Source organism: Candoia aspera, chromosome 10, assembly GCF_035149785.1.
Source record: "Candoia aspera isolate rCanAsp1 chromosome 10, rCanAsp1.hap2, whole genome shotgun sequence".
Taxonomy (NCBI): domain Eukaryota; kingdom Metazoa; phylum Chordata; class Lepidosauria; order Squamata; family Boidae; genus Candoia; species Candoia aspera.
In genome coordinates this window covers 19,333,773-19,395,789 of record NC_086162.1, presented here as the reverse complement: position 1 = coordinate 19,395,789, position 62,017 = coordinate 19,333,773, and the positions used below count along the sequence as shown (strand labels likewise).

General features: G+C 44.6%; 3 protein-coding genes across 3 annotated transcripts; 1 reads left to right on the top strand and 2 right to left on the bottom strand.

The window, feature by feature from the left end:
- Positions 1-15,128: 15,128 nt before the first annotated feature.
- On the top strand, positions 15,129-23,740 carry LOC134503151 (myelin-associated glycoprotein-like). Its single transcript, XM_063311803.1, has 8 exons — positions 15,129-15,300; positions 15,660-16,031; positions 17,020-17,313; positions 18,141-18,413; positions 20,318-20,608; positions 21,312-21,411; positions 22,021-22,195; positions 23,382-23,740. The coding sequence occupies exons 1-8, from the start codon at positions 15,258-15,260 to the stop codon at positions 23,523-23,525; spliced, it is 1,692 nt and encodes a 563-aa protein (XP_063167873.1). The 5' UTR covers positions 15,129-15,257; the 3' UTR covers positions 23,526-23,740.
- Positions 23,741-24,184: 444 nt separating this feature from the next.
- LOC134503368 (hepcidin-like) lies at positions 24,185-28,505 on the bottom strand. Its single transcript, XM_063312156.1, has 3 exons — positions 28,316-28,505; positions 26,077-26,139; positions 24,185-24,488 (listed from the first exon to the last, which is right to left on the bottom strand). The coding sequence occupies exons 1-3, from the start codon at positions 28,391-28,393 to the stop codon at positions 24,384-24,386; spliced, it is 246 nt and encodes an 81-aa protein (XP_063168226.1). The 5' UTR covers positions 28,394-28,505; the 3' UTR covers positions 24,185-24,383.
- A 12,003-nt stretch (positions 28,506-40,508) lies between these two features.
- USF2 (upstream transcription factor 2, c-fos interacting) lies at positions 40,509-61,814 on the bottom strand. Its single transcript, XM_063311842.1, has 10 exons — positions 61,370-61,814; positions 54,213-54,259; positions 52,762-52,877; positions 51,847-51,966; positions 48,948-49,101; positions 46,865-46,952; positions 45,498-45,556; positions 44,682-44,776; positions 43,028-43,156; positions 40,509-41,975 (listed from the first exon to the last, which is right to left on the bottom strand). Exons 1-10 carry the CDS (start codon positions 61,420-61,422, stop codon positions 41,886-41,888), a joined length of 951 nt encoding a protein of 316 aa, XP_063167912.1. The 5' UTR covers positions 61,423-61,814; the 3' UTR covers positions 40,509-41,885.
- Between the last annotated feature and the right edge of the window lie 203 nt (positions 61,815-62,017).

The window sequence follows — 62,017 nt, the reverse complement described above, 5'->3', positions numbered from 1 at the left end:
AGCCCACGCCAGAGCTTCCTGTCGGTCGTCAACACCCCCAGCTCCCCCAGGGATGAGTCCGTCACCTCTAGAATATCATCCATCCACCTTGCCCTTGGTCGGCCCCTCTTCCTTTTGCCTTCCACTCTCCCTAGCATCAGCATCTTCTCCAGGGTGTCCTGTCTTCTCATTATGTGGCCAAAGTATTTCAGTTTTGCCTTTAATATCATTCCCTCAAGTGAGCAGTCTGGCTTTATTTCCTGGAGGATGGACTGGTTTGATCTTCTTGCAGTCCAAGGCACTCTCAGAATTCTCCTCCAACACCACAGTTCAAAAGCATCAATCTTCCTTCTCTCAGCCTTCCTTATGGTCCAGCTCTCACAGCCATATGTTACTAGGGGGAACACCATTGCTTTAACTATGCGGGCCTTTGTTGTCAGTGTGATGTCTCTGCTCTTAACTATTTGATCGAGATTTGTCATTGCTCTTCTTCCAAGGATTAAGCGTCTTCTGATTTCCTGACTGCAGTCAGCATCTGCAGTAATCTTCGCACCTAGGAATACAAAGTCTTTCACTGCTTCTACATTTTCTCCCTCTATTTGCCAGTTATCAATCAAGCTGGTTGCCATAATCTTGGTTTTTTTGAGATTTAGCTGCAAACCAGCTTTTGCACTTTCTTCTTTCACCTTCATCATAAGGCTCCTCAGTTCCTCTTCGCTTTCAGCCATCAAAGTGGTATCATCTGCATATCTGAGATTGTTAATGTTTCTTCCAGAGATTTTAACTCCAGCCTTGGATTCCTCAAGGCCAGCTTGTCACATGATGTGTTCTGCATACAAGTTGAATAGGTAGGGTGAGAGGATACAGCCCTGCCGTACTCCTTTCCCAATCTTAAACCAGTCCATTGTTCCGTGGTCTGTTCTTACTGTTGCTACTTGGTCGTTATACAGATTCTTCAGGAGGCAGACAAGATGACTTGGTATCCCCATACCACTAAGAACTTGCCACAATTTGTTATGGTCCACACAGTCAAAGGCTTTAGAATAGTCAATAAAACAGAAATCGATGTTTTTCTGAAACTCCCTGGCTTTTTCCATTATCCAGCGGATATTGGCAATTTGGTCTCTAGTTCCTCTGCCTTTTCTAAACCCAGCTTGTACATCTGGCAATTCTCGCTCCATGAACTGCTGAAGTCTACCTTGCAGGATCTTGAGCATTACCTTACTGGCATGTGAAATGAGTGCCACTGTTCGATAGTTTGAACATTGTTTAGTGTTCCCCTTTTTTGGTATGGGGATATAAGTTGATTTTTTCCAGTCTGATGGCCATTCTTGTGTTTTCCAAATTTGCTGGCATATAGCATGCATTACCTTGACAGCATCATCTTGCAAGATTTTGAACAGTTCAGCTGGGATGCCGTCGTCTCCTGTTGCCTTGTTATTAGCAATGCTTCTTAAGGCCCACTCAACCTCACTCTTCAGGATGTCTGGCTCTAGCTCACTGACCACATCGTCAAAGCTATCCCCGATATTGTTATCCTTCCTATACAGGTCTTCTGTATATTCTTGCCACCTTTTCTTGATCTCTTCTTCTTCTGTTAGGTCCTTGCCATCTTTGTTTTTGATCATACCCATTTTGGCCTGGAATTTACCTCCAATGTTTCTAATTTTCTGGAAGAGGTCTCTTGTCCTTCCTATTCTATTGTCTTCTTCCACTTCCACACATTGCTTGTTTAAAAATAATTCCTTATCTCTTCTGGCTAACCTCTGGAATTTTGCATTTAATTGGGCATATCTCCCCCTATCACTGTTGCCTTTTGCTTTCCTTCTTTCTTGGGCTACTTCTAGTGTCTCAGCAGACAGCCATTTTGCCTTCTTGGTTTTCTCTTTCTTTGGGATGTATTTTGTCGCCGCCTCCTGAACAATGCTGCCAACTTCTGTCCAGAGTTCTTCCGGGACCCTATCTACTAAGTCCAGTCCCTTAAATCTATTCTTCACCTCCAGTGCATATTCCTTAGGAATATTAGTGAGCTCATATCTAGCTGATCTGTGGGTCTTCCCTAATCTCTTTAGTCTGATCCTAAATTGTGCAAGAAGAAGTTCGTGATCTGAACTACAGTCAGCTCCAGGCCTTGTTTTTACCGACTGTACAGATGTCCGCCACCTTTGGCTGCAAAGGATGTAGTCAATCTGATTTCGGTGTTGTCCATCTGGTGAAGTCCATGTATAAAGCCGTCTCTTAGGTTGTTGGAAGAGAGTGTTTGTTATGCAGAGTGAATTGTCTTGGCAAAATTCTATCAGCCTATGTCCTGCTTCGTTTTGTTCTCCCAGGCCATACTTACCTGTAATTCGAGGTGTCATTTGACTGCCCACCTTAGCATTCCAGTCTCCTGTGATGAAAATAACATCTCTTTTAGGCGTGTTGTCCAGTAGGTGCTGCAGATCCTCATAGAACTGCTCTACTTCAGCTTCTTCAGCATTTGTGGTTGGGGCGTATATTTGGATCACTGTGATGTTAGATGGCTTGCCCTGAATTCGAATTGAGATCATTCTGTCATTTTTTGGGTTGTATCCAAGCACTGCTTTAGCCACTTTACTATTAATTATGAAGGCTACTCCATTTCTTCTGTGGTCCTCTTGTCCACAGTAGTAGATCTGGTGGTCATTTGATGTGAAGTGGCCCATTCCAGTCCATTTCAGTTCACTGACGCCCAGAATGTCTATCTTTAATCTTGACATCTCACCAATAACCACATCCAATTTGCCCTGGCTCATAGATCTTACATTCCAGGTTCCAATGGTGTGTTGATCCTTAGAACATCGGATTCGCCGTTCACCACCAGCACCGTCAGCCGCTAGCCGTCCTTTCGGCTTTGAGCTAGCTGCGTCATCACGTCTGGGGCTAGTTGAGCTCATCCTCTGTTCCTCCCCAATAGCATTTTGACCATCTTCCGACCTGGGGGTCTCACCTTCCGATGGTATACCGACATATCTCTGGTTGTACTGATCCATTTAGTTTTCACGGCAAGAATACTGGGGTGGGTTGCCATTACCTTCCCCAGGGATCGCATTTAGTCTGACCTCTCTGTCATGACCTTCCCGTCTTGGGTGGCCCTTCACGGTTTAGCTCATGGCATCATTGAGGTGCTCAAGCTCCAGCACCGCGACAAGGTAACGATCCTTTGCTGAAGTCCAACAACCTAAGAGACAGTTTATACATGGACTTCACCAGATGGACAACACCGATAAGGAATTATTTTTAAAAAAACAATGCGTGGAAGTGGAAGAAGACAATAGAATAGGAAGGACAAGAGACCTCTTCCAGAAAATTAGAAACATCAGAGGTAAATTCCAGGCCAAAATGGGTATGATCAAAAACAAAGATGGCAAGGACCTAACAGAAGAAGAAGAGATCAAGAAAAGGTGGCAAGAATATATAGAAGACCTGTACAGGAAGGATAACAGTATCAGGGATAGCTTTGACGGTGTGGTCAGTGAGCTAGAGCCAGACATCCTGAAGAGTGAGGTTGAATGGGCCTTAAGAAGCATTGCTAATAACAAAGCAGCAGGAGACGACGGCATCCCAGCTGAACTGTTCAAAATCTTGCAAGATGATGCTCTCAAGGTGATGCATGCTATATGCCGGCAAATTTGGAAAACACAGGAATGGCCATCAGATTGGAAAAAATCAACTTATATCCCCAAATCAAAAAAGGGAAACACTAAAGAATGTTCAAACTATCGAACAGTGGCATTTATTTCACATGCCAGTAAGGTAATGCTCAAGATCCTGCAAGGTAGACTTCAGCAATTCATGGAGCGAGAATTGCCAGATGTACAAGCTGGGTTTAGAAAAGGCAGAGGAACTAGGGACCAAATTGCCAATATCTGCTGGATAATGGAACAAGCCAGGGAGTTTCAGAAAAACATCTATTTCTGTTTTGTTGACTATTCTAAAGCCTTTGACTGTGTGGACCACAACAAATTGTGGCAAGTTCTTAGTGGTATGGACCAAGTCATCTTGTCTGCCTCCTGAAGAATCTGTATAACAACCAAGTAGCAACAGTAAGAAGAGACCATGGAACAACGGACTGGTTTAAGATTGGGAAAGGAGTACGGCAGGGCTGTATACTCTCACCCTACCTATTCAACTTGTATGCAGAACACATCATGCGACATGCTGGGCTTGAGGAATCCAAGGCTGGAGTTAAAATTGCTGGAAGAAACATTAACAATCTCAGATATGCAGATGATACCATGATAACAATCTCAGATATGCAGATGGCTGAAAGCGAAGAGGAACTGAGGAGCCTTATGATGAAGGTGAAAGAAGAAAGTGCAAAAGCTGGCTTGCAGCTAAACCTCAAAAAAACCAAGATTATGGCAACCAGCTTGATTGGTAACTGGCAAATAGAGGGAGAAAATGTAGAAGCAGTGAAAGACTTTGTATTTCTAGGTGCGAAGATTACTGCAGATGCTGACTGCAGTCAGGAAATCAGAAGACGCTTAATCCTTGGGAGAAGAGCAATGACAAATCTCGATCAAATAGTTAAGAGCAGAGACATCACACTGGCAACAAAGGTCCACATAGTTAAAGCAATGGTGTTCCCCGTAGTAACATATGGCTGCGAGAGCTGGACCATAGGGAAGGCTGAGCGAAGGAAGATAGATGCTTTTGAACTGTGGTGTTGGAGGAAAATTCTGAGAGTGCCTTGGACTGCAAGGAGATCAAACCAGTCCATCCTCCAGGAAATAAAGCCAGACTGCTCACTTGAGGGAATGATATTAAAGGCAAAACTGAAATACTTTAGCCACTAATGAGAAGACAGGACACCCTGGAGAAGTTGCTGATGCTAGGGAGAGTGGAGGGCAAAAGGAAGAAGGGCCGACCAAGGGCAAGGTGGATGGATGATATTTTAGAGGTGACGGACTCGTCCCTGGGGGAGCTGGTGGTGTTGATGACCGACAGGAAGCTCTGGCGTGGGCTGGTCCATGGAGTCACGAAGAGTCGGAAGTGACTAAACGAATAAACAACAAACTAGATCCAGGCGTATGGCACTGATTTGTTTAATGCTGTATGGGCTGAGTTCACACAGTACATTTAAGATGGAATTAATCCATGTCCTAGATCCACACAAATACACTGAACCCTAAACTAATGCCAGTGGTTGGATTTTTACAGTGCACTAAGCCAAAAGGCACGAAGTAAAATTAGTAAGAGGGCCAGTTTGGTGTAGTGGTGAAGGCACCAGGCTGGAAACCAGGAGACCGTGAGTTCTAGTCCCACCTTAGGCACAAAGCCATCTGGGTGACCTTGGGCCAGTCCCTCTCTCTCAGCCCTTGGAAGGAAGCAATGGCAAACCACTTCTGAAAAACCTTGCCAAGAAAACTGCAGGGACTGAGAATTGGACACGATTGAACAGATTAAAAAAAAAAACGTGGACAAATGCAGCCACAAGAGTTCCAAGTGGGGGTTGTGTTGGGTGCTTGGAGTCTTCCAGATATGGCTGAGGACCAGTGATGAGGGATGCTGGGAGATGAAACTCACCAATATCTAGAAACCCACAAATGTCATTCCTAATGTATGAGAATCATTAGCTCCAGTTCAGCATTCTGAAGTGATGTTTTCAAGCATCTGCTCAATACCCCCTGATTAAAGTGGTGAGACTTATTACATTAAAAGGGCCAGTTTGGTGTAGTGGTTAAGGCACGAGGTTAGAAACCAGGAGACTGTGAGTTCTAGTCCTGCCTTAAGCATGACAGCCGGCTGGGGGACTTTGGGCTACTCTTTCTCAGCCCAACTCACCTCAGTTGTTGTTATTGCTGAGATTATGTACATCACCTTTTTGTACAAAATAAAGGCAGGATTAAATCTAATACCAAGTCCTTGATTAATGATGCTAACTGGGCCTGGAAATTGGGACTTGTTAAGAAGTTATAAGTCAAAAAACCATGTGAATGTGCCACTTAACGACAGCACTTCTGGCAGTCCCACTTGCTGTCGTTACAGGAGGACTGTGTGGGTCATCAAGCAAGGACCTCACATGACCACAACTTGCGACTTCCTGCTGGCTTCCCCATTGACTTCGCCTGTTGGAAGGCTGCAAATTGAGATCATGTGACCACAGGGACACTGCAACGGCTGTAAGTAGGAGAACCTGTTGTAATTACCACTTGTTTAATGCTGTCATAAGTTCGAACAGTCACTGCAGGAGTGGTTTTTAAGTGAGGACCACCTGTAAATGAATCAATGTCTCTGACATGTTTCAGTATGATAATAAGAGAAAACATCTTGCTGAAGTGAAAGATTTGCAGCTATTCAGAAAAAAAAGTAACTTAATAATTCCAGATCAGACTCATCTGGGGCAAGAAACCTTGGGTTACCAACACTGATGGTCTAATTTTACTTCTGGAGAAAATACAAAGTTTCTCCTGTTGCCCCACCCTAAAGAAAGCCCCTGTTAATAGCACACCCACCCACACAGCAGAAGTTCTTTTCCTGTTAATCAGAAAGAGGAAACAGTTAACAAGTATGTGTAACCAAATGACCTCTTGGTTTCTGGGTAAGAAAGAGAGAGAAGAAGAAGAGACCATTTCTGCTTTGCTAATTTCGTCTTTCTGTTCTCTCAGCTGCACCCCTAGCATGTCAGCCCTGGAACTCACGGGTTGTGTCACGTTTTCTGAATCTGTGCAGTACACGGAACTATAAACAGACTAAACTACCAACAAACGAACCAAGGTTAATGTTAGCCAAGCTTACCCTGTGCCTGCCTGTCTTCCTTGGAAGTGTCTTTCTAAGCAGAGGAGTGGCTTTGCAATCTCACTCCATCCTCCAATCAGCCATTGCAGTTGTTCAAAGTTGTTGTAATCCTTGGATTGTAGTTCAGTGGATGCTGGGTCTCCTGTGGGTGTGGCTCAGCATCTGGAGAAGAGAGAAGGTGGGAATGTTCTCCTTCTCCCTCTCTCTTCCTTTTTCATTCTTGACTCCCTACTTTGTCACCCATACAGGCTGGGTCTGCAGAACACACTTAACTTGGTTACTGTATTCAACCATTTTCTCAACCGGCCCAATACACTGAACTATCAACGCCCCCAATGGGCTAGCCCAATGTTTCTCAACCCTGGCAACTTTAAAGCTGTGTGGACTTCAACTCCCAGAATTCCCCAGCCAACGTGGGCTAGACTAATTGATTGCAGTAAGCCAATTCCCCCAATTAAGGAAATGTAAGACTGAGTTTAGCAGGTTAGGCAAATAATTCTTTCATTGGATAAGTGGGTGGTACCGCCATCAGATTCTGTGCTTACAGTCAGTGTGACATCAGAGTTTTCAATATGACAACTATTTGCAAAACAAATAGAGATATTTATTTTGCATCCTCTCTCCCACACCCCCGTCTGTCCATCCCTGCAGCTAGTTTATACTGTTTGGTTTCCTAATGCTCATAGAGGGGTTGGTCTGCAGCCCCATTGCCTCACTTTCCACACAAGCACCACTTTCAAACAGAGCCAGTTTGGGGTAGTAGTTAAAGGCACCAGGCTAGAAACCAGGAGACTGTGAATTCTAATCCCACTTTAGGCACAAAGCCAGCTGGATGATCTTGGGCCAGCTGCACGCTCTCAGCCCTCGGAAGAAGAACCACTTCAAGAAATGTCAGTTGCCAGGAGCCAGAATTGACACACACACATATAAATCCCTTTCAAAGAGTTCCCTTTCACAGCTCAGTGACATCCACTGGGGGAATCATGGTGGGCAGGACCCTATGATCAAAGCCCACCATCTTGACTTTTGGGGACACCCTTTCCCCCACTTACTATGCTGATTCTGTAAATCTTTGCATGTTTAGCCAGTGTTTATTTCAAACACAGATTTCCAAACTTACACTTTGGCTGTATTTTCACACAATTGACCTGCTTACTAAATTAACCCATTTTCTGGGTTAGGTCAATGCATTTGATGATAACTAACCTAAGAATCTATGGTCCATATAACAAAGGAAGTGACGAGAAAGAAATCATGGTTAAAACTAAGCCTGCTCTGCATTTTGGGCAAAGAAAGCCACACTTTTATAATGGAAGAAATCTCTTTGTGTGAACTTAGCCACTCTCTTGCTTTGGCCACAATAAGGCCTGGCAAAATCCTATTGATTTCAATGAGGGTTTGTTTGTTTGTTTGTTTATTTATATTTTCTGTCTTGCCTATATTGTTTTTATAAATAACTCAAGGTGGGGAACATACCTAATGCTCCTTCCTCCTCCTGTTTTCTCCACAACAACCCTGTGAGGTGAGTTGGGCTGAGAGAGAGGGACTGGCCCAAGGTTTTAATTAATTTATTTATTTTGTATCCCACCTTTATTATTTTTATAAATAACTCAAGGTGGCGAACATACCTAATGCTCCTTCCTGCTCCTATTTTCCCCACAACAACAACCCTGTGAGGTGGGTTGGGCTGAGATGGAGTGACTGGCCCAAGGTCACCCAGCCGGCTTTCATGCCTAAGGCGGAACTAGAACTCTTATACCACACCTGATTGGCTTGGGCTGAGAGGAAGTGACTGGCCCAAGGGCACCCAGCCAGCTTCATCATCTACCATTAAAATCAATGGGCTTTCAAAGCCCTATAATGAAACTCATGGGGGAATAAGAGGGAATGTGCTTCCAGATAAACATGGCAGATGTTGGGTTTGGCTCCCCTTTGCTTGAAGAATCAAATCTTGAGCCCAGTGGGCATCCATCCGAAAAGCAATTGCCTGCAAGATCAGCAGTCCAAAATGAAGAAAGCAGATTGAGAAATGAGCAAGAGAGAGAGGGGGGTGAGGAGAGAGATTTTTAAAAATGAAGCAATGATCTTTCACTGTGATAGACAAATTTGCTCAGGGGTGGGGGGTTCAGAGAAATTATTGTGGGTGCCATGGGTTGCTCTTGCACTTAGGAATGGCATAGTAGTTAAGAAATGTATGCAAATGCCCTGTCCTATACTCTGTGATCCTCCCTCCATTGGTTTGCAGTCTCTTGGACTTCCCCCTCTTCCATTAAGCCCCAAGAGAAGATATTCTTCCATGTGGCCAGCCAGGAGGCTTCAGAAACAACACTAGAAGTGGTCCCCTTTGCCATCTCCTACAGCAGAAGAAACTTGGAAATATTGCTGATATTTCATATATCAAATATCGCTAATATTTTGCTGACATGAAAAAGAAATTCAAAAGAAATTCTCAAGCACCTTGAGAATAAGGTAAAAAACCTCCACGAATTTTATGTTTGCAAAGATATAGGCAGGCAGACACAGAGAGTATCTATCTCTCTGTCATCTATCTATCATCTATCTATCTATCTATCTATCTATCTATCTATCTATCTATCTATCTGTCCATCCTTCTGTCTGTCTGTCTCTGTCCATCCGTCCATCCCATCCTTCCATCCATCCATTTATCATCCATCATCCATCTATCTATCATCAATCATCTAACATCTCTATCCATCATCTATCATTTCTATCCATCATTCATCCATCTATCCATCTATATCTATCTATCTATCTATCTATCTATCTATCTATCTATCTATTATCTATCTATCTATCTATCTATCTATCTATCTATCTATCTATCTATCTATCTAATCTTTTCTATCTATCATCTCTATCATCTACCTACCTATCTAGGAAGTGAACAGATCAAATCCGTGTTGCGGGATGCAGATTTGAAATCTACTGTAGGAATGGGCCATGGAAGAAAGCAAGCAAGAAGAACCCCAGGTGGATGCCAGGGAAGTGCATCTCAACTTGGCTTGCAATTCTGAAGCAGCAGGTAGAGAGACAAGCTGTAGCATGGCTGGAAAGCCAATCGAAGCTCGGGTGAGGCTAAGAACAGCAGTGCACCAAAAACTTTGCAAGTCCTGGGCGAGAAAGATGATTATTTATAGTTGACAAGCACGGGGAGAGGACGGGGGAGGGGGGGAGAGCGAGGAGGGCGGGATAACATAGTAAACAGGCCGTCAGAGAACAGAAGAAATAGAGCATGAAGAAGCTGCTGGTCCGGGTGCAGGTGCTGATGGGGGGAGCAGCTGGGGTCCCCCGGCTTGTGGCAGGTGAGCCCCTCTGGGAGAGCTTGGGGAGAGAAGGGGGCAGTTGGGTAGGGGGAGGCATTTGAGAACAGAGCAAAGATGGGAAGGGAGAAAAAAGATTGTTAATAACCTCATAGCTGAGAGAAGATCCGGGGGGGGGAGGGGGAAGTTGGGCTTTTGGGCCCCCTTCTATAAAATTGCCCACCGTCCTTCTTCAGCAGAAGGCATCTCCACTAATTTGGGCATGGACCCATACCTGCAAGTCTGCACAGATCGCAGGGCTCCAACAGAATCTTGGAGAGAGAGCAGAGTCTTAACATTTTCTCATTGTACCCAAGCTGAAATTGGCGGACTCCGTAAAGTGTATCTCTGCTCCGCTGCCCTATCAGTTTTAGACAGCTGGGAAAGGATCTCACTCCCACCCCTCCTGTGTAGGTCCCTGAGAGTCTTCCACAGACAAGATGAAAGTTCCCAGGGATAAGACAGAAAGACCCTGCCCCCACCAGTTGGTTCTGAGCTTGCTATAGTTCTTTGCTCTCACCACTATGTGGTACTGTCTAATCCAGTGTTTCTCAACCTCAGCAGCTGGAAGGAAGGAAGGAAGGAAGGAAGGAAGGAAGGAAGGAAGGAAGGAAGGAAGGATACATTCTTTACAAATGCAGCCAGGAATTGGAGGCAGGCAATTACATAGAATTTTATCCAGGCAGGAGGGCACTCCTGGAATGGCTGGTATCTATCAACTCAAAGAAAGAAACCTGCTGTTAGAAGCAGGATTATACATTTGATCTAAGTGTCATTGGAGGCATTTAACATGGTCAATAAATTCACTACAGGCTGGATGCAGTCACAATTGCACACAGAATCCAGACAGACAGACAGATATATTTGAAAAATCTTGACTAACTCTGGAGAGTCCAAGTTGTTACAGTAGAAGGCTTTTTCTTGGGTCTCCAAGTTTAGTAGAAATTGACACAGGATTGTCGAGCTTACCATGTGCCACAGGATTCCCACTTCATGCTAAACCATGTCTTGTTTAAGTACGGTTTATTGATGAATCACAGTTGTTGGGTTCTTGAATCCATAATTTACAAACCACAGTGGCTGGATTCAAACCACACACTAAGCCAAAAGCAAACAGCCCATACTGAAACTTAGTGCAAGGTAGAAACTTCTGCTGTATGCAAATGTGAGAAAGATGAAACAGAATCCTTTAAAGGGTTGTTCTCAGGTTCAGGTTGTGGGCGTCTTGGAAAGAATGGGATTGCGTGACTGGCCATTTTTGTTGCATTGGCTGAAATGAGAAACTGTCAGAAAAAATAGGGATGGAGAGTGGTATCTGTACCAGTCTGACCTAGAGGTGCATGAAAACCTGCAGAATGATGACCCCCTGCTTTGCTCTACCTGTGCACACTGAGGAAGCTACATCAGAATGATCAGATGAGGTAAGGTAGGGTGTGTCTATTGATGGGGAGAAGGGAGGCTGTGGAGATGCTGCCTGGAATTTTATAGATAGAAGAAAAGGGCAGGATAGGACAGTTTCAAGAGCAGACAGCTACAGCTGCCTGGTTTTACTTTTGAAATGTGTCTCCGTGTGTGTGTGTGTTTGACAGAGAGAGAAAGAAAGAGACAGGAGAGCAAAGGGCCAGCCTTTGTGCTGCAAGCAATTTCCATGCACAACGATCATTAGCAAATTGACAACTATGGCCAAAGCCTGAAGCTGAAACAGAATTTCACGTGCATTTGAAATGTGTCACATTCAGAAGCCAAGCTGTTGTTGTTGTTTAGGAGGGGGTGAATGCATTTTGCCAAATGCCGTGCTTAAAATTAGCACATGGGAGCTGAACTTTGCCACTAACCAGCCTTTTCCTCCATACCAGCATACCAAGTTCAGCATTAGTAAGATCCTGAGCAAACTGATCAAGCAAACAGAGCAGCTGATGCCCTTCAAAATCATCTGCCAGAATTTGTGGGTTCTCTAGGATTTTTGCAGCCCATACTGTATATGGTGGCCATATTTATCCACACTGATAAATAATTTCCCTTGTTGTAAATAGTTGCGGTCAAAGAGGTATGCATGATGTGCTCGAGATGGCACATCGGGTCCACATCTTCAGGCTAGGGGAGATGACGATCAACTGAGTCTCAGTAGCACAGAGAAAAATTACCCTTGCAGTGCAAGCTGGACATTGGTGGCTATTTCTAGCAACTGAAAGATGGAGAACTTTTGATAAGGTGCAGCTTTCCCTTCAATAAAGCTTGTGACTTACAGGTAAAGGAGTGACAGGCAGTGGAGACTAGACCTGGCTGGGGAATTCTGGGAGTTGAACGTATCTTAAAGTTGCCAAGGTTGAGAAACACAGGACCAGACTATCAAAGACTAAGGAGGATAGAAGAAAGGAACTGGTACGAATAACTCTCTCCCTCTGAAATGAAAGGTGTACAAAGCTTGTCCCCCCATAATAAACATGAAAAGTGAACTCAGCTTGTTTCCTTGGGGGGAAATGGGTAGTGATAAAGTTTGATAAATAAATAAATAAGCTCAGCATAATTTGGAATAGGTCAGCACGAGTGTTTCTGAGAGCGTGTGAAGAACCCCCCATGTCCTTAAGGGATGCCTTATAATAGTCCATCTCCTACTCTGAAAGGATGTAAAAAGGTTGCAGACGAAGAGATGTGCTGGATTTATAACCTACATGATCCCTTCAGGTTGTTTGAGTATAGCATGGTAGAGAAGCTATGATTTTTTTTACTGAGTCCTGCTTCCATGTTTTGAAGAACTGGATCTGCAGAAGGTGGCGGACAATTCACACAGTTTCCATCCCATTAAAAAAAAGGCACCTTCTCAGCTGATGAAATTGCTGCAAAAGGCACAGCACTAGCCAGTGCCAGTCCTTCGAGATAGGCCAAGTCAAGGACCAGGAGCAGTGGGGAGTCCAGGAAGGTTCTTGATTGTTGTAGGGTAGAAAAACAGAACCATAAGTTTCTGTACTTCTGTGAGAGTTTCTTTCTACCACAGCTTATACCAAACAAAGCCAAGGTGGGGTTATTTTGAGTTTCTTTCTCACTCTTTCCCTTCCCCAAGACTGGGTGATTTTTCCTTCTCCCTTAACAGCTCATTGCTCCCTTCCCAAGACCAAGTCTGCAGTCCTTCACCCCCAGGTTAGACCTTTCATCACTTGGCTAGCAGCCTTAGCTGCGGGATAAACCAGTCATTGCTCACCAGGAAGCTACGGCTAATGATGGTAGTCAAAGTCCCATGCACAGGAAGGCAAACGACCTTTAAACATGTGCAGAACTCCTGATAAATCACTACCAGTCCCCATATGAACAAGCCCTTTGGTTCAGATGGGGTGACTCCCTTTGCACTGTAGCAGCTCGGTGCTGTTCAGCCAATCAATTCAGCCAGAGAGACAGTTGTTTTAAATTTGCATGGGCTACAACTTTCATTTCTTCACATTCACTTTTTCTAGAATCTTATTTATTCTTACTGGCAGAGCTGCTGCCTCTGCTGCCATGTGAGGCTCGCTGGACTTGGCAGCACAAGTGTGTGATCAGGATGTGGGGAGGGTGGCTTTGACTTTTGCCCCAGCATGTATGGAATATAAGGTCACAGATTGCAGAGGATTGCATTTGGCTGCTGGCAACAATTAACTGGGTCATGTTTGAGGTTCTGGTAAATACCACTGAGCCCAGGAGATCTACTCTTGATCAAGGCCTCTGGTGTCTGCCAACATCTTTGGGGAGGGGGTGGGGAGGGAGGGGAATGACCATTGCCCACCCAACTGCTTCTATCTGTAGATGTGCTCTGTTCCTCAAAGAAGAAAAATCTGCTCTAACTGAAACTGGTTAAGTTGGCTTGCAGAGAAGAACCTGCTGGAAGAACCTTTCTTATAACATTGGGCCAGGCCTACCATTAGGCTGACTGAGTAACTGCTTCTGATGACAAATTATTTAGAGCAGGAACAGCAGTTCCCTTGTGTAAATCTCTTGAACCTCCTAAGTGATCTCCTTGGCCAACATACCTTCCTCATCTTCCCCCCCAACCCCATAAACTAGCCTGTGATTGATTGATTGATTGATTGAACTTCTCAACTGCCCAACTCATATACAACGACTCTGGGCAGTTTACAACAATAAAAATAACATATCACTAAAAATACAATACAATACAATAAATATAAATATAAATATATTGCTACAAATATAAAATATAAATACAAGATGGCAAATCAAGATCTTTCCTTAACTTTGGTTGTGATAGAGAACCTCAAGACTGGTGATGAAAGAAGAAGTCAACTGTGAATCTATTCAGAGTCAGTATCTGGAATGGAAAGGGAAAGATGTCACCTTCAATTTGGTCTTAGGTGGCAAAATATCTCCAGACAGTTTTAGGTGGGCATCAGCAGCAATCCAATCAGTGCTGGCATTGGTGATCATTGTGAGAATAATCATGTTTCAAAAAAAGAAGTGAATAACCCTTCCCATTTATTGGCCTGGAATTCCTAGAAAGACATCACCCTGGAGGCATTAGAGAGAAGTTAGGTGAAACTTGTCTCCGCATTTTCACTGTATGTGTGTGTCCTTGATCACTTTTGCTTTCCATCAAACAGTTTGAGTTGGGACTCAAGGAATAGGGATGGGTTCTTCTTCCACCCATTTCTTGCAAGAAGCCTTTCTCCCAGTTTCATCAAGCTAGAAGAACTCCTGCCAGGAGTCCGAGTTTTGTGTTTCAACGTTGCCACATGTTTGAGCAACAAAAATGAAAGGAGGCCTTGAAGGCTGGGTTTTTTTTAATGGCAGAGATCATGGAGGCTTTCGACATTCTTGAGGTGGCAGAAATCCAACAGGCAAAGCTTCTTCCACCCTACCCCATGCTCCCTAAGTGCAGAGTTAGTCCTTCTGGTGGTGGTTCAAGCCTCACAAGCTATAAGATTTTCAGCCAAAAGGATTTTGTTTTTCATCTAGAATGTCCTTGAGAATACATAGAAAGCATTTTTTCTCAGTATTTGGCCATGATTCATGCTTTGACTACCAACCTAAAAGAATCATCTACTAAAGTCTCAATTTTGCTTTCTGGTTCATCTCCTTCAGCTTTTCAGCTTTTCAGTTTTTCCACTGGAGAGTTTGGTTGTATATGACAGAGAAGACCAGAAGAAGGAGATCCTGTTCCCCAAATCTTGAAGCATTCTCAAGGTTGCAACCCAAAAGAGCCTTTGCAACATGAAACCCTCCAGCGAATATCTCCCTCTGACATTTATCCTTGGTAAGTTCTGTAATAAGGCATCAGGACAAAGTTCACTTTTGGACTGGCTGCTGGGGAACATAACTGGCCATCATGTTTAGGTCCTGCTTTAAGGATTGTGTAAGTAATGAATTGGCTGCTGTGTCAACAGAATGGTGGACTAAATAGACATTTGATTTTTTCCAGTAGGATGCTTCCTTTGCTGCATATTCCATTTTCCCCAACCTGACTAGAATCATAAGAACTGAAGTCCATCACAATTGGTTCCCTTCAGATGATGAGGGCTGTTCTTCAGGGGCCATGGGGCAACCTGACCCATATCTTAGCTCCAATTGAAATCCCTCTCCTTTTTTACCTCCCCATCCCAACTTTTTCTCCAGTTCTCTTTGACTGTCCTGTCTCTGCAACCTGGAGTTCTACCCTGCCCAGCTCCATCCAAGCCCTAAGAGGGTCCTGTGTGGTCATCCCATGTTCCTTCACCTTCCCAGATTCATGGGACAGCAAATTCAATGTGGCTTGGTACCAGTATCATTCCTGGAGCTACCCGGAAATCTACAACAGCAAAACGCCAAGCGAAGTTCTACCAGCATACCAGGGACGAACAGAAGTGGTAGGAGATCTGGAAAAAGGCAACTGTACCCTCAGCATCAATCCAGTACGGATGGAGGATGCCATGAGATATTATGTCTGGATCAATCCTGACTCAGTCTGGCATCGATTCCATGACATCACGGTCCAGGTGGAGGTAACAGGTCAGCATGTCTTTGTGTCAAGACCTCCTCTGTGGATGGAAATGTTTTCCTAAAATTAGGTTAGGATATTCCATAAATAGCTGGATTTTGTCCCTATTAATTTGAGGAGCTAGTATAAGCTGCAGCCAGAAGGACTTTTGCACAAGTTCAACCTATGTGCCAGTTGCTTCTGTTCCTGGATCAAGAGACACTCCTCATGGTCATGAAGGTGGCTGTTGCAATTTGCTGTATATGAAGCTGCCTTTGAAGACCATTCAAAGGCTACAGCTGATCCAGAACATGGCAGCACAAGCAATGATGGCCGAGCCTTGCTATTCCCATATAACATCCCTGCTACTTGAGCTGTACTGGTTGCCAGTTGGCTTCCAGGTGTGATTGAAGGTGATGGTTATTACCTATGAAGCCCTACATGGCATAAGGGTTAGCTGTTTGAGGGACCACCTGTCTTCTGTAACATCTGACCATCCTTTGTGCTCTGACGGAGTTGGCTTGCTTTGGGTCCCATCAATTAAGCAGTGTTGTCTAGCAGGACTAAACTACATTTAGCTAGTTGGCTTTAAAGTAGTGTTTTTCTTCTTCTCCCAACACCATATTTGCTATGCATCTACATGAATCTACAATCTAGCATACTTCAGTCACAAAGTGGATGCTGGTGTGGTCAGGAGAGAAGCTACCAGCTCCTATTATCCATGTTAAGTTGCTGCAATTACACTTCACCCCTCCCTTTCATTGCTGCAACTGCCATCCATAGTTATTTTGGCAGAGATTGCACATCTGAAGGTTATTTTAAATTGCAAGTAACTGTAAATAATATCTATCCCCTGAACTGTTTTTATGTATTTCACTTTTTTTTAAAGGGTACTAAAACGAACAGAAAAATTAGCCAAATTTTCAACAGCAAAGCTTCTCTTCATAGCTGTTCTGGCTGAACGATAAGTGTCCCCACTTGTCCCACAACTCATTTGCTCTCTTTTGATGGCTTTTGCAGATGTTCCTAATCAGCTGGAGCTGAGAAATCTGGGACTAGTGATGGAAGGCGATCCCACCCAGGTGTCTTGTTCAGTCCTGCACACCTGTCCTTTGTCTCCACCTGTCCTCACCTGGAATCTAGAGGAAGGCAAGGCCGTCACAACCCAAGAACATTTGGCAGGGGGATCCTGGCGGACAGAATCAAGTTTCCACTACATCCCTTCCCACAAGGACCATGGCAGATACCTTCAATGCACTGCAGCTTTTCCAAACATGCAGCAGATCCACAGCAGGATCAACTTGAATGTTCAGTGTGAGTGTCCAAGCCCAGGAGTGAAATGGCACCCAAACTGGTCTGTTTTATTCTGGAATAACTGTGATGCTCATGAATTTGCAGGGTTTATTTCCCAGAAGCTTGAAAGCTTTGGTAGGAGTGGGGAATTCAAGAGTTTGGAGTGTGGAATATTAATGGGACCCATGCCAATGCTGTTGATTGGTTCTAACATCTGCTAGGTTTGTCTTGGGAAGGAACAAAGCACTAATGGGCAGCATCGAGTATAGTATAACATTGGGGAGGGTTTGGGAGATGTCTGCATCTTGTTTTCTCCTGTCCTCCAGGGTTTTCTGCTTCCAACTCAGTTCCTTCTTTCCAAAGTTTCAAGGAGATTGGCTCCTCACGTTGATTGAAAGGGGGAGAAAAATCTCCCTTTGGTGTCTTGGTTGGAGAAGGTTCTTATTTCTTGTGAAGAAGCCCATCCCTCCCCTCCAGAACACAGTTAAGGGAAGATTTAAAGGCTGCTCCCCAATGCTTTCAACCCCTTAATGGGCTTTTGCAAAGGCTCCACTGTTATCTGCATGCTCCTGATTGATTCAGCAGGATATGGGGTAGAGCTGGCAGAGCAACTGGTCGTATCCCAGATGTTTCTGAACTACAACTCCCAACCACCCCCTTTATTGTCCACACCAGCTGCAGGTGCTGGGAGTTGAAGTTCAACAACGTTTGGAGTGTGACACCTGTATAGACACTGAAATCTATTTTTGATATGGGGGCAGGGAAGGAGATGAGAAAGAAGGCAATGTTTGGAGGTACAATGAGCACAACTTATACAAACCTCCTTGCATCCTGGTTTTCTCTGTCAGATCCTCCCAAAAATGCAACCATCTTGATCATTGGGAATCAAAGGCTAAAAGAAGGAGACAATGTCACTCTGCGATGTGAGAGCCATGGAAACCCACCACCCATCGGCTACCACTGGTTCTTTGGGCCACACAAGGCACCGCTGAAGGTCACAGGCAGTGGCCCAGAGGTGAAGCTGAAGGACATCCGGAGAGATTTGGAGCCATACCACTGTGTTGCAGAAAATGATGTTGGCATGGGGGAGGACTCGCCACCTACTTACCTCAGTGTGGAGTGTGAGAGGACAATTTAATGATTTCTCTGCTAGGGCTTTTCTGTTTCTGATCTAATCCCTTTTGAGAGCTTAAAAATGTTGATAATTCAAGCTCACTTAGTTGGGTTGTCTGGTGGAGTGGTACCTCTTCATCCAAGCTGTTTCCTATGCCTTTATCCTTTATGCTCAGATACTCACTAGCACAGTGTTTCTCAACCTTGGCGACTTGAAGATCTGTGGACTTCAAGTCAAAGTCTACAGATCTTCAAGTCACCAAGGCTGAGAAACACTGCACTAGCAGATGCTGTTGCTGCCCTTGCTTGTCCATGCTCAGGAAAGCTTTGCTGCATTTTCTGCCAGCACAGTCCAGGCATTTAAACCCTCAAAAACGAAGATCTTTGAGCAGTTGCTGAACCCCCAACCAACATTCCCTACCCCTAATGTGGATGGCTGGATCTGCTGGGAATTGGAGGTCACCAACATCTGGAGACCATAAGCGATTTGCCTATGAAGTAATACATACTTTGGTCCTGATGACTTTTAACCCTGGTCTGAGGACTGCCGAGTATTTGTGCTTTGAAGAGCTTTGAGCTGTTTGATTCAGCTCTTTGAAAAGCTGTTGAATCTGCTGTTTCAGGAGGTGACATGGCAGAGTTCTGTGCTGTGAAAAGCATCCCTTAATCAGGTGGATGCTTTTCACAGCAACAAGCCAAGCTGGTTTTTATTTGGGTTTTGCTGGTTTATTTGGGTTTTGCCAGTTTTTATTTGGTTTTTGCTGGTCCACTTACTAAATCTGGGGTGCAAAACTGCAGATGACCACTAGATGGGAACAAAAAGAGACAGCAAACTCTACCTCTTTGCTGCCATCTAGTGGTCATGTAGGTATTTGCAGCCCAGATCTGGTAAACCTAAACCCTATTAAAAGTTTCTGCATAGATTTTGGGCTTGAAGAGGGCCCATATTTCACTTTTTTTTTCTTCCTGTCTTTTTCTCTTATTCCCTTAGTAGTGGTAGAAGGGGATAAGGAGAGCGCAGTGTTGCAGCATCGTGGCTTAAGCCTTGCACTTTTGGGACATGCATGAAACATGACAACATATGTAAAAAAGGGGGGGGGCTTGTGCTGTGAGACTGTTTTTGTAGTCTGATCCCTTGTGCCCTCCTACAGACACTGCTGCTCCGTGCTAAGTTAGGCTCTATTCTTTGAGCTAATCAGATCCAACACTGCTTCCTTTTTTTGAGATTGGCCAAGATTGGCTTGGTGCTGCCATCTACTGTGGCAAGGGGCAATGTGGCTTTATGTAAAAGCAGGAGAATTATGTGCATGTTTAACCATGCTGGAGTGGTGTATACTCTGTACCAAGCTAACCCCATATTTAACTTTTAGTGTAAAAAAATAGTAGATGCCTAGCACATCCAGGGAATATATGTGAAGGAAGTGCTAGGTGCAGAGATACTGAGGAGTTCACTGGAAAAGTATTTCACAGGCTGCTAAGCTAGTTTCTCACACATTTTTAATTGACAGTTTGTTTTGCATCCATGATTAATGAATGCTCAGAGTGTTAGGTATGAAAGCTTTGCAAACCCACCCTTTGGCACAGACATGCCATGGCAGAACATCGCATACATACCTGGTGTCCGTCCCAGGGACCACTGCATGTTTTCCCTTGTAAATATTTACATTTACCCTTAATAAGGTTAGTTCTGATCAAACTGGTTTTAGTGCCTATTTTGTGGTGATTCCGCAAGGACAGCATGGTTTTGTTGTGTCCAAGAGCACACTCTGCTGGGCAATTTGGGGAAACCACCACAACAAAGGGCAGCCTGGGATTGTTTGGAGCAACGGCTCAAATGCAGGTGACAACATCACCAGCCTAGCCTGATGCTTTCTCCTTTCTTTGCAACAAATCCCTCTATTTTTTTTTAAAGATAAGCCAGTGATTTGGCCTGAAAGCAACTGTACTATCTCAGGAACTGGAGAGACTGTAACCTGCTACTGTGTGGCAGAGGGAAACCCCACCCCAAGAATTGAATGGCATCTTCCAAACCACACCTTTCCTGGAGATTTCAACAGGTCCGAGGTGCAGGCAGACTTGAACTCTTGGGAACCAACCATCATTGGCATCCTGAGGGGGCTCAGATCTAACTTCACCCACATCTCCTGCAAGGCCACCAATCAGCATGGGACCAGCCAAATCACATTGCCCACCTTCAAGGCAGGTAAGACTAAGGCAAGTTAAGTCAGTGATATCTGTAGAGATGGACTGGAAAGCAATGGGCAACGGTTTCCTTACTGTTGGGCTGTACGGACATATAAATGAAGAGCCTGGGTAGTATAGTGCTAGGGTGCTGGACTAGGAGAAGTGAGAGCCAGATTCAAGTCCCCTCAGCCACGGAAGATGCCTGAGTGACTTTGGGCCGGTCCCTCTCTCTCGGCCCAAGAGGCAGCGTAGTGTAATGGTGAAGGTGCTGGACTGGCACCAGAAGATCCTAAATCCTAGTACTTAGTCCCAGCTGCCTAGGTAATTTTGGCTCAGGTATGGTCCCAAAGGAGGAGGGAATGCTATGCATGCTGCCTTGAGCTCTCGGGGGAAAGGCAGACTATAAATCTAATAAAGGCATCAATGAAATAGAGACATGGCCTTTCTGAAAGAATGACTAGTTCCATGTTTGTCATGCTGGCTTAGCAAAAGAGTCATAGTTGACTTCACAAGGGCTGGAGGATCTATGTAATTACTCAGGGATGCCACGTGGTAGTGCTGGTGGTGCTGGTGCCTCTGCCAGCAGGCCTGCAGCCCAACGGTTGAAGCATGGATATGCACTCATGTGGAAAGGTTTGCAAGCAGAATTTCTGGCTGTTTAAGGTATGTCTGGCCCAAATTGCCTGTTGACCACTTCCTTGCCAGTGTCTCTCTTTTTACAGGGAACGTCCCCCTTTGGCTCATTGGATTTGGGGGAATTATTGCAGGCCTCGTCCTCTTTGCCTCGCTGGGAATTCTGATTTACAAAGTGACAGTGAGCTGGTAAGAAGTACAAGGGATCAATCAGATCCAACTACAGCCGCACAGCTCTAAGAGTGTGTCCTCACTAGCGTTATCCAACCATTGTCATACCAAAACAACAGTAAAGGGAGCTGGCTGTATGTCCCATCAGTTCAAAGCTGCCTGCAGGAGCCAATGCTTTCATCAAATTGGCAAAAGTTGTGTCGTCCTGTGGCACCACTAGCTCCACACCATCGTAAAGCAAGCTTCTCCCCTTTCATATGTGTGTGTGATGTCATGACACATGTACAGAAGGGACAGTGCTTGCCCTACAATACTGATTTCATAATTTGCCTCACCCTGACTTGACCCCCTTGAGGATGCCTTTGGGCTCGGTGATGCTTTGAAGATGCTATAATTCACTAATGGGGAAACAGCCTCAATCAGAACTGGTTTTGATTTATCTAGCTTATGTCTTCAAATATTTTAAGATGGTTTCCCAAAAGTTTCCCAATCTTTTCACTGGCCCTTGATCCTGTAGTTTTACTACTGATACCCTCAGGAATGTTTTGCCTGCCAACCTCTGCATATTTTGCTAGATGTTTTTATTTTGGTAATTTCCTTCTTTTATGATATTTATTTGGCCAGCAGGAAAAAGAAGAGACAAGGAGCGGAAGAGAAGGAGGAAGAGGAAAATCCCAGGATACATGGAAACGGAGAGCAGATAATTTACCTTAACACAGAAAAGCCATCTAAAGACAACAAGGAGGAGCAACTCAGCATGTGCAGCAAACCCAATGTTCAAGGAAGCCAAGCTGCTGACAATGTATGAAGCAATCTTGGGGCAATCAAGAATAGCAGTTGTCCCCAACCCAAATGCCATCCAGATATGTGGACCTTCAAGTCCCAGAACCCTAAAACAGCATAGCCAGTGATGAATGATGCCTTGAATTGTAGTTCAGTAATGTCTGCAGGGATTCAGGTTACCAACTCTTGGTGAATTGATCCAGTGGTTCCCATCCTTTTCCTTCAAGTAGACCAGTGTTTTTCAAACTTGGCAATGTTAAGATGTGTGGACTTCAACTTGCAGAATTCCCCAGCCAGCATATTACACCAACATCAAAATGCAGAATTCCCCAGCCAGCATATTACACCAACATCTGGGATTAGCAGCCCAGTGCCCATAGGCATGATGGTGCACATGACCTCCTAGATGATATTTGCAAGAACCTAAAACTAGATCAAAAGTATGCCAATGGTCTAAATTAGCCTTTCACATCCTTTTGACCCTGGAGAAACCCTTGAAATATTTTTCAGGCCTTGGGGAACCCCGGCACATTCAGGCTCAAATATGGGCCAGAAGTTACACAATTATTATATTCATTTCATGTGAAGGCCTGTATATATGCATTAACAGTGTTCTTAAACTAAAAATAAAGAGTGAAACGTACCTCTTTAATGTGAAGTTGCCTGGATTTGAAATATTTTTTTAAAATAAATTGTGATTTCCCAGGGAACCCCTAATGACCTTCCATGGAACCCTAGGGTTCCATGGAACCCTGGTTGAGAAACTCTGGTCTAAAGAGATGTGAGAGATTTGTTAATTTGACAATATGTCACCCAAATCTTTTTTTTTTTTTTTTTGGCATCTACATCATGAACCATTTCTAGTATTCCCACAAATGATGGGTTCGAACTATTAGGTTTTACAGCTAAATTGTACTGTAATAATGTCAGCTAGTCCCTCTTCTGTAGGAGTCTGGTACAAGCAGGAATGATGCAAAAATGAGGGAAGTTTTGCATCATGTCACAACATCATGATGCAAACCTTGACCTTTTGTACTTGGGTCCAAGTCAAATGGTTTACATCGTGAGAATACTTCATCATTTGCCATCATTCCCCCTGCAGAGCTTTCAAGGTAGTGTAAAGCCTTTACTACATAAAGATTAACTATTTTTATTAAGTTGTTTGAACTCAAATCCTTCCTCTTGTTTCTTCTGCATTTTTAAAGGAATTAAGCACCAGCAAGGCCTATGAGCATATGGAGATGGCAGAAGATTATGAGAATGTATCAACAGAAAAGACCACTGGATATTACGGGATAAGCGACTGGCAGTTTCCCTGTGGCACTGATCAATTCTACTCCAGCATCTGATCCAACATGAGCATGGTCAAAAGATCTTGAGGTCTCCTGTGTAACAAGTGCTTACATCTCCAGCTGGCTTGATGCTCTCAGTTATGGTGGAAAATAATAATGCAGGTAGTCCTAGATTAACAATAGTAATTGGGACCGGCAAATCTGTCACTAACCAATGTGGTCATAAAGCGTAATGTCATGTGACCACGCTAACTTACAACAGCAGTTGTGGCAGTTCCAGTTGCCGTTAAGTGAATCCCACAAGTTGCAGCATCCCAAAGTGATGATTGCCATTTGCGACCTCCTACCAGCTTCCCCATTGACTTTGCTTGTCAGAAACCGGCAGTGAAGATTGCAAATGGCGATCTCGTGACTGTGGGATGCTATGAACGTTGTAATTGCGAGCCGGTTCCAAGTGCCCCAGTCATGATCATGTGACTGTGGGGATGCTGCAACTGTGAGGAATGGTCGTAATGCCCCTGGTTCAGCGCTGTCGTAACTTCAAATGATCGCTGAACGAGGACTACCTGTAAGCTGTTGTGCCAGCCATGCTGAAGAAAGATTCAACTGCAAAGTTAACCAGTTTCTGTATATATGATAATAGGCCCCCTTGTCTTTAGCCTTAGGCAGGAAAATATCATACAGAGGTAGGGATCACAAATCCATAACAGCACATATGAGGTAAAAATATGTTTAATTCCAAAGAACTGACAAGAACATCAAGCAGACAAAAACACCCAAATATTGTCAAACTAATAAATAAGGAGAATGTGTCAGGAGACCTGGAGGCCAATGTGAGGAGGTTGGGGGGTCAATGCTACAAGGAGAGGGGCAGCTCCATAAAAGAGTTGCCATCCATCAAGGCCTTTGTCCTCTTCATGTCCGACAGCAGTAGCCATAACCCTTATTTCCACAACAGTCCCAGCAGTATCTGCAGAGAGCAAAGTGGCTGACGTGACGCTTGGGTCTTGATAGCAATGCCTGTGGGGACAAATAAAAAGTGTTTACTCAATGTGTATGCACACGTCTGTAATTCAAAAGGAGGACTTACAACAGGACCAGAACACAACATACATAGAACATGGCACTAGCTACTAGTAGTTGTGGCAACGGCTGCCAATTTGGATGGTTTGAATGGAAGATGAGGCCATCGATGGTGTCTAGTCCTAATGGCTGTCTACTAACTCCTGAAACAGGCCTTCAACGCAACAGGCGGTCCTTGACTTACCACCACAATTGGGACCGGAACTTCTGTTGCTAAGCAAGCTGGTAGTTAAGTGAGTCACACCTAATTTTATGACCTTTTTTGCTGCAGTCATTAAGCAAATCACCACGGTCATTAAGTGAATCACATGGTTGTTAAGCAAATCTGGCTTCCCCCATTGACTTTGCTTGTTGGAAGCTGGCTGGGAAGGTCGCAAATGGTGATCATGTGACCCCAGGACATTGCAACTGTCGTAAATACATGCCGGTTACCAAACCTTTGAATTTTGATCACATGACTGCAAGGATGCTGCGATGGCCATAAGTGCGAGGACCAGTTGTAAGTCACTTTTTTCAGTGCCATTGTAACTTTGAATGGTTGCTAAATGAATGGTTGTTAAGTTAAGGACTATCTGTAGTTGCTGGGAAATGACAGTGGAAGAGGACCATCACCCTTCAGGCCAGACTTGTGAGCTTCAGAAACGCATCTAGTTGACAACTGTGTGTCACAGAATGCTGGAGCAGAAGGGCCAATATCCTGATCCCGCAGGGTTTATTTTTTCATTATATAGATTTTGATGGCCTGCCCATTGACGTGTGACTCTTGTACTTGTTCTTAAAGTGAAGTTTTTTGAAATGTGATTTCATGACCAAAATAAAAACAGCAAAGCAGTCAACTGGTTGTGATCACAGCTTGGTCTGGTTGAGGTTAAGTCCTGTTTGAAGGCATCTATGTACAGGGGATTCTGGGAGCTGTAAACTAACACCTCAGTCGGATGGAGAAGGAGGATATGGGATTTGTAATACAGGACATCTGGAGGGCATGAGGTTAGGATAGTTTCACAAAGCTACATCTGGTAGAATCAATGACTGGAATTGGGGAGGCCATAATCTGACACAGCATACAGCCGATTCTGGTATTCCAGGGCAAAGAGGACTTGAAAGAAATTGAATGGACTTTTCTAAGGAAGGTTGCCACCAGTGTGCTTTTGAAATTCCTAGTATATCACTCTGAGTGCCTAGATCACTGTTTCTCAACTTTGGCAACTTTAAGATGTGTGGCTGGCTGGGGAATTCTGGGAGTAGGTCCACACATCTTAAAGTTGCCAGGGTTGAGAAACACTGGCCTAGATAAAGATCTTACTATTTAATGCATTTTTTTTAAAAAAAAGATCTACAATTGGGAAAGAGACCGAAAGAAAGGTAGAACAGGAGAAGCTGCCACTGACAGACATCTTCCTGCAAGTGCAAAATTCAGATGGCAAGACTGCAAGCTGGTACTCTAAATAAATTGCACATCTTCACCATACTGCCTGCTGGCCTATGCACTGGAGTATTACAAGCAGCACTCAGACACTGATCTCACCTGTAGTCCAGTGGTTCCTGTTTTGTAGGTATCCAAACTGGCCAAGTCTTTCTGGATATCTCTCTGCAAAGAGGAGGAAAGATATTTCTTTCAGGGCTTCTATTTTTAACGGGGAAAAAATACTTCAAAAATAGCCTTTGGTCACCATGTTCACAGAACATCCTAGACTAGACTGGAGTTGGCTAGCTTGTGGTTCAGCTTGTTGTGGGAAACCCAGCCACCGTCTTTAGGTTATGAACTTAAGAGTTGTTTGTTTGGAGTCTGGACATTGCATGTCATGTGATGCTTTGTTAAGCTGAGTTGAGGATAAGCAAGGTGTGTGAATTCAGCTTTCTACACAATAAGTGCCCAACTCTTAAAGGTAGGGAGCTGGATTATTTTTCTCTCAAGGGCCACACTCTCCCAGAAGAATTTGCATTAGCAATGGGACAGGGTCAGAACAGGAAGGAAAGAAGGAAGGAGGAAGGAAGGAAGGAGGAAGGAAAGGAAGGAAAGGAAGGAAGGAAGGTCCTCCCTCCCTCCATCTCTTTGTCTCTCTCTTTTCTTGATCTCCTGAGAAATGGGTACATCACTGGCAAGCAGTCTGAAGGATTTTGGAATTAACCTGCAGATTGCTCAGCCTTGATCTGAAAGCATAAACGTATTTTTGTTTTACTTGCACTGCACAGGACCCCAAGGAATTAGTCATGCTGAGATTTTCAAAGGAAAGAGAGATAAAATGCAGGACTGCCATGTCACCAGACATGCTTGGCATCAACACCGCATTTTAAATAATTTTTTTGTGTGGTTCTAGCCGTGCTGGGAACATATGAGAAAGAAGCAAGGCCGATGCCAGGACTAGTGCTATTGGATGTGAACATGGTGGTCCCACTCCAACTTTAGTGCCCATGCTGTCGGTGCCTCTCTCTTCTCGTGAGTGGGAACCAGAACAAGGAGAAGATGACTAGGTTAGGCCCAGCAGAAGAGAAAGGGAGCAGCTTTGGGGAACAAATATCACAGCTCTTCTCCCCTTGCAATCTCATCTCTTTGGACGTTTTTCTACACTGAATTGCTGTTGGCAGGTACAGAATGGAAGCCACAAAGTCACACCCTATCATCATCCTACTATACAGTTTGGTCACACAGACCTGCCAGACATTTGTCTTGCCCACAGAGGAACCTCTATTAAGGCTAGTTTCCTTGTCTAGATAGGGCAGCAGGATAGTAAAAACAATACAGAAATGGACAGTCCTCCTCGCTTTCTTCTCCTTCTCATTAACTCATCAGAAAGAGTTAACAATGCATTTGTGGTTCCCTGCAACAATTAAGGAGGTTTAGCCCTTCCTCTCTCCGCTGCCACTTCCTTTGCCCACCTCCAAAACAGGAGAAAACTTGTATCCTCTAATCTGTCTTTCAGCTATCCTGATTTTCATTGCATCTGGTGCTTTATAACAACACAGTGTAGTTCTACTCGGAGTTTTCTTCAGGAATCTCCTCCAACATTTTGCTGTCACCTCTGCAACCAAAGGTCATCAAGCACCCTCCATCCAGTTGTCTCTTTATATACTTTTACATATTCATTTGTCTCCTGCCTTTTTTTTCTGAGAACTTAGAGCACCACATGTGAAAGGTGGTGTCTTCCTTCTGAGATGGCTCCCAAATCATCTGGTGAGCTCCACAACCAGGTAGGGTCTTAAAATCAACTTTCCCCAGTTCTGGTCCAATATTTTAACCCCCAAACTCCATTAGCAGTCACTAGGAACAGCTGTATTTTCATCTATCACTCTCCGCTACATGTAGTGGTCCTGCAACAAATTTCCTGTCCTGCTTTTGAAAAGCTCAGCGAGATCCAAAGTCTATTAATTATGAGACAGCTGAGACATATGAACCTCCTGACTTTGACAACACGGTCTTCTCTCCAGCAACCTGAATCTTCCTGGCTTCCTTCAAATGCTAGAGGAAGACCTCTGGAAAGATTGCTTTCCATGAGTTTTCTCAGACCAGGAAACAAGGATTGCCAGCAGGACTACAGAAGGATGGAAAGATGGAGAAAAGTGGAGAACCAGAGAACAAAGCTTCATTTGCCATTCTGTGATCATTAAAGAAGCTCAAGGACCTGACTGGAAGAAAATAAATCTACAGAAATAGTGAAGCACCTGAAGAACAAGGAAGGACAACAGCAGCTACTTTGGCAGAGAAAGAAAACATTCAAGAAATTGGAGGGCAAATTTAAGCATAGTATTAATAATTTTGTTCTTACCTGAATTGTGAAGGCACAGAGGTTTCTGGTGGCAGCACTAAGTAAAATGAAGAGCATGCAGATAATTTGAAGTTTCATCTTTCTTTCTTGAGCGGGCCCGTGTCCTTAGATTTTTTTTTAAAGCTGTCTTGTTCGTTCTCTCTCTGGGATAAACCAAGATTGTCTTGTAGGCAAGTGAACACAAGAGCAACTTTTAAAGGCCACAGAATCCCGCCCCTAGTTGGATCAGCCAATGCTCTGTGTTCCAAGAAAGTCCACACTTGGGAGAGATAATCACTAGCAAACAGGTCAATAGAACTTATCACGTTTGATCAGAAGCTCGTATCTCTCAGACATACGGAAAATTAGCCAAATTTCCCAACTGATGTAACATCCCATCATCAGCTACGTCCACATGTGCAAAGAACGGAATAGACCAAGGCTGGTGTCAAGAAGCAGGGGTATTACACTTTAGTACATTCTTTCCCAGCATTTAATCTTTAATCCTTTCTGGGATTTTCCCAACCATTGCAGTAGATTTACTGTACTTTTCTCAACTGAGATTTAAAAATAGAACTGTCAAATCAGCGCAAGTCCACAATAAGGAAATAAAGACTTGAAACAAGCCATTCGTCCACTGAGGTTTGCACCATTTCTTCTGCCTGTCAGCAAAGCAGACTTGAAGAACTCCTGAAGAAACAAATCTGGTAACATCAGCAGAGAAAGCGATGATGTCCCAACTTTCAAGAGTGCTTGGAAATGTTTGAAAACTGAGATCCAGACCTGGTCTTGAAGTTTGTGCTTCCACAGATTCTAAGCCAACCTGATTTCAATAGTAAATCAGAACATGTCAGGTTTTATAGGAGATCTACTAGAGTTGGGTGAAGTCAGATGCAATTATTTAAATATGGATTGATTAGGCAATGAATTAACTGATCTTAAAAGAAGAGCATCACATTCGTTATTTACATAAAATGTTGTAGATACAGACCATTTTATTCGTTGCAGAAACTACAATCCTAAAAAAAGAGTAATAGACATACAGCTGGGCTTTTCGGAGTGGGAGGAAAGGAAGAGCTTTACGAAGGAGGAATTCCCTAAAAGTACCATTAAAACAAGTAAAACACAACACTGAAATAAAGAGTTGGTTAACACATGAAGCGTGAAACCTCACGTTCTGTTTAATCCATGAGTAAATCCATGGTGTTAAAGCTTCTAATTCATGCTGCTTCACAATGAAAGCTGCTTTTGCAGTATCTTTTCTTGTGGCTGCATTGTGTGTCCCAGGGAGTTAAAATGTTCACACTGATTTGGGGATATTGTCATTTTTGGTCTTAGAGTTATGTCCATTTACAGTATTCCTCTCTCTAGAGATGAGCCATTTTGCCCAAATTCGGAGAAGTGTCTTAGTGGATAGCCAAGGAATTGGATCAGATTTAGATATACATCAGAATATACTTAATTAAATAATTGAAAAAAGCTTAGTGATGATGAACTTAAATTTCATCATCCCCATAGGTCTATGTATAGGTCTATGCAATTCCACATTTTCTTGGGAGTAAGTGCTGTTGAATGCAGTGGGTTTTAGTTCTGAGTAACAATATGGAAATTTGTACTGTATAATTTCTAGCCCATTATTTAATTTATTTTATGAATTACATTTTGAAAATTAGTGGTTTCTTCTCTGGAGATCATGAAAAACTTCAGTAAACCTTTATTTACTTACTAGGTAACAATGAAAGTTGAATGGATGAGCTATTACTTACGCAAGCATTCGTAATACATTTTGATCAGACTAGGGAAAATTAGGGAAGATCTAATTTTCCCTAGCCTGGACTTTTTTACAAGTACTGTTACTATTGTAAACCCCATTCTTTTCAATGGATGTATTTGTATGACTAAATCTAGAACGGACACACTTTCCAGAATCCCTAGATAGATGATGGATGGATGGATGGATAGAGATAGATGATAGAGAGAGAGAGAGAGAGTTTGCATAGTAAAGCAGAACTTGAACACCCAGTTCCCTTTTCCACATGGTAACCGTTTTTGAAATTGCAATGCATTGAAAAGACAAATAATTCCTTATGAAGTCTCTGACCCATTCAGCAACAAATCCATGTGAAAGGTACAACCTTAAGAGCATACTGAAATTTTAAATCCAAGTATTGGGCATGCATGCATAGATAAAAAGAAAATAACTGAAGATTGAAATTAAAATAAAGGGGAAAGTAGTCAGTTAATACAACATTTAATGTACTTTTATAGATCTCTGAAGCAAAAAAGAGAAATGTAGAAGCTCTATTGCAGTTTGAAAGTAATCTGTAATACTGCACAATTGTGACAATTGTGTAAAAAAACCATTTATTTATTTATCAAACTTTATCACCACCCATCTCCCTCCCAAGGAGGGACTCTGGGCAGTTTACAATAAAAAATGAAATTAAAATCAATTTACAAATTAAAATCATTTACAAAAAGGATGGTTAATTAATATAAAAGTGAATATAGCTACGAAGTGTGGCGCTTGGTTTGAGGGTACAGTCATTTTCCTAACCTTGTAAGCACTTGGTGGGGCTGATTTCTGAGAAGATGTCCAGAGCACTGAATTGTATGACAGGGAAAACCAACAACTTTTACACTGTGCAAACTGAGTTAAGGTTGGTGACCATCACTTTATGATATGAACTGAAATATGGATTGTGAATATTTCCCTGGAATAGGCTTATTTGCTGACCTTAGCAGAATCTTGGATTAGATTGCTGGTTCTTTAATATCTGTTCTAAAATATACTGTGTTTGGAATGGAGCAAACAACCCTTTTCCCCTACAAATACTACACTATTTAATTTTGTAACGTCTTTTTAAATTGAAAATTAGTCTCCCATATCTGAATTAGTTTTGTTTGTGTTTCTGGTTTTTTTTTTGTTTGTAATGTATTATAAAATGTAAAGTAACAAAAAGGAGAAAAAGATTATATATATATATATATATAAAACTTTATTTTCTATTTTCTAATATATTTATATCTATATTCTCTATTTACATTGTAATTTATGTCTTTTATGGTTTTAATTGTCAATGTTATTATAAACTGCACAGAGTCCCCCTTTTGGGGGGAGATGGGTGGTGATAGAAATCTGAAAAACAAACAAACAAACAAACAAATAAATAATATTGCATCATCATAATACTGCCATTTTTTTGTTTTTTTGTTTAAAAAGCAAATAAAATACAGGAAAACCAAAAAAATAAAGAAAAAAGTCTATATCATTACTAAGAATCGTTATATGTATGCTTTTACAATATTTTAACACTCGTTTAATTTCTTCCCAACTTAATCCCTTCCTTCTATAGTTTTCTTAAATAAAATGAAAACGATTAAATATTGGATTCTGGAAACTGTTCCAACTCTCTTCTTTTTATTCCTAATTATTTCTGTAGTCTAGGATATCTGAATGTAAACATGATTTTTAAACAAGATTTTAAAGATTTTTCACTGTTTTATATATGCCCGACCCAAAGCTAATCAACATGTTTTTCTTTTTTAAAATATGGCATAAAGTTTAAAAAGATTGTTGACTTCCCTTTCGTGTTCCAAGGAATTATCAGGAACTGATCACTGACGGTACACAGTTAGTTTCTGAAAAAAAATTTGGTGTCAGAAAGTAGATACGGCTTGAATGATCTCAGTCAATTGTGCTGTGCAAAGAGAATCGGGCAATTGCTAAAACAAGATTAAGACAATAAAATCTCATTGAGATTTAATGGTACTAATTAAAGGTTTAGTGTTAAAGCCCTTTAATAGTAAATAAAATGTAAATTCAAAACCCCAAAGAACCAGATGCTTATTTATAGTTCTGGAAGAAACTATTACATATAACATACAATGTTCCCAAGCCTTTCACACAAAAATCCCCTTAGTTATCCTTCACCCACAATACGTTTGATTTTAGAAGTAGAGAAATTTTGTTGTTAAAAATGAGGGTCAAAAATTTGTATCAAATCTCCCAGTAGATCCTAGTATATTTTTTACCATTAAAAAAAAACAAACTCCTTTATTTCTGCATTCTCTTAAACCTTCCATCTACCTTTCCAATATATTAGGATGATGCCATTTTGGCTATATCAACATCTTCATCCAAAAATGAGGTATTGATAGTATATAAGACAGGAACTCATTGGATACACAATGACGGTGTGTGTAGGCATTCAGTATGAGCTACAAAGATGTACAGTATGTACAAATGTACAGTATGGCATGACATTGTTGTGTAAATAACATGAATTATGTCAACTGCATGATTATGTCATGACATAAGAGATGCTACTTCCTTCTTCCCTCCAACCTTACAGAGATGCTGTGTTCAACCAATATGTTTTGCTATGAATTACTTCAGTATTAAATCAGCCACAACTGGCTGGATTTACAGAGCATATGGATTTTAATGTGTTATGGTGATTACACTGCTGAACTAAGTCCTGGAATAGTCGGACTAAAATTCACCCTTTGCTATGGAAGTTCACTAGGTGACTTTTCGCCCAAGAGGCTACCCCTACACATTTTACCTTGCAGGGTGGATATAGGAAGAAATTGAAGAAGTGGATGCTCTATATGCCACTCTGAGTGTCTGGACAGAAGGTGGGAGATACACACAGACACACAGACACACACACACTGTATATCAAAAGAACCACCACCACATTCTTAACCATCAACCATACTTTACAAATTATGGTTGGGTTCACATGTCTGCTAAGCAAGGAACCCATATTTTGCTTGCATGAACCTAGCTAGTGTGCATATTATGGGGAAAACCTTTTCCTGATCTCTGAGTGATGCAAGAAGCCCCCTTTCCAGGCAGAGAGCAGTTGTCTTCTGCTAACAAGATTTTCCCCTTTCGGAGAATCTATTTGCTCAGAGCTCCAAGCAAATCTGTTTGTTTGCTGTTTCTCCATTCTGCTTGCATCCCTGATGGGATCTGGCTGGCTTCCAGCAAACCCATGGCTCCTCTCTGGCGGCCAAGCACAGACCCACAGGCGCCAGGCAGGACACCTTTCCTTCCATGCACTCTGTCCAGGATCAGCGACCTTGGATGCATCAATTCCAGGCAGCTCTCTCCTCTGAGGACAAGCCAGTCTGATTCCAATCTCCTAGATGATGGGACCAGTTCCATCTCTGAATGTGCCCATTCTTTATTGATTTATCATTGATTTATTGCAAAGTCTGTCTCTATCCCTGATTGTCAGAAATAAAACAATTCATTACTATAAAAATTCTGGAATCCAACATCCAAAGTTCTAAATACATTAGAAGGACAAAAAAATCATCTAAACTAACAACCAGCCAAACCTACATAAGCCTCAACACCGAGTAGGGGAGGGAGGAAAACTGCCTTTTCCTTTTAACTTCTTCCTAAAAATATGGAGGGATCTTCTAATTAAAAATATGGGGACACCCTAAAAATATGAGAATTGAGTCTAGCCAAGTCTCTGAAAGCAAGAAGTCCATAATGATGGAGGCAGACAGAGATCTATCTCAAAGCTCTCACCATTTATGGGGAAGGGGCTCCAGAGCATTGTCTCTTGGCTTAAATGGTGTATGCCACAGCCACAAGAGGTATCTGTACATGCCACACAAAGTGCGGGTGTGGTGAGGCTTTAAGAGGAGACCTCAATGTGCAAAGGCCTTGCTGCAGTTCAACAACCCACTGTTTCCAGCTTCTAGCTCAGTGTTTCTCAAACTTGGCAACTTTAAGATGTGTAGACTTCAACTCCCAGAATTCCCCAGCCACTATGGGGAGTTCTGGGAATTGAAGTCCACGCAACTTAAAGTTGCCAAGGTTGAGAAACCCTGTTCTAGCTTGTGTGCATCTATGAAGGTGAAGGTCCTTGCAGTTCAATTTTTTTTAATGCCAAAAAAGAGTAGATGCCCAGCTAAGATGTCAGAAATACTCATTTTCAGAAGGTCTGAACAGGGTCGAGCAATTAAGCAAGGAAGACACATGTGAACAAAGAATATAATGTCTGTAAACACAGGATAATATTTTGCCTATCAGCCTCCAGTAGAAATGGGAGAAGTAAATATAAACACATTCTCTGTACCAGGAGTGGCAACCTTTATTACTATATTATTATTATTATTATTATTATTATTATTATTATTATTATTATTATTATTATTATTATTATTGAGGACCACATTCCCTCAGAGATAACAAGTCGGGATGAATGGTGGGTGGATTTAAGTAAACAATGGATGGGACTAGAGCCAAAAATGAATAGGAACATCCTCGGGCTGTGTTCACACAACACACACAGAACAGTTGCAAACCTATCAGCCACATTTGCCCAATGTGCTAAGCTAGGTTACCTTTTTGTCACATTGCACAGGTTGTGCGAATTCAGTCTGTATAGTAATTTATATCCAGGTTGTGTAAACATAGCAAATAACTCCTTGAAACTCATTTTTGACATTGTTGGTGTCTTCTTTCTTTTCCAAGCAGGATGTTGTAGGAAGGGACACTGTTGGCTCTTACTGCAAGTTGGAACAGATTGCTTCCACATGAGCCTTGAAATTAAAGCTGGCATGTCATCCACTTTTGTTGTATTTTAAGGGTAAATGTGAGGATTGGGTTTGCACAAGACAGGAGTTGGTTGGCTTGTGACTTATTTTATTTATTTATTCAATTAATAATTAATGACTTAGTTGCCAAACAATTAATTTAATAATTCCTGTAAGCCAGCAGTTCCCAACCTTTTTGGCACCAGGGACCGGTTTCGTGGAAGACAATTTTTCCATGGGCCGGGGGGGGGGCGGGTTGGGGGGGTTGGGGGATGGTTTCAGGATGATTCAAGCGCTTCCTCTTTTTCCTGACCTTTTATTCTTTTTTCTTTGCGCCGTTTGGAGATAGCAGCCAATGGGCTTGCTTTCTCTGACAGGAGGCGGAGCTCAGGCGGTAATGCGAGCGATGGGGAGAGGCTGTAAACACTCAGGCTGTAAATTTGCTCACTCACCTCCTGCTGTGCGGCCCAGTTCCTAACAGGCCACTGACTGGTACAGGTCTGTGGCCCGGGGGTTGGGGACCCCTGCTTTAAGCTATTTCTAGTCTGCTTTTCTACAGAAAAAGAAACTCCAATGTGACTGACAATTTTTTTTTTTAAAAGCTTAAAATAATGTAGTGCATATATTTAAAACAGGAGATCAAAAGGTAAAGCAAATAAAGAAAATCAACCACCACTGTAGGTCAATCTAGCAAAAGCAATTTAAAAATAGATAGATAGATAGATAGATAGATAGATAGATAGATAGATAGATAGATAGATAGATAAATGGCTTTCGATTTTTATATGAAAATGATGAGTTGGTGCTAGATGACCTTCAGGAGGTGGTCAAATAATAGGGCCTGGCTTGAGGGAGAAACAGGTCTTCAATAAATCCACTGATGTTGGCCTAAATATTTTTGCGAGAGCCAGTTCGGTGTAGTGGTGAAGGCACCAGGCTAGAAATCGGGAGACCGGGAGTTTTAGTCCTGCCTTAGGCACAAAGCCAGCTGGATGACCTTGAGCCAGTCACCTTCTCTCAGCCCTAGGAAGGAGGCAATGGCAAACCACTTCTGAAAAATCTGCCAAGAAAACTGCAGGGACTTGGGACTTGTCCTGGTAGTCTCCAAAAATCAGACACAATCAAACAGATTAAATTTATTTATTTGTTGTAGGCCAGAAGAGTTATGCTGGAATGGAATCTGTACCAGCCATTCCAATAAACATGTTTTATGGAAAGGCATATGCTTTTGTGAGCTGCAGCTCCTTCTATCAAATGCCTTTAAATAGAATTTGTTCATTGGAAAGGAGGCTAGCAGGCTCCTCCAGATTTTTTTTAACCATCACAGACTAACATGGCTCTCCTCCTACAAAGTAAGGATCACATATAGCTGTAATCGAAATTATTCAACCCCCATTGCAAATCAGGTTGTCAAAATGTACAGACTTTCAGCTGTTTGCAATGAACAAATCAAACAAAAGCAATTGAAATAGCTCAACACAACGAATGCTTCAAGTGGTGTCCCCAAATTCAACTGAAAATGCAACTTATAATGACTTCTCCAGTCTCAAAATTATTCAACCCCTTCATGGCAAACACCTTCAGTACTTAGTACAGCACCCTTTTGCTGTTATGACCTGCTGCAAATGAGATGCATAGCCAGACACCAGCTTCTGGCAGCATTCCTGAGGAATCTTAGCCCATTCCTCATGAGCAATGGCCTCCAGTTCAGTAATATTCTTCGGTTTGCATGCTGCAACCTCCTTCTTCAAATCCCACCAGAGATTTTCTATGGGGTTCAGGTCAGGTGACTGTGATGGCCACTGTAGAATCTTCCAGGACTTCTGCATCCAAGCCTTAGTGGAATTTGAGGTATGCTTGGGATCATTGTCCTGTTGGAAGGTCCAATGACGCCCAAGCTTCAGCTTCCTCACAGACGGCATGACGTTTTCTCCTAGGATTTCCTGATTACTTGCCATCCACAAGCTGCAGGTTTCCATCTTGCCATCCGCACGCTGCAGGCTTCCAGTGCCAGAGGACGCAAAGCAGCCCCAGAGCATCACCGAGCCACCACCGTGCTTAACTGTAGGCAGAGTGTTCTTTTCAGCGCATGCTTCATTCTTCTTCCTCCAGACATACCGCTGATCCATCAGGCCGAAAAGTTCCAATTTTGTTTCATCGCTCCACAGAACAGAATGCCAAAACTTCTGTGGCTTATTTATATGATTTTTTTAGCGTATTGGAGCTGACTTTTCTTGTGCTTTTGGGTCAGTAGTGGTGTCCGTCTTGGAGTTCTGGCATGGGAACCTTCTGTGTTTAGTACCCGCCTTACTGGGCTCACTGAAACCTCAGTGCCTGTTGCCACCAAGTCTTGCTGCAGGTCTTCTGCAGTCACTCAAGGGGTTCTCTCCACCTGCCTTCTCAGAAATCTGGTTGCAACCGTTGACAGCTTCCTTTTTCTGCCCCATCCAGGCAGTGTCACCACTGTTCCTTTAACTTTGAACTTGCGAACTATGCTTCCAGTGGTGTCTCTAGGAACATTCAGTGCCTTCGCTTTTTGTATCCTGTTCCTTGTTTGTGAAGGGCGATGATCTCTTCTCTTACCTTTTTGGACCATCCTTTTGACTTAGCCATACTGTATTTCTAACATGCAGTCAAACGTGACACTCAACAAACCCCTAGCCAGTTCAGGTATTTCATGTGTTCCAGCTCAAGCACACCTGGTGCAACTATTGAAGGCCTTGATTAGTTGCATCAGGTGTGCTTGAGACAGCACCTGTTTTGCATACTGTTATGTGTGCTGTTGTGATGGATGCTATTCAGGGGGCTGAATAATTTTGAGACTGGACAAGTCATTGTAAGTTGCATTTTCAGTTGAATTTGGGGACACCACTTGAAGCATTCGTTGTGTTGAGCTATTTCAATTGCTTTTGTTTGATTTGTTCATGGCAAACACCTGAAAGTCTGTACATTTTGACAATCAACCTGATTTGCAATGGAGATTGAATAATTTCGATCACAACTGTAGATCATCCCATTCCAGACCAAACAATCATCATGAAAAACTTGGATTGTGCCCTAGGTGAACTGGTAACCAAGCCAGGCAAAGTAAGGATGGGGGCATGTATATTTCTTTTAGAGCTTGTCAAGTCCATAATCATCACATTTTGGCCCAACTCCAGCTTCCAAAGGTAGTCCAAGGGTAGCTTCTGAAGTCTGTGTTACAACTATCCAAAGGGAAGGGACAAGGATCCAGATCAGACTGGCTGGGTCTGTATGCTTTGGAAAGGACCATGGTTCAAAAACCTGTCCAAGGAATGCTTCTCCAGCTAAGAGGGACATCCATGGACAAGAAGGAATTGGCAGGGTTGGACTGGGGAAGAAAGCACCAAGGTTCTCCAAGGAACAGGAGACTTAAATCAGCAGTGGTAACAAGGAGATAAAACTGCCCAAAGAAGAGGGACACTTTATCTGAATTACATCCAACCTTTTGTTCCAAACACCAAGCTGTCCCCAGCCCAGTAAATGAACCCCTCATATCTACTCATCCCGTTCAATTAAGGTAATAAGGCCTCACACACACACATACAATGTGACAGGACCACAACTCCCAGAATGCCTTGCTAAGCTGGCCAGTGGTTGGGCATTCTGGGAGCCATGACCCCAACAGATCCGGAGGATGTCAGATTGCTTTTTAGCTTTCCCAAATGCAGTCATTCCTTTCTCCACTGGCTTTAGTTGCTGATTTTTGCACATTAAAGTTTTCATATTGGTACCATCTTCTGCCTCTCCCCATATTTGTGGGTAGCATTTAATGCACCACGATCTGCAAGAAACCCCAAGGTTGTAGTGCAATCTGTGTAACAGCATCCAAGCAACCAAAATCCAAGTTGTCAACTCAAATCATTCTGACGAGCAACTGTTTCTTCTTTCTTTTTCCCCATTTTGGAAAAGCACGGGTCTTACTGCAGGATGACACGCACATCTTCTTGACCTGCATTCCTAGATCCTACAAGAATCTCTTTTGGTCCCAAATACAGGTCAGAGGACACAATACTGTGGTGCTCCATCCACAAACAAACCAGCAAAGTTTGCAACATCACCTTCTTTGACCTCTTGGTGTCTCTCTCCCCGCCTCTCTCGTCCCCTCCCCAGTTGGGGGCACAGTTAGGGACAGCCAAGATTACAGATTACAGGTGGCGCCGAGCAAAAAAATGGACAGGCGACAGGCAGGCTGGCCAAGGTGCTTGCAAGTGCCACCGTTCATTTAGGCAACTGGTACCACTGTGTCCTTGGCAGGATGGGGGTGAGACAGGCATTGTCGCCTTGTGGTCAGAGCAGCTCAAGGACACCCTTACTACAGACAAAACACAACGCTGACACACACACACACACACACCCTCCCTCCCAATTCTGTCTGTACCATGAGTGCACGTGTCAGGAACTTCATGCAGTATGTTTTCTTAAAGAAGGCACAAAACATTCTTTTGCAAGTGATCAAGGAAAGCAATGTTCACAGGCATGTGGTAATATAGCACACTTCAGGATGGAGGAAACCTGGTATCTCCAGATGCAATTCTTACGGACCTTTGCTGTGAGCAACCTGTAAGCTCCTGTATGTGAAAAAGACCTTGAGACAGGACAAAGAAGATTCTGCCTAGGGAACGGTCAGATAAGAGAGGGCATAGCCCACAGCTGGATAGCGGGTGGAGCAAGAGGCTCAGAAGGGGCCCTCCCTTGTTTCTTGGGGGTAAAGGAGACGGCAGGAGAATTGTACTTTCAGACTTGCAAGATGCTGTTAATGTAGCCTTACAATAAAGTAGAATTAGCTCATCTGGTCGTGTTTCCTGCCTGGTCTACCTGGGCAGGCTGACAGCTCCAACCCCACAAGGCTGGCTGGGGAATTCTGGGAGTTGAAGTCCACACATCTTAAAATTGCTAAGGTTGAGAAGCCCTACTCTAGAGTCATCCAACCATGGTTGTGCCAAAATAAGAAAGACAAGGCCGTACAACACTTCAAAGATGGTTGGGTGATGCTATGAAGCTGCAGTAAGTCACTGGTAGGGAAAAGTTCTAAGTCTGCCAACGTTTGGAAAATTCCTTAGGTTTTTTTTTTTTTTAATTGCCCCTTCACATTTCTCTTCCTCTTTTTGGCATCCCCTTTTTCTCCCTCACTCCACAATTTAATGTCTTCATAAGGACTTTTAAAATGAGTCGAGGACACACATACTGCATAGGCTATCTAACTGAGATCCCACCTCTAGCACCAGATCTCCACCCTCATAACCAACCTCAGGAAATGCTGAACCACAAAATGATCCGATAACAGCATTTTTTCTGTGCAGGTTTTTTTCCTTCTTTTTTATATATAAACAGAATTATTTCCTACTTTGCAACAAACTCTGCAAGCCAACTCATTAATCTTTTTTTTTAATATATATATTTATATATACCATATGCTTTTTTTTCCTGCTTGATTTAACTTGGTTTTTCCTCCTCATATTCACGGGGATGCGGACAGGATCAAACAGTACAAATCGTGACCACAAATCCGGTTGCAACCTTATTTTTTTCCCCTTTCTTTTTCTTTTTGGAAGGGGCGGGTAGCTGGTATATATAGATATTTTTTTTAAAAAAAATCAGGTCTAAGTTAATTGCTATTACAATAGTATTTTACCATTTTAGGAATCATTTATTGTTTCTCTGTTTTTTTAAAAAAAAATTCTGTTCAGAAGTGGGTAGAAGGGAAGGACACAAAATAGAGATTTCCTTTTTTTTAAAAAAAACCTCATCTCCTGATTTTTTTTTAAACCTGAAATCCTAAAACACTGCTGAAGTTTAATTAAAAAATTATATAATATCAAAAAACACACACAAAAAAAGCAACCCTGTTGTCACTCGATCCACCACTATTGCCTTTCCTAACAACCCGGGTTTCAGCTATCATACAAACACCGTACCTCTATACAAACGCGCTTTTAAACTAATAAAATAAAGATTACTTACAAGAAAGGGGGGGGGGGGAGAGAGAGAGAGGAAGGGAGGAGACTGAAGATTTCAGGATGATATTCCCCTGTGCCTTAAAAAAAGGGAAAGAAAAGAACACAGAACAATGATCGGGTAGCTGAGTGGTTTAAGAGGACGGAGCCAAAAGGCAGAAATCTGCCATCCTCCTCGTTTGCTCCATGACAAAATGCAGCTAAAATTCCATTGGCTTGATTGCAAGTTAAGCCCCCAGGAACTGTGATGGGGTTCGCTAGGGATAAAAAGGAACGTGTCTTGCCTGAAAACGCAAACGTTGTCTATCAGCACACGCTCAGTTTTTCCGTTTCTAACCCCACTGTGGAACGGGGGGGGGGGCACCCCATCTACGGGTCATGTTAAAAATAACTGGTGGACTCATGCGTGGGGGGGCTGAGCTGACCCGCCGCCCTTTCGCCAGGCGTACCTGAGAAACCGAGCTCCCCCCTGCCCACCCCCCCCGTCACAGTCGCAACCAAAAGGGACAGCCTGCCGGGAGCAAGATGCTGAAATGCAGAGAAGAGTCAAAAGTAAAGACAGAATCTAGCAGGTTTTTTTTTCCTTTTAAACAGCCAAGCTCAATGAAGGGTGTGCATCCTCCACCCGCCCCCCCCTCCCCAAGATCCCACACAGGATAGGGTGAGGGAAATCCGCTAACCCGTGTTAAAAATCTATTATAAAAAAATGCAGGATTTTGTCTGTTTAACCTTAATACGTCCTAGGGAAAGGAACGAAAGGAGAAGGGGAGAAGGGTGTGCGTGGTGGGGAGGAAGCTGGACACCATCTTCCAGAGCAGTAGCAAGACTTGGTGTGGAAAAGCCCCCAATTCCCCTCTCTCCACTGCCACCCCCCCATCCCCACCCTCAAACGCAAAGCAGGGAGGCAAGGTTCATTCAGAGGCCATGGTTTCGGGGTGGGAATGCCGCAGGGAGGAGAGGGTTCGCTTTACAAAAAAGGCCCAGAAGAACTGGAGGCTGAGATTCGGCATGTAGGCAGTGGCAAAGGCCGGGGGGCGGGGGTGGGTGGGCTACTGCCCTGGGTTGTCCCCCACAATTTCAATTCCGTGTTGTTGAAGCTGTGCTCTCAACAGGGCGTTTTCGTTCTTCAGCTGCTCGACCTGTTGTGGAAGGAGGGGGGGGAGAGGGGGGAGAGGAAAGGAAGAGAAGAAAGGGACAGTTTACCAAACTGGGGAAAACCAGCAGTTTTCTAAGCGACGACTAAGGAAATGCGGGGGCGGGGGGCGCCTGCAAAAAGGTGCACGGGTTGAAGACTGTTCTCTCAAAGCAAGGACCAGAACCAGGTTCGAATTAAACAAGGTTCGCTAAAGCCCCACTGAAATGAAAGGGGGTAAAAACTGGTCGCAACTGGGCGATTCTTTTATCAGTTTCAGCGGGAACAGAGGGTACAAAAATCCCCTCATGCACAGCTGTGCAAATGAACACACTCGGGCAGGCACATGGGCAGACACACACATTTTGTAAAAGCAAAGGGGTTTACTCTGTGGAGCGCTTGGAGCTCTCCGAGGTCGGTGGCTGGCTTGCAGACATTTCGTGGCCTGACTAGGCAACATCTTCAGTGCTAGAAGATGTCACCTAGTCGGGCCACAAAACGTCTGCAAGCCAGCCACCGACCTCGGAGAGCTCCAAGCGCTCCACAGTTCAACCCTGAGCTACAGAGATTCTCTTCTGTTGGGGGTTACTCTGTTTATTTTATACTTGCAAACACACAAAGACACAGCTATATACAAGTAAACGCACCAACGCACACACACTCTTCGTAAAAGCAAAGGGGGTTCCTCTGATCGGTTCCAAAGTTTCGTTTGGAAAGTCCCCTTTTGCCTTTCCACTACAGATAGGGACTTAGGACGAGACAATCCTGTTTATCAATGACTGTAGTAAAAGTTAAATGCAAACTGTTACTCTCCATCCACTCTTGTTCTGAGATACTGTTGAACCGCAATGGCTGAATCTGCACTTTGCCACAGCAGCACTCTTGCTTTGAGGCCACGTGGACTGGAAGAGGTCACTAAAGCATGCTCCGATTTCCACAGCCTGACTTCTGCACCAAATCGCAGCTTGCTAATATGGCTACTGTGTTTCGTGGCTGCCCAGAATCCAAAGCCCTGTTCCAAAGCAAGGGAGGAGGAACGTGGACTCTGGGCTGAGCTACCTGTTGCCGTAACAAGTCATTGTCCATTTGAAGCCTCTCGGCTTCTTTGAACGTCTCCTGCATGCGCTGGTTCGTCTGGCGCAGCTCCCGGATGTAGTCGCAGGCTTTGGAGAGGATGCCCCCTTTGCTCTAAAAGAAAGAAACAAAGAACAGCTCCTCAGCTGAGCGACTCCTTTCCCCTCTGCCTCGCCTTGAATGTGAGCGATCTTCAAGGCTTCTATAAGATCACCGGCCTTCTCTAAGCTCCCATCCTCCTTTGCGCGGCTTCAGACATCCCAGGATCAACTGGCTCTGGTTTTAGGATGGGATTTGTTTATTTGGGGCTGGCTAAAATGTTTATTCATTTATTTGAACTGATAGAACTTGCTATTACAGTGAAATGATAAGCATTAAGCACTAACAAAAACAGAGTGTCTTTGAGTCAACCTCAACCCCTGGTGACTTCATGGATGGGTCTATGTTGTTTCCTTGAAAACAACAAAGAAATGGTTCATCATAGACTTCTCCCAAGATGCTTGAGGTTGTTTTTTTTTTCCCCCTCCACTTCCCAGAGCTTTAGGACCACCTATGAGCCTGGTGGCCTCCCATTCAAGTACTAAGAGGTCCAACCTGCTTAGCTTCTCAAGTTTAGCCAAAACTGGCTAGCTATGGCCACAAAACAGCTATAACTCTGAGATTTCTCAAGTGCAAGAGAGGATTCTTGTGGGGTTCTTCTCAGCTAAGGAGAAATCACCAGGAATAAAGGTCTGCAAGACTCTGAAACTCTTCAAGCAGGAACTCTCAATTACGATTGTGCAGGTGATACAAATTACAATTTACAATATACAAATTACAGCTCATGTTCATGCCTTCTTCCTTCTACTGTGTTGCTGAAATTATCTATCCCCCATCAGATCCCCAACAGAGATGGATAAGCAGGCTTGGGAAAATAAGTGGGACCACAGCCTCCCAACTCTGCAGGTAAGCTATTTGAGAAGCCCGCAAAGGTAGGTCCCCATTGCTACCACCACTGGAACTAGCCAGTAGTCAGCCTGCCTGTTCAATGGGGCAATTAGAGGTCGCAGGGAAAGGTCCAGATCCAGTGGTGGTACTTTTAAGGGTTCCACACCAGAATTCCTGTAGTCTCTGCTACCTCAAAGATGCCAACAGTTTGGAATTTCAAGCCCAGAATTATTTGGTATAGCTGTTACTATCAAAACTACAGTGACAGAAAGGGAGATGCCAACTTTCTCCCTGATTACCACCCCCCCAATATTGGATTGTAACTTCTCATCATCTTCAGCAGGAAGTCCAATCCACAGCTAGAGCAAAGGTGATAATTGAGGACAAGCAATGGCCCCACAACTCCATACTCTAGCAGGAGAGGATGTTTCCACAAGGTCTAACCTGACCCCAACAGCACTTGTGGCTACAATTACTCTGAGTGCCATCTACAAGCAGGACAGCATGGATGTAACGCGAAAAAACAAATTAAACAAGATAAACAATCAGGGAAAATTCATCTGGGAAAACCAATCAGGGAAGGCCTCCAGCATTACTGGAGCCACGGAAGGATGATCAGGGGTATCTCCTCATGAGAGAAGCCTAATATCTCTTCCCCACAGCAAAACATTGTTCCTCCTGAGTTACCCACCCCCCAAGTAACTGCCCTCACCGCCCCTGTCTTGCTGTTGTCTGTATTGCAGTCTGGAATGATTTTTGACAGCTGTACGATCCAATTGTTGATCTTGTCCCGCCTCCTCCGTTCAACTAGAAAAAAGAAACAAGACACGGATCAAATATGGCAGCTTGTTTGACAATAACACGTGGAGGGATGGCATGACTGGCTTTGGAAGAGAAGAAACAGGCACACATACAATTACACAGTCATACAGATCAGAAATTGAAGGTTTGATCTAATCTGGGCAACACGTGCTCCATCAGATCGGCCTTTCTCAGCCTTTTGACCCTGAAGGAACCCTTGAAATATTTTTCAGGCCTCGGGGAACCCCGGCACATCCAGGCTCAAATATGGGTCAGAAGTTCCAAAATTACTATGTTCGTTTCATGGGTAGGCCTGTCTAGATGCATTAACAGTGTTCTTAAACGAAAAATAAAGAATGAAACTTACCTCTTTAATGTGAGGTTGCCGAAATTTGAAATAATGTTTTAAATGAATCGTGATCTCCTAGGGAACCCCTAGTGACCTCTCATGGAACCCTAGGGTTCCACGGAACCCTGGTTGAGAAACCCTGCATCAGATGTTGCTGAACTACAGTTCCCAGCATTCTTCATCACTGGACAGGTACTGGAGTTCAATATCTGGAGAGCTTTCTTCCTTTGCCAATTTAGAAGAATTGGAAGAAGGGAAAGAAATTGGTCTTTCTAATCATGTTTTACAGCAACACAGTCCTTCCTCATCTGATTAGGACACAGTATTTTTTCAAAAAAGAGACTGGAGACAGTTCATCCAGCTTGGCTGCCTGCCTACCTTCGTTGTGCTGAGCTCTTCGCCTCTCATCTCGGGGTGTTCGTGTCCCGTCCATTTTCCTAGTGTTTGAAGGGAACAACATGAACAAATCAGAATGAGAGAGGAGCTTACAGAAATCCTGTTCCCATCTTAGGACTGACAGAACGTATTCTATTATTATAAAAGGTGACGTTAAAGATGTCAAATCTCAGCCAACTCTTCTTTCAGCACAGGTAGGCACACCTAAGAACTGAGAAATGGGGGGCAGCTTGCCCCTTGCAGGCATTCTGAATTGGAAGGGAAAGGAGAATTAATCCAGTGTTGATTGCTGAAAGGGGAAGTTTTTCTAAAAACTGTTAGAAATGCAACGATCAGGGAGGATCCTTTCTCCATTATTTGGTGCTAATGTTGCAAAGCTCAACAATTTTGGGAAATGATTTATATCTCCTTTTTTCTTTTTTCCTTTCTCAAACATGTTTAAAAAAAATAATTAAAAAAAGAAATTGGAAGAAAAAGGAATGTTCGCATTAATTTCTGGGAGGAGACAGAAATAGTTGTGTAACAATAATTGTGTAACGATTCTGAAATACATGTCTCCCCCCTCCCTCAAATTTTAGAGAGACTTCCAAGACTGAAGTCAGCCCTTGGAGATAGACCAGGTCAAGAAACAGGTACGGCATGGATTCCAGGACTGATCTTTATTGTAATAATGTAGAATAACAAAATCATGAAAGCCTGTTCACATTTCTTTCTGTCCCTGTAATAGTATGTGGGAATGACCTAGAGAGACTGGGCCCAGAGATGCTGCTTAGGGAACGGTCAGATAAGAGAGGGCATAGCCCGCAGCTGGATAATGGGTGGGGCAAGAGGCTCAGAAGAAACCCTCCCTAGTTCCTTGGGCTATAAAAGAGGCTGGGTGGCGGGGGGAGAATTGTACTTTCAGACTTGCAAGATTTTGTCAATGTAGCCTTACAATAAAGTAGAATTAGCTCATTTGGTTGTGTTTCCTGTCTGGTCTACCTGGGAAGGCTGACAGTCCCATTTTATATTCAACATTGTTCGGGGGGGGGGTGTTTGACTTTCTTTCTCATGCTTCCCCCATTCTCAGGGCTCTCTTCTACAAGGCCCCCATAATGGTCTGATACTTCCTTCCTTATCTACATCCTGTTACATTCTGGCATACCAATTCACCTGCCTTCTCTCCTCCCCGACATCAGCACAGCATGACCTGCTTGTGGCCCACCTGCTGTGCTTCTTCCTGCTCGCCCCCCTCCCCCTTTTCCCCAACCACACTGTAGAATGCCTGGAATTTCCTTGTCTACAGAATTTGCTGCAATCAAGACCCCGGTGCAACTTCAATAACTGTTCGTGCCCAAAGCTTTACATACGGGGAATAGGGATGGGTGCGGGGAGCGATAGTACGTTGTGTTCCTGTCTGCAACACGTCTTGGGGCGTCATCATCACGTAGAACTGACCTGAGGGAGCAACATGGGAAAGAAGTTAGGGCACCAAATAAATAAAAAAAAATAAAAAGGGAGTGGGGATGTCTGCAAGAAAATGTTGCAGTGCGAAATGCTTGCATGAAAAGTCTTAGCTATTCCTTTCTGTCCACCTGCCCATGTTCCCAATTTTCTTCCCTTTTCTCACATTATATCCGAAGTGCAGCTGCTGAGCATGTTCTGTCCTCACTGGCTGTTCCTTTAGCTCTTCTGCCTGCCCACCCCCTGCAAAAAATTCTATTTCAGGGAATGGATAGGATTATACCCTAAGCCCGGCAATACCAAACTCATGGATTTCTACAGGCTATTTTTATCTGCCTGTCTGTCTAACTAACTTTTGAACCACTTTCTCAGGCAGAATCTTCACTGGTTTGCAAAAAAAAAAAAAAGTGGGTCTTAGGTGTTCATTTTAGAAACCATGAACTAAACTTAATACTGACATCTATGGGCCAGGTCCACATAAGATGCTAGACTGAGCTTGGACAGTTTACAATTTAGTGACTTCTGGGACACACCCACAATCTCAACATGTTGTGTCCATCAGCCCAAGTCAGATGATTTATTTGTCTGGGCAGAGCCTGTCACATAAACACAGCTGATTTTGTTGATCACAGTTTCAACCTGTGGCACTGTGTATCCTTTGATCAATACAGTTTTGACTCCTTTTACATACAATATAACTATGAATACCTAGCTAGCTAGCAGCACCTAACAGTCTTGGCTAATTTTGATAAGCTAAACAGGATGCCACTTAGTTAGCTTTTGGACTGAAGACACCAGGAAATTCCAGGACTATGGACTAGCCTGGAAAGTTGAAACAACATTCTGGAAGAAGGCAATGGACAACTATTTCTGTATCTGGTGGCCAAGAAAACTTGGTGACATTGTCCACGGAGTTGCTATGAGTCCCACCGAAAGTCAAAGGAAGGTGCAGTCATTTTTATCTATGCGTATCAACTTTATACAAATAGACTTTATATTTCAATTTGACATATCATTTACTTATTATCTAGAGTATTCTCTTAAGGCCTTGTTTATTATTTATAGTTTTTCTTTTTTCCTCTTACCAAATTGAATGGCGTTAACCAAATATTTTTGAAGTCCAATAGAGACATGTTTTGGCTAGAAACTGAGTATGAAATATCTTATAGTATGTTCAGTGGTTAATCATGTATTAGAATATATTAGCCATATGGTATTTTAGATCTGCTGGTTATTAGAGATTTGCCGATTGTCTGCCCACATTTTATTGCTGTTATCCTCATCACCACCATCCTCATCATCTGTAGCTATATTTTTTTTCCCACTTTAAAACGTGCATTCGTGTCAGCACGCTTTTTCCTTTCTCTTCAAAAGTTGCAATACCCAGCTTGTAAAAATAAATAAAAAATAAACCAAGGCTTTGTATGAATAGCATGCGCTATGCCTTTTTAATCTTTCCTTGTTTACTGAGCTTGTGTAATTCAGCAAGAGGTGTTCAAACAGCGGAAGGAATGCCAAGTAAGAAAAACCATCTAGAAAAGGAATGACACTTTCTGACACCCGCCCCCCCCCCCGCCTTTTGTGTACTAGGAACACATAGACTTCTTTAACTGCAGAACTACTCCAGAAAAAGGTTTGAGTCTGCAGATTATTCTGCAACTTTGACTTTGCCCCAAGATGGAGTTCAGCTTCTCCCAGCTTCAGTGCTCTCCAGGACTGGGGACTTCCAACATCCCGCCTTCCCAAGGAATGTGGCCGGTACTGAAATTCACACTGAAAGCCACCCAGATGTAGAAGACTACCCTTGGCAATAGTAGCAAAGAGACTGGCAGAGTGGGCGATCTGTGCCCTCCTGGGAATTGTGATTTCAACTCCCATCAGCTCCAGAGATAATAGTCAGTGACTGGGGATTCTAGGGGTGGTAGTTCAAGACAAGTGGGAGTCCACCAAGGCACCTGGAACAGCTTTCTGAGGTCCCTGATTTCCTACCTCCAGCTTGTGTCAGCGATTGATCAGTTGTCTGCACAGATACTGCCGTGGCATCCCCCACCGTGGAGGCAGGGAAGTATGCGAAGCGGGCTTCGCCACTGACAGCATCCGTGGCTGGGCTCCCGCCATTACTGAAAGGGTTCTGAATCACAGCCTGGAAACAGAAAGGGATGCATTGGTGGGTCTCTGACAGCAAAAACCAACCCAACCCAAGAGAAAGATAAATAATGGATGAAGAGCAAGGGAAGACTTTTGACACTCTTGCGCCGGAGGACTGGCGCAGGAAATAAAACCCTGACTTTTACTCATGCTGACTAGGGAATAGCTGGGAACGAAACATTAGGAACACTCAATTAAATCAAGATTTCATGCAGAGTATGAAATCAATACGTGGTCCTGGAACAGATTTACAGAAGCACAGGAGAGAGGAAACTGAGTGAAGATCTGCTGATGAACCCAAGGTATGCACTGCCCTCTTGTGTTGAAGAACAGGTAACAGATAAAAGGGAGCCAGTTTGGTGTAGTGGTTAAGGCGTTGGGCTAGAAACCGGGAGACTGTGAGTTCTAGTCCCACCTTGGGCATGAAGCCAGCTGGGTGGCCTTGGGCCAGTCCCTCTCTCTGAGCCCAAGAGCCAATCAGGCGTGGTATGAGAGTTCTAGTCCCACCTTACGCACAAAGCCAGCTGGGTGACCTTGGGCCAGTCACTCTCTCTCAGCCCCAAGAAGGAGGTAATGGCAAACCACTTCTGAAAAACCTTGCAAAGAAAAATGCAGGGACTTGTCCAGGCAGTCTCTGAGAATCAGACACAATCAAACAGATTAAAAAAAGAAAAGATAAAAGCTCCTTCAATTCTCAGGTTCAATTCCTGGTGACTGGATGGCTCTATGGCTCTGCCATGCAGTTTTCTCAGCAACAATATGGAACCACTGAAATATTAAATGCTGGGCAGGCCACCCTGGAGATGTGAATTGCATTTTCCCATTTATTAAGAAGAATAATTAGTGACAAGGTTGGATTAAAGGAGGTGACAATTTCACATGATGTATATTTGACTTCAGAAGGCACATTTTTCAGGAAATGTATTTAAATAGGGGCAGAGTATATCTTTCTGGGATTACAGTCCCCAGGCTGGGCTGCTGACTGGGGACAGCCAGAACTGTTCGCCAGGAGCATGCAGGTGTTTTTAAGGGGTGCTGCTGGCACCTCAACCCCGTAAACTTCCCAAAACCTGGAATTTCATCCCACCTGCTCTGAGGCTGCAAACTGGACTTGCAAATGGGTGGTGCACTTGCGTAACAAACCCGTCACCTCCATCTACTTCTGTGGGTCTCCCAGAAAAAGCCCAAACAAGAACTGCTATAAAAATGGCAGAAGGGGTTTATGTATTTTAAATTATTTGTTTTTCTGTTCTTTCCCATCCATTTTTTAGTAAGTTGGATTTATCTGCTCTGCTTGAACCTGCTGTTGTTTAATTACTTTTTTCCAATCGGATTGTCAACTGTTTCAAGATATTTTAGGGGGAGTGGTAGGTGTTTAAAATCCATTTTTCCAAAAATAGCTGATGCTCAGAGGTGAGCTAGAAGGAAGGAAGACGAGGTTTCTCATGAGAAGAGCATGCTTGGCAACCAGACCCAAAGCCGCTGCACAAGGGTCACCATCAACTTATTAACTGCATCCTTGCAGACAAAATCTCCCCAAAGGGATGCTTTCCTATCAGATCTGACACTGAAAAGCATATAATAAACCAAATATAAACTGAGCAAGCACTGGGACTGTTTTGAGAGGAGAAGCAATTAGCAATGTTCTCAGAGTCCCGAGATGTGCATTTAAAATTGCATCTCTTCTGGCCTGGGAGACAAGACACCGCAAATGTCACCTTCAGTTTTAAGCATGCACCGAGTTCAGTCGTGTGCTTTCTGCCAGCTTCTTTGGAAGGAGGAGAAAAAAATCACTCTTTGCACTAAAGTTTTGCATGAACAAGTGATTCTAAACTTGTTCCTTCTCCTTTGCCTTTTCAAAATTCATGTTTCTATAGAAGCAGACATCACTACTGACAGTGTTGATATTGTAGTTACTAATTTCTGGCTCCATTCTTCAAAGATTTCCTTTAAAAGTTTCTGACATTGTAACATTTTGTGTCATTTTGTAAGCCCCAGTATTAACTGACATCAAGAACAGGCTTGTATTCTTTTCCCCTTCGACTTAGATTCTTTAGTCCCCTCTAGTGTCCAGTTTCTAAAACCATAAAGACACTTATCTTTGTTATGGCTTAGAATAGCCAGGATAGCCAAAGTAAGTCTGTTTCCCACGAGAAGCTATTTTGTACAGTTAATTCCAAAATCAGGAAGTCAATATTCCACATTTTGGAACCCTTAATCCATTTATAACTTTCTTAGACCAAAACCTTATTTACCTTTTTGCCGTTTGTTTCAAATTCTTTACGTTAAGCTTATAATTAATTTTTCTTTTGTTCGGCGTTGAAGATAAAACTCACCCAATGACTTTGAAAAGGCAAAGGAGATGGAGCTAGTTCAGAATCACTTGTTCATGCAAAACCTTAGTGCAAAGAGTGATTGTTTTCCCCCTCCTTCCATAGAAGCCGACAGAACTGAATCCTGGTTAGAAGCCTTCACGCAACACCCTCGTGGGCGCAGTGCTTAAGTATCCATCCTACTTATGTAAGTTTGCCACTTCATTTTGCACACTGCTGTTTCATTATTGCTGTTATCACTCTCAAGATGCTTACTTGATCTATTTTTTAAAGCATTTATTACCGTCAACATACTCAGCATTTTGTTAGGGGCATGTAACTAACGGTCAATAAAGGAACAATATAATAATAGCAGAAGAAATAATAATGATACCAAGGCTAGACTTTGGAGACAAGCCACTTCTCACCTGAGCAACAGCTTGCTGGCCACTGGTGAAAGCTGCGGTCGAGACCACGCTAACGGCCCCCGTTGCATCCGTTTGTCCATCCAGCTGACTGTCCGTCACCTGAACTACTCTGTATGTCACCTGGGAGAAACAGCAGAAGCCGTTATCACTCTTCTGGCTGAAGTGGGATTTATGAAGATGGGGAGGGATGAGGCAACGTTCAGCCCCCTTGGAGATCTCGAACAATCAAACCCTGCTATGGGATCGATCATTCACCCATCCATCCATTTATATTTATCCTGCCTTTATTATTTTTATAAATAACTCAAGATGGGGAACATACCCAATGCCCCTTCCTCCTCCTATTTTCCCCACAACAACAACCCTGTGAGGTGGGTTGGGCTGAGAGAGAGGGACTGGCCCAAGGTCACCCAGCCGGCTTCCATGCCTAAGGCGGGACTAGAATTCTCATCCACGCCTGATTGGCTCTTGGGCTGAGAGAGAGGGACTGGCCCAAGGTCACCCAGCTGACTTCCATGCCTAAGGCGGGACTAGAACTCTCATCCACATCTGATTGGCTCTTGGGCTGAGAGAGAGGGACTGGCCCAAGGTCACCCAGCCGGCTTCCATGCCTAAGGCGGGACTAGAATTCTCATCCATGCCTGATTGGCTCTTGGGCTGAGAGAGAGGGACTGGCCCAACGTCACCCAGCTGACTTCCATGCCTAAGGCGGGACTAGAACTGTCAATCATTTCCACAATGAAAAACGGTATTTTTTGGAGCAAAATGAAATGAATCAGACTGAGATGGGAGAGGATTTCCATAACTTAGGCGTTTGCCCGCTGCCTTCGAATTGCAACGCAGGCAGTCTTTAATTGCTGGAGTGCCGTCCAAAGCCCCTAGAGCAAAATCCAAGCTTACGAACATGGACATTACCTGTCCTCCATTGTTCTCTGTGCGGAACTGGTATTGAATATTATGGTCTGCAAAGGCGGCTTGCTGGACACTGGCAATGGCCACTGCTGTCTGTTCATCTGCATTTGTGCCGTCCCCTGGCGGAGAAAGGAGAGAAATTTCAGTTGACAGCTATGACCAATGGCCTGGACAGCTTAACAATATCTAGTGGATGCTAGATCCCTGACAGATAGGAAGCCAGGTTCAGAGGGCATGTATTTGTGTCAGTGAATGCAGAAGAGTGATGGGGGGACTCTTGAGGGTGGAAATCTCACTATCAGCCATAGCGGGACTGAACATTCTGAAATTTACATCAGACTGATCCGGACTGGTATTTACAGGTAGTCCTTGCTTAACGACCATTCTTTTAGCGACTGTTCGGAATTACGACAGCGCTGAAACAACTGACTTGCGACTGTTCCTCACACAACCGCTGCGGCATCCCTACAGTCATATGATTGCGATTCAGGTGCTTGGCAACTGTCACACGTTTACAACGGCTGCAGCATCCTGCGGTCATGAGATCACCATTTTCAACCTTCCCAGCCAGCTTCCAATAAGCAAAATCAATAGGGAACTACACAATTCGCTTAATGACTGCTGCAAAAATGATCATAAAATTGGGTCCAGATTTGCTTAACAACTGCATCACTTAGCAACCTACATTCCAGTCCCAATTGTGGTTGTTAAGCAAGGACTACCTGTAACGCCTTCTGGTACATATTCTCTTCTATCAGGGATGTACAGATATGACAGCCAATTGGAAGGGAGGAAACTCAGCATAGTTGCCACCCTGCCAACTTTGGAACTCCAGAGAACTGAGTGAGTGACCATACACTGTGCAAACGCGGACCACTTATTACCTTTCAAACTGATCTTCTCGATAGAGTTGTGGGACCAGGGGAGGAAGAGGGAGAACTCCTAGCACATGTTGTGCTTGACTGCCTTGGGAGGAAAGGCACATTGTACATTTAACAGGGGACAGAATCTGGAGCTCTCCAAAGGCTGGTGGGCTACAACTCCCACAAGCCACACTGGTTGGTGCTGATGGGAGTTGTAGTCTAGTCATATCTGGGGGGTTCTGGGTTTCCTTGGGACAAGGGATGGTCTTCCTTGCAGATGGATGGATTCTCCTCTCTCAAATTAATGTTCAACAGTGAATGTTGTACCCTGCATGTGATAGGCTGCAAAGACATCTGCATGCTAAATTCTGCCTGCAAAAACATCTGCATGTCGATTCTGCCTGCAAAAACATCTGCATGCTTGATCCACTAGACCCAGACCGAAGAAGGCTTTTGCAAGACAGCTTTGCTCCCAGACATTTTGTACCCTTTGGGACCCCTGGCTGCAGAAACCCGCTCCACGCAGAAGACTGAAACACACCGACACAGCATGTTTGCGCATTTCTGGACCAGCGCAGGGCTTCTCCTCACCTTCCCGTAGCTCAACTCCCTCCTCGCTTTCTTGATCTTTCTCGTGGCTGAAACGCAAAAGGAAGAAAAAGAGTTCAGCTTCTTAATGTGTAAACTCTATTTCCTTCCTGCTAGATATGGGGGAGGGGGGAATTGTCAATTAAGCATAGATAGAGCCCTCTCAGAGGCCACATTAACCCTTGTAGGGCCAAAAAGAGGCAGATGGAAAAGTTGTGGCAGCACAGAATCTCCCCCACAATGACTGCCTACTTTTAAGCAGTTTCGTAATCATTTGCCTTGTGAGAACAACAACACAGAAGCTGCAAAACAACTTTTGTTTGCTACTGTGATATCCAGGAATGCAGCACAGCACACTTAGAATTTTAGCTCCCAGCTCCAGTGCTCATTTGCTCAGGAAGACTTCGGTAGCGGAAGATGGGGCTCTTGGCACACGACACAGATGCTGTACGGGCCAGGCTCACAGTTCACGATAAATAAGTTCCCCAAAAGATAGGGTGCAAATCAGATGGCCAGCCAATGTCTGCTCAAGAGCTTCGAAAGAGCAGAGGAGCTGAAAAGATGCCCAGTTGAGTGAGGCTCCAGCCCTTGGGGCCAGCAAAGCATGAACGCACCCCCCCACCCCAACGTGCAAAACTGCACAATAACACAATGTTGTGTCAAGCAACTGCAACGATGCCGCCACCATGTGCGGGTTTCTCCTACTTACAGAATTCTGTTTGCTTGATGCAGAATTTAATGGACCGGAGCTGAGGATTGTAATTCTTTTTGCCCCACTGATTGAAGAGGTCCGCTTGGTGTGATACACCACTGCTCCCCAGGGGGGTGCCCAAAGCAAGCCTCACCTCTGCAGCAGGCTGCAGTTGCAGCTTTCCTTTTCCTACTGAAACCCATGGACCTCAGTATCCCATGCCCACTTTCCTGAAAGCAGGAAATGCCTGGGCTGATGTCAGCCACCAAGTTCAAGAACAGCATCCCTTCCCTTTCACCAGAGACTAGAAACAGCCATACAGCACCGGAAAGCATCCAACCATCTTAATCTTTCACTCTGGCACAGGGTGATAAGGATGGTCAATTGCTGCAGACCAGGCTGCAGACACGCACAGCAGCAAAGGCACCCACGCTAAGGGATGGCAGTTACTGCATATGCTTGCTGATGAGCCAACCCTCGAATTTTTAACCAATACACCATGTAAAGTGCGCCCCCTGTGGATAAGCCAACTCACATTTTTCAGGGTATTTTGGTTAAAAATTCGAGGGTCAGCTTATCCACAAGTACACACGGGATATATAAGTTGTTTTATGAAACATTACTGTATATACTCGAGGATAAGCCTAAAATTTTGGCACCTAAAATTCTCAGCTTATCTACAAGTATATATGGTAAACAAAAAAGCCAATTACAGATAGTCCTCGACTTATGACAATAGGGACCAGAACTTCTGTCGCTAAGCAAGGCGGTTAAGTGACTCACGCCCGATTTTATAACCTTTTTGCCATGGCCATTGAATGAATCACTATGGCTGTTAAGTGAATCATGTGGCCATAAAGTGAATCTGGCTTCCCCCACTGACTTTGCTTGTCAGAAGCTGGCTTGGGAAGGTTGCAGATGGTGATCACCTGATCCTGGGACACTGCAACCATCATAAACACATGCTGATTGCCAAGTGCTTGAATTTTGATCACGTGACTGCAGGGACACTGTGATGGTCACAAGTGTGAGGATCAGTTGCAAGTCACTTTTCCAGGCCCGTTGTAACTTTGAACGGTCGCTAAATGAACGGTTGTTAAGTCGAGGACAACCCGTAAATAGGCTTGGAAGAACCTTTTCTCATTCAGGGGCCGTACACCCTGAGAAGCAATCTGTCAGGGACCTGAGATGTTATGGTTTCCCCCCCACCCGCCACCTTTCCTGCTAAATGTTCTTCTTTCTCAGTTGGATAATTTGAGCCAAGGTCCACTGGCAGCCTGTCCCCAAAGGGTGAGTAATTTATTTATTTATTTAATCAATTTATGTAGCTGCCCATCTCACAATGGCAACTCTGGGGGTGTACATAGGATCAAAACCAAAGGACCAGGCTATTTGAGGGACCGTGGGTCTCCAACTGCTTCTGCTCACCCCACCCAAACTGAGTGGGCATGGTCCAGACCCCTTCCATCAAGCAACGCCATCTGGCTGGACCCAGCAGCAGTTGTGCCTTCTCTGTTGCAGCACCTGCCCTATGAAACAGCTTCTCTTCAGAGATCTGAATGGCCCCAACCATGTTAAGTCTTCTGCCTAGCTGTTTCCTAGGCTTTTGGGTCAGGAGGCTGAACGAGCTCTGACAGTTAACTGGCTTATTATTCTTTTCTTTGTAAATGGAATTATTTTTGCAACCTCAAACATTTGTTATTTAGATTGTTTTGTTGCTATTACTGGTTTAAGTCCTTGCCCCAAGATGGGTGGCTATAGAAGTCATGTAAACAAACACAATTTAAATACGCAAACAAAAACAACAATTAATAATGACATACAGGTAGTCCTTGATTAACGACTACTCATTCAGTGACCGCCCGAAGTTATGACAGTGCTGAACGACGGGTACTTACAACCGGTCCTCGAAATTCTGACTGTCCAAGCACCCCTGCAGTCACGTGATCGCGATCCAGGCGCTTGGCAACCAGCTTGTACTTACAATGGTTGCAGCATCCCTCAGTCACACGATCACCACTTGCGACCTTCCCTGCTGGCTTCCAACAAACAAAGTCAATGGGGAAGCCGGCAGGGAAGGTTGCAAGTCACTCTGATAAGTCGCTTGCACTCCCACGGCTACAGAGTACAAAACCCCGGGATCTCATGCTCTGTAGTGTGCATGTGTCTGCAGAATCCCCCCACCTGGTGTGGCCCCCTGCACACCCTCCCCTGTCTGGCAGCAGTCACCCCTGGCCCTGATGAGCTCGCATGGTGCCACTGTGGCCGCCTGGGCACCCTCCCTCACCTGGCAGCATCCGTTGTGCAGCAGCAGCCACTTACCCACCCACCCGCCTACTTGCGAGACGCCTCAGACTTGCAACTTCCTGCCAGCTTCCCCACTGACTTTGCTTGTTGGAAGCTGGCAGGAAGTTGTGAGGAGGTCCTCACTTAACGACAGCCACGGGGACTGCCAGGATTGCCATTGCTAAGCTATGTGGTCCCGCGACATTGCGCTTATGACCGCATTGCCTAGCAACAGAAATTCTGGTCCTAATTACCGTTGTTAAGCGAAGACTACCTGTCATGGCAGCGGGGGACAACCCCAACTCTGATCATGAAACCAGGGCAGTGGGCTTGCCCACCTCCAGGCCCCAATGCCAGAGGGAACACAGAGGTCTTCAAGGACTTATAAAAGCCAGCAGAGTCAGAGCCCCACAAATATCAGGCGGGATGCTGTTCTGGGGGCAGGTGCTGAGGCGTGCTTCCTGGGCCTTGCCAGATGATACTGTTTAATAGATGGGACCCGGAGCGTGCCCGCCCCGTTGGCTCTAATGGGATGAGCAGGAACAACCGTTTTCTATGCCTTCCTAAGAGCGAGGCTGAGCTACACAACACACAGGCTGTGACGGGCCCACCAAAACCTCAGCTGTCACCCTCCGAAAGGTTCCACTCCCCCATCCGTCCTATGTGCTTTGTTTCCACTTCTGCTCCGCTCCTTCTGAGTTTAAGCGCACTTGCTGCTGCCTCCAAACCCCATACAAACCTAGTTAATCCCCACCCATCCTACCTTCTAGTCCAGTGTTTTTCAAACTTGGCCACTTTAAGATGTCTGGACTTCAACTCCTAGGATTCTGGGAGTTGAAGTCCAGGCATCTTAAAGTGGCCAAGTTTGAAAACCACTGTTCTGGTGTATCATCAGAACCTCTCATCAGTGCTGGAAATACCACAGAGAGGGTGAAAAGAGATGCTCAAGAGCTTGCATTCATTTGTTTGTTCAATCTGTATTTCCTAGCCTTTTCTTTGGGGAAAAGAAAATATCCCCCCCACCCCCCGACATGGAGAAGCAGGGCTTACACTTTGAAAAATAACATATAAATTGTCCCAATGAGCAAAAGACCCGGGGTTGCCCCATGCTTGCCTTTTCAACTGCAATCTGGAAATCCCTGGGTTTATTTATTTGGAAACCTGTACAGCATTTTTGCAGAACAACAAAAGTTATCCAAGGAATTTGCCTAGTTCAAGAGTGGTCTAGAAACCTCCTTTGGTAATGAGTTGAATGCACTGGTGCAAACGTCGCTTGTGCATGGATACTTCTTTTTTCAGTGGAGGGGGAGGTCTTTTCTGATTTTGGTACCCCTCCTATTCATGCTTCCATGGCCTTAAGTCCCAAATTTTACTGCAGAGGGAAAGGGGGGCTCCATAGTGAGAAAGGGTACCCCCCATTCCAGGTTAAGTGAGCTTTGCTCACTGTCATCCTTTCCCAGCTAAATCTAATTTACTGATATTTCACTTCCTGACTGCCTTTTTCTAATCCAGAGGCAGTTATGGGCCCCATCCAACCAGGAGAATACCTGCTGAGTAGTAAGTACTAATAATAGATGGCCTCTTCTACTTTGTCCCTGTTCTACTTTTTGTCAAATCAGATTCAGTTTTTTTTATTTTTTTTTAGTTCCTACCCCACTTCCTCCCCCTCCCCCAATACAGTACATCAATTGGGGCAGAGATATGAGAAGTGGCAGGAACAGCCTAGGGTTAAGTCCAACCAGGCGCAAGAGAAAGATGATAAATAATTAAAGGGCAAACGGGGGCAGAATGAATGAGGGTCAAGTGGAAAAAGAAATGCGATTGAAAAGAACCATCAAATTGGATGGAGTTTTCAGAGCAAAACTAGCTCAAGCGGCCTTCCTAGTTTGATATGCAGGTAGTCCTCAACTTATGACCATTTGTTTAGTGACTGTTCAAAGTTAACGACAACGCTGAAATAAGTGACTTGTGACCCGTCCTTGCACTTATGACTGTTGCAGCGTCCCTGCAGTCACATGATCCAAAGTTAGGCACTTGGCAACTGGCTCACACTTATGATGGTTGTAGCGTTCTGGGGGTCATGTGATCACGATTTGCAACCTTCCCAGTCGGCTTCCAACTACCAAAGTCAATGGCGGAAGCTGGCTTCACTTAATCACCGCACTGATTCACTTAACGACTGTGGCAAAAAGGTCATAAAATTGGGCGTGACTCACTTAACAACTGCCTCGCTTAGCAACAGAGCTTCCAGTCGCAATTGTGGCTGTAAGTTGAGGACTACCTGTACAAAATCCAGAGCATCTTCAACAGATGGAAGCCCTGCTTGAAGATTTTTCTCACTCTGCACTGCCGCAACCTTTCTGAGACAATGTGACTGCAAAACTCCAGAACTGTTGAGAGATAAAGCATGCTCCCCAGAAGAAAGTGCTCTGAGCATTGCAATTTATCCTGCAAGTTACTAGCCAGAAAAATTCTTTACTAGTCTCTTTGAGGGATGGTATCAGGGGATTGGACAGCTACTCACTGGCTCACCTTCATACAATGTCTAATCGCCTTTAGTGATTGAGCAAGTATATAAATGATCAAGGCTGAATTATTTAGTATTTCAGCATATCCATCCCCTTCAAAGAAATTCTGCACAGCGTATCTGATCCTGGCTCTACCAGTTTATTCTGCTTTCACCACAATCCTGCAAAGTGTAATGGCTAAAAGAGGCAGTGGAGCATAGTAGTTAAAATACTCTATGACTAGAAGCAGAGGAGATCCAGGTTCCAGCCATTCTCTCAGCCCAGCCAACCTCACAGGGTTGCCGTTGTTGTTGGCGGGGGGGGGGGAGGAAACACTATACAGCTGCCTTGAGCTCCTGAATGAAAAGCAAAATGTAAGTCTAATAAATAAAGCTGACAGCTCGAGGTGTAGCACCTGGCCTGTTCGCCGATCTGTCAGCTCTGCTGTGATGTGCGTATGATTCTCTGTCCCAGATCTGGAGCAGTGATCTGAAGCAAAACCAGGTTAAGTGTATTGCACAAACCAGCCGGGTCACATTTACACACTGCAGATGTGTAAGAAGACAGCCACACAAGAGTACCACTTCAAAGGGCCTGATCTGCACTCAGCCCACGTCACACCCCGCCAGTTCAGGCCATTGGTTTCACTCTGGCTCTCCCCCCTCCCCCTCCCAATTTTCTTCCTCTCACCCAGCCGTCCTTCCTTCTTGCAATTCCTTTTTGCAATTGCTTGCCCCACTGTTACTTGATTTATCCTGTCCGGCTTCCAGCGTACCCACAAGCAGCTCTAGCCAGAGGGCGAAGAACCCAGGGGTTGCTCTTTCAACCCGCCTAACAACCCTGTGAGGTAGGCCAGGTGGAGGAATCCTGGTGGCACAAGGTCAGCCAACGAGAATGTGAATCCTGACGAGAGACTAGAACAAGGCAAAGCCTCTGCCCGCTGGGCCCCTTGGGGGTCCGGATGCTGCCTCCCCTTCCCACTTAGGGCCCCTCCTCCCTGCTTGACAGGGGGGCGGTCCATGCGGGGCTGTCTCCCCCACCCCCAGGGCAGCCAACCAATCTCTCCATCGCTGCCCTTTTCCGTCTGACAGCAACCTGGGCACCCGAGCCGAGGCTCCTTGTCTTTCTTCCCCTTTCCTGGTCGCTCCGGACATTTCCCACGTCGGGAAGGCAGCGGGGAGGGACACCCCACCCGCGTCCTCCGCAGCCGTTCCCAACGCGGCGCTTCTCCCTCGGGGCACGCAGACCCCTCCGGCCACGGGAACGGATGGGCGCTGTAGTCCAACCCGCCTCGAAAGCGGGAGGGGTAGGAACCCGACCCGGCTGGGCATAATGACGCCAGCGCTGGGGATCCCCGCGGCTCCCCCGACCCCGCTTTGTTTCCTCGCCCTGCAGCTCCCAATTCTCAAGACCCCGAGACCCCCCTGGAAGCGCCTCTCCTCCCCCAGGGGCAGAGAGAGCAGATCGCCCAAGCTCTGCCGTGTCCTCCATTTTGTTCTCCCCCGGCCGCCGCCGCCGCCGGAGCAGGCAAGGCGGTGGATCGTCGCGGGCTCCCTCTCCCCTCCCCCACTCTCCGTAGGCCCGGCAGGCCGGGAAACCCGGGATCCCCGCCGAAGAAAGGAAGCGGCGAGGAGGATCCGGCCGGGGGTGGCGGGGGGGGCTCGCTCGGCTCTTACCTGGCAGCAGCGGAGGCGGTGGCTGTGTCCAGACCGGGCTCCAGCATGTCCATGGGGGGAGAGGGGAGGGGGAGGGGGAAGGGAGAGGGAGGGGGCGCCCCGCTTGCCCCAAGGGGGACGGGCGGGGGGGAGGAAGCGGGAGAAGGAGGGGACGAGTTTTAAACCTCACGCCGGATGGAGGTAGAGGGGACGCGGAGGAGACACGGGAGCCGAGGCGCTGATCACGGGGACAAACACTCGGGTCATGTGAGAAGGAAAGAGCGAGCGAGCGGTTCTCTCCCTCCCTCCTTCCCCAGCTGGGAGCCCGGGACACGTGAGGGGGAAGAGTCGGGAGAGCGTGGGAACCGCGGGAGGAGCAGGACGGCGACGCCGAGGCCCCGAGAAGCCGGACCCGGCCGGCGCGGCTGCCGATGGAACGTCCGCGGCCTTTGGAACGTCGGCGGGCGGGCGGGCGGGCGGCGTATGGAACGTTGCAGCAAGACGGAGCGAGAGGGGGAGGGGATAGAACGTTGCGACGATCCGGGGCGGGGGGAAGGGGGAGGGGTGCCAAGGGAATGGAACGCCGCGGCCTGGCGGATGGAACGCGGCGGGGCTCGATCGAACGTTGCGGCAGGGGCGGTGGGGGCGCCTGTGTGTTTACATCGCGGG

Coding starts and splice junctions, on each gene's coding strand:
- LOC134503151 (XM_063311803.1), top strand. CDS start 15,258: ATGAAACCCTCCAGCGAATATCTCCCTCTGACATTTATCCTTG. Junction 17,314..18,140: donor GATCAACTTGAATGTTCAGT/GTGAGTGTCCAA, acceptor TTTCTCTGTCAG/ATCCTCCCAAAAATGCAACC. Junction 22,196..23,381: donor GAAGCCAAGCTGCTGACAAT/GTATGAAGCAAT, acceptor GCATTTTTAAAG/GAATTAAGCACCAGCAAGGC.
- LOC134503368 (XM_063312156.1), bottom strand. CDS start 28,393: ATGAAACTTCAAATTATCTGCATGCTCTTCATTTTACTTAGTGCTGCC. Junction 26,140..28,315: donor TCTGTGCCTTCACAATTCAG/GTAAGAACAAAA, acceptor TCCTCTTTGCAG/AGAGATATCCAGAAAGACTT. Junction 24,489..26,076: donor CAGGAACCACTGGACTACAG/GTGAGATCAGTG, acceptor TTGTCCCCACAG/GCATTGCTATCAAGACCCAA.
- USF2 (XM_063311842.1), bottom strand. CDS start 61,422: ATGGACATGCTGGAGCCCGGTCTGGACACAGCCACCGCCTCCGCTGCT. Junction 43,157..44,681: donor ACAACAGCAAGACAGGGGCG/GTGAGGGCAGTT, acceptor TCTTTCTTTTAG/AGCAAAGGGGGCATCCTCTC. Junction 41,976..43,027: donor ATGACTTGTTACGGCAACAG/GTAGCTCAGCCC, acceptor CTTCCACAACAG/GTCGAGCAGCTGAAGAACGA.